The 72,089-nt window shown below is 36.2% G+C and overlaps 1 protein-coding gene and 2 pseudogenes across 1 annotated transcript; all 3 read left to right on the plus strand.

The window, feature by feature from the left end:
- Positions 1-5,038: 5,038 nt before the first annotated feature.
- On the plus strand, positions 5,039-6,202 carry LOC149219106 (ribose-phosphate pyrophosphokinase 1 pseudogene; annotated as a pseudogene).
- A 4,233-nt stretch (positions 6,203-10,435) lies between these two features.
- On the plus strand, positions 10,436-11,599 carry LOC149219107 (ribose-phosphate pyrophosphokinase 1 pseudogene; annotated as a pseudogene).
- Positions 11,600-32,696: 21,097 nt separating this feature from the next.
- LOC149219108 (uncharacterized) lies at positions 32,697-35,591 on the plus strand. The gene is made up of 6 exons (XM_089386705.1): positions 32,697-33,440; positions 34,408-34,491; positions 34,643-34,753; positions 34,998-35,094; positions 35,181-35,332; positions 35,451-35,591. The coding sequence occupies exons 1-6, from the start codon at positions 32,697-32,699 to the stop codon at positions 35,589-35,591; spliced, it is 1,329 nt and encodes a 442-aa protein (XP_089242831.1).
- Positions 35,592-72,089: the final 36,498 nt, after the last annotated feature.

Below are 72,089 nucleotides of genomic sequence, written 5' to 3' on the forward strand. Positions count from 1 at the left end.
ACAAAAATGGTTATCAGGAGTCATTAAGGATGAGTCATTTCGAGGCATTGTATGGATGAAGTTGTAATACTCCCATCAACTAGAGTGATCTAGTGAGTAGGTACTTATTGGACCAGATATGTTGTAGGCATGGAACAAGAAATGCAGGTTATAAATAAGAATCTAAAGGAAGCACAAGATATACAAAAGAGTTATGCAGACCAGCACAGGGTATTCAAGAAGTTTTAGGTTGGGGAGCATGTGTATTTGGGCATCAAGCCTAAGAAGGGATCTTTGATGATTAGGTCATGTGCCAAGTTGGCACCATGGTATTGCGGGCCTTTTGAGATCCTTGAGAGGATTGGACCATTTGCCTATGGACTTGCACTGCCTCCAATAGTGAAATGCCATGATGTTTTCCATATTTCATTGCTTAAGAGGTATATAAAGGATGTTGATCATGTTATTGATTGGTCTGTATTGCAGGTGGAGCAAGAACGAGAGTTCCAACCAGAGTCTCAGTGTATGTTGCAGTAGAAGCAACTCATGCTCAGGAACAGAGCCATAGAGAATTTTAAAGTCCAGTGGAAGCACTTTGGGCCCGAAGAAGCTACATGGGAGATGGCAGATTAGATGTGGACCATGTATCCTTCATTTTTTGTCGGTTGAGGCAAATCAGTTTTGGTTTGATGTTTGGTATATGTTTGGAATATGATTTGTTGATGTTTTGGTATATGTATACATATGGATATAAATACCGTTATGAGCTAAGTTATGAGGCTCCAATAAGCGATATGGTTGTTATCTTGTCATGTTGTCATGATGTTTTTCTTTTGAGCAGCCTCTTCATTGTAAATACTGCAACAAGATAAGTTATAAATCTCCATGGGAAGTATGTTTTCTTTTTAGCAGTTTTGTAAGGTCTTGGTGTGGTTTAACACCGAGGATGGTGTTCCCCAAGGGGGAGGGTTCTGTAACAGCCCTAGTAAGAAGTTCATGTAATAAAAGTTAAAAAAAAAAAAGGAAAAAATAAGACCACGGGTAAGCGACATGTATTCCAAGTTGAATGTTGAGAAAATACATCCTAGTGGGAATCACTGGATGTGCTTATGGCTAAAGGAAATTGGCAAAGGCATAAAAATGCAAAAAAGGCATTTTTGGCACATTTATTTATGAAAATAAAGGAAATTAGGAGAAAAATAAGGTGAAAGATCACAGGTTGCATGTGTTAGCACTCCCTAGTTTTCTCCAGGCTAAAAGGAGAAAGCTTAGAGTTAACCACAAACCTCTTTGGGTTGAGAGACTGGCCTTCTCCAACTGGAGGGGGCTCCCTCAACTTATGAAAACTGAAGATTTTGACTATATGGTATATAGAGACCAGATCTAAAAAGGGAATTTGAAATGTTTGGTTGAAGTATGAATGGCCGAAGAGGATGGAAATATGTGATCAATTCGACTTACTACCCACTTTACTTATGCAAGTAAAACCAATATCACCCACAAAGGCTTGTCAAGCATAAACTTTGGAGAGAAATAAGTTGTAGTATAGAGGAGAGAACAAAAACACAAATCCTTTCTTTGCACATAAATATACTACTTATACATCATAAAGAAATTGAACAGAAGTAACAACATGCACATGTATGTAATATTTCATTTGCAACTGAAATATGGACACAATTGTTTTAGAGAAGTTTAAACTGAATTCCAACACAATTGAAATCACTATACCCATACACAAGAAACTGTAGAGAAGAATTGATTGAATAACTGATAAATATATAAAAATAAATCCAAAGTGTCATACCATAAGTATCCTTGCAGACAATAATTGATAAACCCTCAATTCATAAGCATTCCATACATGAAAATTGATCGCGATCACATAATCTCTAATACCAATCCACAATAATGTTAAACGAACAACAACCACTTCCATATGTATTAACTGGTTTAAATAGACTAAAACATAATATGCTAAATGTCTAGATTCGCTGCATGACTGATCCAACAGTGGATCGAAACAAAACTTAAAAAGAGGAAAGCTTTTTGATGTTCGAAATCCTTTTTCTCTTTTGATAAAAAAATAAAAAACATAAAGCATGATGACTTCAACTAAATGTTTCAATAAAACAAGCTTATCTTTGAAGATTATATCTTCATGAACCAAATGAAAATAGCAAAAGCTAAATTATTGAATGTTGATTATGCCAAGGCTGCATAGCAGTTGTGCAATGATCGATGCTTTTTGCTTTCAAAACTAGTACGTGGTTGATCGCTAAAGGCTTGAGCTGACTACCACATCTACTCCATGTCAACCCCTTTAAACCCTGACAAGTGGCTTCCTTCCAATACACTTGCAAGAATGTGGGCATGGTTTGCGCAACAGTTGCGCAGAGACTACATAGCAAATTTTCAAAACTTCTTGTTGAATGCCCTCCAGCCTTAAAAAAAATGCCACTTTACTACTAAATGTCGCTCCAAAATACCAAATTTATACTATTGTTTTGAATATAAACGGCATCAGCAAATTTTGAAATTAAAACAAAACTTTAAAAATAAAGTGAGGCTTGATTACCTCCTATTCCTTTTGCTTGAAGTCTTGCTACTGGAGGCTTGTGTCTATGGGGCTTTAGGAGTAGGGTCATTATGTTCAATAGGTGATGGAAGAGTAGGTTTAGCTTCATTCATAAGCTTAGACCTTAGTTTAGAACCCTTTAAGGAGAAGATGCTTTAGCTACTTATTTATACTTATTTACTAATCCCCATGCCTTATCTAAATTCTGCTTCATGCTCCTTAGCTTTTCATCCAACACCAAATTCTAGACATACAGATTTTTACATTGTCTCCTCACTGGAATGGACCATTTTGCAAAGTTCTTACCTCTGTCAATGGCTTTGGATGCCTTACAAACTTCTTTTTCAAAATTCTCAAGAATATGTTGCACAGATCTCTTGTAACTTTGATTTTCTTGTCTGAACCTCTTGACTTGTTCTTGACTCTCCTCCAAATCTTCTAGGCATCTCTAATATTCTTTCCATTGATCAAAATGTGGCTTGACAGGTGCTTGAGCCACCTTTTTCAACTATTGTACATAGCTGAGTTTTGATTTGGATGCTCTTGTTGAGGGTCCACTGGATTCCATTGCAATATCCTTGGCCTGTTCAGAAAATGAGACATGTTTCCCTTTGTCTTTGGCAAGAGATTTAGGAGGTGTTTCAATCTTTCCAACTGCTAGTTGACCTATTTGCTTCAAATCTCTATTTTTCTTTTCAAGAAAAGATATCTTCAGTTGGTATTTTGAAAGGGCTTCTTTCATCCTGACCATCTTGGGGTCCTCTTCTTCATATTGTATAGCACCTTTTTCAGATTATGTTATATCTTCCTTCTGCTCTGGCTAAATTATTTCAACTCCTTTCACTTCTTCCTCTTTTCTATCTTCTTACCTGTCTCCCTATCTATCTTCAGAAATTTCTACCACTATGTGAGGGGCTGCCTCTTCTTCATTCTTTTTACCCTTGACCTTGTCCTAGGTCTCATTACAAATTACTCTTGGATTGTATCTTCAACCTTTACCTTAATCTTGGTAGACAATGTTGATGCCAGGGGTGTCCAGGGGAGGGGGTCGTTCATTAGGCAGAAATATGACAGTCGTAGTTATGTTTAATTTAGGGTTTTTTGCCCTAGAAGGCAACCCCTCGCTATATATGAGGGAATTGTATTGCGTCTATGCAAATGTTTATTCTAAGCGAGAACAAGAGAGGAGATTGTGTGAGAGTGAAGAGGGAATTACAGCGGATATGTTGTAGGTTGTATCTCTTTAGTTTGCTGGATAATATAAAAGGAAGGACTCGTTGTTTCTCTGTGGGCGTAGCCCAAGTTGGGTGAACCACGTATTTTTGTGTCTCTCTTATTTTATGCATTTTTGTGTTTATATTTATGCAATATATTTTATGTGTTCCATTGCTCTGTAATATATAATTTTATAACACTCTTACTGTTGTCTTCTGATTTGCTGCAACATGGATCAGATCTGGAACTTGTGGATCAGCTTCCTTCTCCCTTCCTCCTTTCTTCAAACTTCACTTGCCCAAAGTAATACACTAGCTCAATTGTTTGTTATCAATGCTAGAATTGAAGCAAAGTGATCTACTTCATAGACATGTACTGATCAATAACCCATACAACATATCTGAAGATGTCTTTATCTTTCCACATGGGAGTTGTTATCACTGAAAATTCTGTTGCCAAATTTTTTTAGCCTAGCTTAAGGACAGGGTGTTTTTGCAGCGCATGAATCCTCTTTTAACAGTTTCGCAGCGCAACATGCTTCAAGTGATTTCGTAGCGCGCTACGAAATTGGGGATTTGCTCGAGTTTTCAGTAGAAGGTTCATATACTAAATTTCGATGATGAGCAGAGTGATGCAAAGGCCCAAAAAGGGAATGCAGTGGCAATGTATAAAGTTGGTGTTTTCTACTACTTTGGTTTGAAGGGGGTTCCCCGTGACCATGCGAAAGCATTATCATGGTTTCTTAAAGCAGTTGAGAAAGGAGAATATATTGCTAATGTACATGTGCTGAGTGTTAATCAACTATTAGAATCGGCTCTGGACACAGCACGGCATGTGGCAAGTAGTATATTCACCTCGACTACTCCTGTACCTTACACCCAAATGACAAGCCAGCGTGAAGCTTTTGTAATTGGCAAACAAAGGAAAATGTCGGTCGTCATGAGCTTCAAGAGAAATCCAGATCCTTTGCTCCTCCCTGCACCGAATAAATGATTTGAGTGGATTGATTGTGTATAAAGCTGATAGTTAAATTGAAGTATACTTGTATTGGTTTAATGTTCTCATTAGCAGTTGCAAAACAGTGTCTGATGGTTTAGTGGCCAATCTTCTGGGTGAATCAAATGTATTGGCACTTGCTCGAATATAGCATATGCTATCTCTGAACAGCATTTTGCCCCCAACTTATTCAATATTTTTGAATATTGGGATGTTTGCTTGCGAGATACTCATGCTTTGTACCATCACTAAGGCGTATGGCTTCTTTCAATGGCGGCATCCTCTTCTCTGGTAAACATACGTGGATGGTCATATGGATCATCACCATCCACATTCTTGACCGGCGAGTCGAGGGTGTGCGCTAAGTCTGTTTCAGGCCTTCAGCCTCTGCCATGTCGCCTTCATAGCACGACGTGCACGTTGGCCAATCCTGTTGATTCTCCTAATGGCAGAGCATTCACCCATGTATTTCAGAGTCGGGGTTTGACTGGGTTGCTTGGTTCTAGTTATCCACAAGAAAAGGTTCAAAGAGACTTGGGGCATGATACAAGACTACGAATTTTCTCAGGCTCAGCAAATCCTTCTCTTGCACAGGAAATTGCATGTTACTTGGGCCGGGATCTTGGTAAAATTAGAATTAAAAGGTTTGCTGATGGTGAGATATATGTTCAACTCCAAGAAAGTGTGAGAGGTTGTGACGTGTTCTTGGTGCAACCAACATGCCCACCTGCAAATGAGAATTTGATGGAGCTTCTTATAATGATTGACGCTTGTCGTAGAGCATCTGCCAAAAAGATTACAGCTGTTATTCCATACTTTGGATATGCTAGAGCAGACAGAAAGACAAATGGACGTGAATCTATTGCAGCAAAACTTGTTGCAAACTTAATAACAGAAGCAGGTGCAAATCGAGTTCTTGCATGCGATCTTCACTCTGGACAGTCCATGGGGTATTTTGATATTCCTGTGGATCATGTCTATGGTCAGCCTGTAATTCTAGATTACCTGGCCAGCAAGGTGATTGCATCGAACGATTTGGTGGTTGTATCACCCGATGTTGGTGGTGTTGCTCGTGCTCGTGCTTTTGCTAAAAAACTATCTGATGCCCCTCTGGCTATGGTAGATAAAAGGCGTCAAGACCACAATGTTTCTGAGGTTATGAATTTGATTGGTGATGTGAAAGGGAAAGTTTCTGTCATGGTTGATGACATGATTGATACTGTTGGGACAATTACAAATGGGAAGTCTAAGCAGGCCACCTGGGGTAGTTCCTTGCGACCTGTTTACACCTTCAATACAGTCAAGGACTTCTGGTGTGTTTTTAACAATATAATTCAGCCGAGTAAGTTGATAGCTGGTTCAGATTTTCATTGCTTCAAAGCTGGAATTGAGCCAAAGTGGGAAAACCCTAAATGTGCAATTGGAGGAAAGTGAACTGTTACCGCCTTGAAAGGAAAGCCTGTTGTCGATACTTTCTGGCTGCACACTTGGTCAATGTGCGTGCTCGATAAGATAAGATTTGCCATATGGACCAAGAATGTTGCAAATGAAGTTGCATAGATGAACATTGGAAATGCAGGGGTTTTCTCTGTAATACTCTGTTTACTGAAATGCAGGGGTGGTTGCACAGGAAAGAGACATGAATGTTTTCGGTCCATTAATATCTTCAGTTTCCTGGTGTTGAAGGTTTTGCTTTCTATGTTTGTTGCAAGACTTTAAATTATACAGCGGGTAGCCTTGTAAAGGTTTTGTAAGGTGTTCTAACCTAATTGATCTGGAATGTATTCCATATCAATAGTGTTTGTTAAAGACTATGAGCACATCTTGCAGAGGCACATTTATGCCTTGTTTAGTGATCTTTGGAAAATGGGTTCTGTAAGAATAAGGATTCCCACTTAAAGCTGATGTGCTCGATTCAGATTATAGAATGTGCCATTGTTTTGTGCACTTAAGGAATCAGAAATGGAAACAGTTTCAGATGGCAGAGCCAAACATGAGTTTGATTCAGACTTCAATTCAACACATAAGGAAGCAGGTATTGAAACAACAGGACAGTTACATGAGAAGGATGGTCAGTGTTCGGACCTTGCTGATGCTGAAGCTACACACTGGCAATCATTTAGCTATGAGAGGAAGACTGTGTTTTTTAAATCACACAGCAGTTTCGTAGCGCGCTACGAAACTGCTGTAGGTGATGTTTTCAATGCAGAATAAACAGTTTGATCGGGAATGTTAGAAGAGAGACACCTGTACAACAATACAGCCTACAGCTCATCTGGAGACATGGTGTTTGGTAGCAGCGTTCCATACTTTGAGTTATTAAAGAGTTGGGAACATGCTGCTACATTTTCGGAGGATGGTAGGAGACAGGGACCTTAAAAATAGGTGTTTTGATCCTGATGATAAATGATTCATCAGCGCTAACAGGTATCCAAAGTCAGCGTTCCTTGCATCTGTAGCTCAATCATCTTGAGCCTAACCAACAAAAGACAGCTGTCAAAGATCAAGAAAGGAATCAGGCATACGAGGAGATGAAGTTAGAGTTTCAGTGTGATTAGAACTCTATGTAATTACAGTTCAATACCTTATGCATTTAATGAGTTTGTTTTAAAATAGATAAGGTTAGTTAATGATAGGCCATCGAGCTCCCCTCATGCTGGAGGAGGAGACTCAAGGTAGTTTTAGTTTGTTTTCCTATATATAGTGAAAACTCTGATGTAATAGGGGTTGGAGATTTATAAAAGAAACAGAGTTTTTATATTGGCTAATGAAAAAGACTTTTGACAGTAATAGAAAGATTACTTTTTCTTCCCAAGATTCATCTTGTGTTCAAAGGCTCAGAATATATGTGGTTTGTCTTTATCCTTTCTGTTTTACAGCTCAATAGACATGCAATCACTCTGAATTCACCTAGTGCTCAGACTTCCTGTGTATGTTTATGAGTTGAGGTTCTTTTTGAGAAATATTCTGAGTGTTTAAACATTATATGCCTTGGCTTCCATGATTGAGTAGTTAATAGTTTACTGCAGAGGTGTTTGACTCCATGAGCACAATGGAAGAAGTGTTATTTTGTTGTTCCAACCAGCTTATTTTCATGTACTGTTTGAAGAGTTAGCCATCTTTTCTTGTTATTAATCCATATCAAAAATCTGTGAGAGAGCCCTCTCTGACTAAGGAGGCTAAGCCTTAGTCTAAAGCCTGGTTTGAAATAGTTGCATGAGATCTTGCTAAGTAGCAGCCCTTAGTACACGATTTTGTGATAACATTTTGGTGCATCTGCCGGGAGCCTGAAGTCTATTCATTCCCGAAATTTAGAGGCTGAACTTCTGAAGGTAGCAGGAGCTCAGACATCTTTTTGAGGCTGCAAAACTACCTTGGCGACTCCACACATCAAATAACAAATTGTAAGGTGACTCCACTGCTAGAAGATCAGTAGCTTGATGAAGTTTCAAGATGGATTCTACTGCAAGAATGAATGCCAGGTATGCTCCTATGAATCGGTCTCATATCCCTGGTTTTCCAAATCCTATGCCAAAGGTTGATTGGTTAGATGATCTTCCAATATTCAAAGATGAAAAGAAGGATGATGCTGCTCTCCATTTGGTTAGGTTTCATATGCATGTACGCAGTCTTAAGGTTCATTTCCCTGAGGATTGTCTCATGAGGATGTTTATGGCCACTTTAGAAGGAAAAGCATGGTCTTGGTATAAAAGTTTGGAGAATGGTTCATTATCTTCTCTTGCTGATTTCCATGATGAATTCTGTGAAATGTATAAAGAAGGTTATCCTTCCTTATTGATGCTTAAAGATTGCTGTAGACATTCTTTAAGTCTTATTAAGTATTTAGAGGATGGTTATGATGATGATGAATTCACGGATGAAGAAATTTTAGAGGCTCTCCATAACAATGCATTTCAGCACCAAGGAGAAAGTATATCATCCCATGAAACGCAGCATGAGGAGCAGCAGGGGTTCACTTGTAAAAACCATGTTTCATCCCTTGATATGAATGAAGAGATGCAGCAGTATTCTGAAGATGAAATTGATTGCACACAGCAAGAAGAAGTGCTGGAAGATAGCTTTTATGACCCTCAGGCAGAGGAAAAGCTTGTTCAATTTTGTAATTCCTTGCAGCAGCTTTCTTCAAATAATAATCATAATAGTGAGGAAAATTCCATTGTTTGTTGGAATGATTCAGAAAAGCAGTTGGATAGCTTGTCAAATAGAAAAGTGGATAGCACATCAAAGGGGTCTTGTGTGGTTGAGAATCAGTGGCCTGAAAATGAAGAGTGTTATCATGATCATTATTTTCAGCAGCTTTCTATGGCAGAACATAAGGAGACAATGCTGGTTCCTTTCTCTTTTACGCTTGAAGAAATGCACACTGCTGTTGAAGATCAGTTTGCACAGCCGGAAAGTTGCAAGAAAAATCTAGCTGATCATGTATTCTGGGATCCTGTAGCTGACTACATGGAAGAATTTCACTCTCAAGTTTTTCAGTTTTCCTATAAAGATCAGAGACAATTTCAGTGGCAGCGGTCATCACACTATCAGGTTGCCTCTGAACTCCAATGCAGTCAAAGAAATCAAATATCAGATAAAACAGAGGATTGGCTACATTGGAAATTTCATATTGATTGAGCAGAAAGAAGTTGAAATTGTTAGGGTAGGTAGGTAGAGGTAAATGCAAATAAGCTCAAGGTCAACTGAGCATTTTTCAGTAGAAGTAGTTTTCTTTCTCCTACAGTCATGCTTGTCAAGCAAATTTCTGTTTCTCATAAATGGATAAGGCACTGGACCTGCGAGTTCTTAGTGTACCACAAGGGCACATTATCCCAAGTGGAGCCACTGTTATCACTGAAAATTCTGTTGCCAAATTTTTTTAGCCTAGCTTAAGGACAGGGTGTTTTTGCAGCGCATGAATCCTCTTTTAACAGTTTCGCAGCGCAACATGCTTCAAGTGATTTCGTAGCGCGCTACGAAATTGGGGATTTGCTCGAGTTTTCAGTAGAAGGTTCATATACTAAATTTCGATGATGAGCAGAGTGATGCAAAGGCCCAAAAAGGGAATGCAGTGGCAATGTATAAAGTTGGTGTTTTCTACTACTTTGGTTTGAAGGGGGTTCCCCGTGACCATGGTTTCTTAAAGCGGTTGAGAAAGGAGAATATATTGCTAATGTACATGTGCTGAGTGTTAATCAACTATTAGAATCGGCTCTGGACACAGCACGGCATGTGGCAAGTAGTATATTCACCTCGACTACTCCTGTACCTTACACCCAAATGACAAGCCAGCGTGAAGCTTTTGTAATTGGCAAACAAAGGAAAATGTCGGTCGTCATGAGCTTCAAGAGAAATCTAGATCCTTTGCTCCTCCCTGCACCGAATAAATGATTTGAGTGGATTGATTGTGTATAAAGCTGATAGTTAAATTGAAGTATACTTGTATTGGTTTAATGTTCTCATTAGCAGTTGCAAAACAGTGTCTGATGGTTTAGTGGCCAATCTTCTGGGTGAATCAAATGTATTGGCACTTGCTCGAATATAGCATATGCTATCTCTGAACATCATTTTTCCCCCAACTTATTCAATATTTTTGAATATTGGGATGTTTGCTTGCGAGATACTCATGCTTTGTACCATCACTAAGGCGTATGGCTTCTTTCAATGGCGGCGTCCTCTTCTCTGGTAAACATACGTGGATGGTCATATGGATCATCACCATCCACATTCTTGACCGGCGAGTCGAGGGTGTGCGCTAAGTCTGTTTCAGGCCTTCAGCCTCTGCCATGTCGCCTTCATAGCACGACGTGCACGTTGGCCAATCCTGTTGATTCTCCTAATGGCAGAGCATTCACCCATGTATTTCAGAGTCGGGGTTTGACTGGGTTGCTTGGTTCTAGTTATCCACAAGAAATGGTTCAAAGAGACTTGGGGCATGATACAAGACTACGAATTTTCTCAGGCTCAGCAAATCCTTCTCTTGCACAGGAAATTGCATGTTACTTGGGTCGGGATCTTGGTAAAATTAGAATTAAAAGGTTTGCTGATGGTGAGATATATGTTCAACTCCAAGAAAGTGTGAGAGGTTGTGACGTGTTCTTGGTGCAACCAACATGCCCACCTGCAAATGAGAATTTGATGGAACTTCTTATAATGATTGACGCTTGCCGTAGAGCATCTGCCAAAAATATTACAGTTGTTATTCCATACTTTGGATATGCTAGAGCAAACAGAAAGACACATGGACGTGAATCTATTGCAGCAAAACTTGTTGCAAACTTAATAACAGAAGCAGGTGCAAATCAAGTTCTTGCATGCGATCTTCACTCTGGACAGTCCATGGGGTATTTTGATATTCCTGTGGATCATGTCTATGGTCAGCCTGTAATTCTAGATTACCTGGCCAGCAAGGTGATTGCATCGAACGATTTGGTGGTTGTATCACCCGATGTTGGTGGTGTTGCTCGTGCTCGTGCTTTTGCTAAAAAACTATCTGATGCCCCTCTGGCTATGGTAGATAAAAGGCGTCAAGACCACAATGTTTCTGAGGTTATGAATTTGATTGGTGATGTGAAAGGGAAAGTTGCTGTCATGGTTGATGACATGATTGATACTGTTGGGACAATTACAAATGGGAAGTCTAAGCAGGCCACCTGGGGTAGTTCCTTGCGACCTGTTTACACCTTCAATACAGTCAAGGACTTCTGGTGTGCTTTTAACAATATAATTCAGCCGAGTAAGTTGATAGTTGGTTCAGATTTTCATTGCTTCAAAGCTGGAATTGAGCCAAAGTGGGAAAACCCTAAATGTGCAATTGGAGGAAAGTGAACTGTTACCGCCTTGAAAGGAAAGCCTGTTGTCGATACTTTCTGGCTGCACACTTGGTCAATGTGCGTGCTCGATAAGATAAGATTTGCCATATGGACCAAGAATGCTGCAAATGAAGCTGCATAGATGAACATTGGAAATGCAGGGGTTTTCTCTGTAATACTCTGTTTACTGAAATGCAGGGGTGGTTGCACAGGAAAGGGACATGAATGTTTTCGGTCCATTAATATCTTCAGTTTCCTGGTGTTGAAGGTTTTGCTTTCTATGTTTGTTGCAAGACTTTAAATTATACAGCGGGTAGCCTTGTAAAGGTTTTGTAAGGTGTTCTAACCTAATTGATCTGGAATGTATTCCATATCAATAGTGTTTGTTAAAGACTATGAGCACATCTTGCAGAGGCACATTTATGCCTTGTTTAGTGATCTTTGGAAAATGGGTTCTGTAAGAATAAGGATTCCCACTTAAAGCTGATGTGCTCGATTCAGATTATAGAATGTGCCATTGTTTTGTGCACTTAAGGAATCAGAAATGGAAACAGTTTCAGATGGCAGAGCCAAACATGAGTTTGATTCAGACTTCAATTCAACACATAAGGAAGCAGGTATTGAAACAACAGGACAGTTACATGAGAAGGATGGTCAGTGTTCGGACCTTGCTGATGCTGAAGCTACACACTGGCAATCATTTAGCTATGAGAGGAAGACTGTGTTTTTTAAATCACACAGCAGTTTCGTAGCGCGCTACGAAACTGCTGTAGGTGATGTTTTCAATGCAGAATAAACAGTTTGACCGGGAATGTTAGAAGAGAGACACATGTACAACAATACAGCCTACAGCTCATCTGGAGACATGGTGTTTGGTAGCAGCGTTCCATACTTTGAGTTATTAAAGAGTTGGGAACATGCTGCTACATTTTCGGAGGATGGTAGGAGACAGGGACCTTAAAAATAGGTGTTTTGATCCTGATGATAAATGATTCATCAGCGCTAACAGGTATCCAAAGTCAGCGTTCCTTGCATCTGTAGCTCAATCATCTTGAGCCTAACCAACAAAAGACAGTTGTCAAAGATCAAGAAATGAATCAGGCATACGAGGAGATGAAGTTAGAGTTTCAGTGTGATTAGAACTCTATGTAATTACAGTTCAATACCTTATGCATTTAATGAGTTTGTTTTAAAATAGATAAGGTTAGTTAATGATAGGCCATCGAGCTCCCCTCATGCTGGAGGAGGAGACTCAAGGTAGTTTTAGTTTGTTTTCCTATATATAGTGAAAACTCTGATGTAATAGGGGTTGGAGATTTATAAAAGAAACAGAGTTTTTATATTGGCTAATGAAAAAGACTTTTGACAGTAATAGAAAGATTACTTTTTCTTCCCAAGATTCATCTTGTGTTCAAAGGCTCAGAATATATGTGGTTTGTCTTTATCCTTTCTGTTTTACAGCTCAATAGACATGCAATCACTCTGAATTCACCTAGTGCTCAGACTTCCTGTGTATGTTTATGAGTTGAGGTTCTTTTTGAGAAATGTTCTGAGTGTTTAAACATTATATGCCTTGGCTTCCATGATTGAGTAGTTAATAGTTTACTGCAGAGGTGTTTGACTCCATGAGCCCAATGGAAGAAGTGTTATTTTGTTGTTCCAACCAGCTTATTTTCATGTACTGTTTGAAGAGTTAGCCATCTTTTCTTGTTATTAATCCATATCAAAAATCTGTGAGAGAGCCCTCTTTGACTAAGGAGGCTAAGCCTTAGTCTAAAGCCTGGTTTGAAATAGTTTCATGAGATCTTGCTAAGTAGCAGCCCTTAGTACACGATTTTGTGATAACAGGAGTGATCTTCTTGGTCTAGTAATCTCCTCCTTGCTTCGCTATGCTAGAAGCTTCCTTCTAGGCCCACAACCGAATCCTTTTGGCCTCAAATCAACTTCAAGCAAGAAGATGACATAGGAATGTAACACATCCCTAATAGTGACCTGTACCTTGGCACGTGTGGGAGATTTAGGGCTCTTCTATTCCTCCTAAACCTTTGCTCCACTAGTCAATCTTCTTCGCACATATATGCTTTTAGAATAGACCCAAGACTGAATGTTTTCCTTGACAATGAGGGAAGATAGAATGATGCCCTAGCCTCGCACATGTGGAAGAGTTTCCTGCAGTTATGGGTGACATAACAGACTTCTCTGTGGCTCCTTGATCTTCTCCTTTACCTTGCACCCTTAGACAGACTTCTTCGCATGGATTGAGACCGAATTTATCTTGTGATTATGTCCTAATGAGAGATGAGAGACCCATATTTATAGTATCCTTAACGTTGCTCATTAGGTCGACATAACTTGAGGTTAGGTTGACTTACATAATGATATCTAGCCAATGTGAATGGATATATATAAATATATTTAGGCCGAAAATATATTGCTACTTTTATCTTCGCTTGGAGGAGTCTTTCCCTAGCCATTTGATCTTGAACTTGGAGGGTTTTTCCATGTGATTCTGCCCTTGACCTTGGAGTCATACATGTAGGAATTTACAGGGTAAGTTCCTCAGAAAGAATACCAAAAGGACACCGCTCACAACCAGATCTCAAATCAATACACCAGTATTTTTGACGTGGTTAAAACCCTCAAAGTGCAAGGAGGGAAACAGTCCACGGCCTGTCCCAACGTGGGTACTACAGGCAATTTATTAATCAAAGAATGAAAATTTACATAAGCTTCTATCATGCACGGATTACCCGAACAATGACCCTCCATGCGCTTTAAATAGAACTCATGGACCAATCGGGTGTCAAGCCACGGATCAAGTGTCGGTAATACCGAGGTGAGAGTGAACCGTCGGATCACTACATATCGTGACCGTCGGATTGTAAGTTACAAAATGTACAACGGTAAAGAAACACACTTTACCTAACCCTAACCTAACTCTATACTAGACCAAGTTGAACTTAACTATATCCTATGTGTCGGAATATCCTAACATCCCCCTTAAGAACAACTTGGGATAGGATTGAAGGATTTACAAATATGACACAATAGGAGAAGGAAGGAGGCACTAGAGCCTATCCCCCCTTAGTGACAACTTCCTGAACTCCAAGCATATATCGAAGTTTAGTGAACTTCGCCTCTGTGAGAGCCTTTGTGAAGATGTCTGCAACCTAATCATCTGTTGGACAATATTGCACTTCAAGAACATGGTCATGAATGAGCTTTCTGATGAAGTGCATGTGTAGTTCAATGTGTTTGCTACGCTGATGCTGGACTGGATCTTTGCATAACTGAATGGCACTTTGATTATCACACCAAAGTGTGGTTGGATGCTGCTGCTCAAAGCCAAACTCTGATAGGATCTGACGAAGCCACAAGGCTTCCTTACTAGCTTCCACGGCACCACGATACTCTGCTTCTGCTGACGAAAGAGAAATGGTAGCCTGTTTCTTACAAGCCCATGTAATAGGTCCTGAACCAAGAGTGAAGACATAACCGGCAGTAGACTTCCGATCATCATGGTCACTAGCCCAATCAGAATCAGTGAAACCAACTAACAAAGGAGCTGCTTTGGCACTGTAATGAATCCCAAACTGTACTGTACCTCGAACATAACGAAGTATTCTTTTAGCTGCTTTCCAATGACTTTCACGGGGGTTTTGCATAAAACAAGCAACAAGGCCAACAGCAAAGGAAAGATCAGGACGAGTATGGGTTAAATACAAGAGTTTTCCGACAAGTTGACGGTATAAGGTAGCATCAACTTCAGGAGAAGTACAAGAGACTGAAAGTTTGACTCCAGACTGAAAGGGAGAAGGGGTTGGCTTACAGTCTTCCATGTGAAAATGACGAAGAATATCACAAGCATACTTGGACTGGGAAAGGAAAATACCCTCCTGGGATTGCAAGACTTGAAGACCGAGAAAATAGTGTAAGTGTCCTAAGTCTGTCATTTCAAATTTCTTTTTAAGGTTGGACTTCACATGGTTTATAAGGTTGGGATCACTACCAGTAAGAATAAGATCATCAACATAAAGAACAAGGATGATAAGAGAGTTGCCCACTTTCTTGGTGTAGACAGTATTGTCAGAATGACACCTAGAAAAGCCAAATTCTAAAAGAAAGCTATCCATTTTGGCATACCAAGCCCGAGGAGCTTGCTTGAGGCCATAAAGGGATTTCTTAAGTCGACAAACAAGGCTGGAGTCTGTTTGTATGAAGCCAATGGGTTGTTCCATATAGATTTCTTCCTGCAAGTCCCCATGCAAGAAGGCAGATTTAACATCCATCTGATGGAGTTCCCATTTTAAAGAGGCAGCAAGGGAAAGAACAAGGCGGATAGAGTTCATTTTGGCAACAGGGGAGAAGGTTTCAGTGTATTCAATGCCTTCAACCTGTGAAAACCCTTAGCAACGAGACGAGCTTTATGTTTATCAACTTTCCCATCTGGTCCATACTTGGTTCTGTAAACCCATTTACATCTAACAAGTTTGCGTCCCTTTGGTAGAGGAACAAGATCCCATGTATCATTTGTCATCAATGAATGATATTCTTCATTCATAGCTGCTTCCCAATGTGGATGGCCTGAAGCTTCTGCAAAAGTGTCAGGATCATGATTTACTGGAGCTTGAGCCAGTAAAGAAGAGGCTCTTTCAAACTGAGAACGTGTACGTCGCTGATCTGTAGGATCACCGGCAAGATCACCTGCTGCATCCCGAGTAGCATGGACCCATCTTGGAAGTTGAGGATCCTGAGAAGGTGGGGGAGGATTATCATCCTCGCTTTCATCATCTGAAGAAGAAATGTTTTCAAAGGTAGAAGAGATAGGAAGAGGTGGCACATCCGTCGGACTAGGCTCGCAGGCCGATTTATTTTCATCAAATTTTACATCTCTTCTAATGATAACATTTTTGGACTTAAATGGAATAAGTCGATAACCTTTTACATCTTCAAAATATCCAACAAAAGTACATTTCTCACTCTTAGGTTCTAAAGCTTTATGCTTTTCATTTGGAATATGGGCCCATGCTTCACTTCCAAACACACGAAAGTGACTTACATCTGGTTTAATGGAACTCCAAGCTTCTTCTGGAGTGATATTCTCTAGAACCTTAGTAGGAGTGTGATTGATTATATAATTTGCACAATTAATTGCTTCGGCCCAAAAACTAAGACTGAGTCCTTTAGATTGCAGCATACAATTAGCCATTTCCTTTAAGGTGCGATTTTTCCTTTCAGCGACACCATTTTGTTGTGGAGTGTATGGAACAGTATGTTGCATTTGAATTCCATTTTCGGTGCAAAAGTTGATGAATGTGTTTTTAACATATTCTCCACCATTATCAGTTCTTAGCTTAAGAATTTGATGTCCAGATTGTTTTTCAACAAAGGCTTTGAAGGCCAAAAAAGTGTTAAATACTTCGCTCTTGAGTTTTAAGAAGTATACCCAAGTGCGTCTGGAGAAATCATCAATCAAAGTTAAGAAGTACTTGCAGCCAGAGAATGAAGCAACAGGAAGAGGACCACATAAATCACTGTGCACAAGCTGTAAAGGGGCTGAGGCGTGCCAAGAGGCACGTTTGTCAAAACTGTCCCGATGATGTTTTCCGAGTACACATCCGAAACAAACACCATCTCTGCAAGATACCATAGGAAGACCTGTCACCATATTTTCTTTACATAGATGCTGAAGGGAGCGATAGTTTAAGTGGCCAAATTGCTCATGCCAAAGTTTGCTCACTTCATCATTATGAGCAACAAATACTGAGGGAAGATTTGATGACCCAAAGTTGTGAAACTTATACAACCTTTTGGAATCATCAGCAAGACCAGTAGCTAGAATCTGTTTAGGATCTTTTAGATCCTTGATTACAACATCATGAGGTGAAAATTCAACAATTTTACCTTCACCTGAATGAGTTATCTGATAGACAGATAGAAGGTTGCAGGATAAGGTTGGAACACATAATACATCATTAAACTGACCATTGTCTAGATGAACAGTTCCAGTCCCTACAACATTAAGAGATCTATCATCACCAATATATATATTTTTGGTGTTACAATCATTTAAAGAAGAAAACATGGCTTGGTTTTTGGCCATGTGACAAGAGGCTCCAGAATCAATGAGCCACTCATGAGAATGAGAAGAAGAAGAAGATACATTTAATGCATAACCAGACTGAGATGATTGATAATGACATGCAGAAAGTGCCATTCCGGAAGTTGAAGTTGAAGTAGGCTCCACATGGATGTTATGTTTCTTCATTGCGGCTTCCAAGGCTTCCATCTTCTTAAAGCATTTAGATTCTAAGTGGCCATCTCGATTACAAAAGTTATAATGTCTATCAGTCTTCTTCCATTTGTTTTTATTGGTCTTATCATTTTGCTGAAATGATCTTTCATTTTGAGGCTGAGATGGTTTAGGACCATTCTTTTGAGGATATGACTTCTTAGGATTCTTTGAATTTGGTTGCTGCTGGGCGGCTAACGCTTTCGTGGAAGAGTTTCCAAGATTAAGAAGACCAAGGTGTAAGAGTTTTTCTTGTTCTCTTATCAAGGAATCACAAAAGGAGTCAAAGGAAGGGGCCTTGTATTCTTGTCCTTGACAAATGAAAGCTTCCCTTGTAGAATGGAAAGTGGAAACAAATACAGAGTAGGCTGGTCCCAACTTAGTAAGGATGGAATAAATAAGGTTACCATCTTCTTTCTTAACTTTAACACCTTCCAAGAGATATCTAAGGGTCTTGAATTTGGACAAGAAATCTTCAATGCAAGAAAAATTATTTGGATCCAAAGTAAGCAGCCCATTTTCAAGTTGATGGGCTCTAATTTCATTTTTAATCCCAAAAACTTTAGCAAGTTTTTCTAATGCTTCATGAGGAGTCTCAAGTTCTGCAATGTGGAATCTAAGATCAGGAGAAATAGACATCCCTATCAAACCACGTGCTTGATCTTGTCTATTTTCCCATTTTGCCGCCTTGTCTTCATCTTTTGGTTTCTTCTCTTGGTCTGTGGCTATTCTGTAGAGACCTTTACTTCTAAGTAAATCTTCCATGTAGGCTACCCATTGGAAGTAGTTAGTGCTGTCAAGAATGACTTGGCATGGACTTTCCATTTTTAAAAAAAAACTGAAGCTGAAGATGCTGAAAGTAAGTGTTCCATTGGATAGATCTCGAAAAAATAGGCAGTTTTAAAAAAAACGGCTCTGAAAAAGGCTTCTGGATGAAGAAGTTATGGCTTTTTGAAAAAAAATTGTTGACGTTGCCGGCAAAGTGCGCGAATGTGCGGGAATGAAAAAATCTGCCCCCACAAAATGGAGACTTGAACCCAAGACCTCTACTCTCTTAAAATAGCTTTGAACCAATTGATCTATACAAAAAATTTGAGAGAGAGAGAGAGAGAGCGGGGGGGGGCCTTGGTTTGCGTGCTTGCCTTGAGAAAGCTCTTTTTCCCTACAAAACACAAAACACAAAACCCAACACGAATATGCAAAGAAAAACGAACCTTGCGGCTCGAAGTTAGCTTTAGCCAAAAAAAACTAGAAATTTTTAAAAAAAATCTCAAGGTTAGCTTTAGCCGAAAAACTAAATATTTTTCTCAATGTTTCTGATTTTTCGAGATCACACTAAGGTGCAGGGAAAAGAGCATACGCATGAGAAAAATCCTTCCTTTCTATTTCTGATTTGCCCAGATCGCACAGAGTCGCAGGGCAAAGAGCATACGCAGAAATGAAAGGTATAGATCCGGTTAAAAAAAAGGCTAAATAAACTGAGACCGAAATAAGCAGAGAGAAAATAACAGTAAACTGCAAAAAAAAACTGTATACCTCCCGATCTGAAAAATGACGCAGCTAGGGCTACCGGAAACCTTTTCGCGTGAAACGAAAGGGGTTCCTCACTGGAACAGATGCTCCGAACGCAACAGAGCAGTCCTCTCAGCCCGAAAGCAGTCAGAAACAGCAGATCTAGGAAACGACAGCCGCATGCAGTTCTACCGGCTTCAGATTTGGATCACCAACGGACGCGGCCCTCAAATAGCTCTGATACCATGTAGGAATTTACAGGGTAAGTTCCTCAGAAAGAATACCAAAAGGACACCGCTCACAACCAGATCTCAAATCAATACACCAGTATTTTTGACGTGGTTAAAACCCTCAAAGTGCAAGGAGGGAAACAGTCCACGGCCTGTCCCAACGTGGGTACTACAGGCAATTTATTAATCAAAGAATGAAAATTTACATAAGCTTCTCTCATGCACGGATTACCCGAAACAATGACCCTCCATGCGCTTTAAATAGAACTCATGGACCAATCGGGTGTTAAGCCACGGATCAAGTGTCGGTAATACCGAGGTGAGAGTGAACCGTCGGATCACTACATATCGTGACCGTCGGATTGTAAGTTACAAAATGTACAACGGTAAAGAAACACACTTTACCTAACTCTAACCTAACTCTATACTAGACCAAGTTGAACTTAACTATATCCTATGTGTCGGAATATCCTAACATTATACATTTTCAAGTGTAAACATTTACATCAATGACACAAACCTATCATCTAGCCTAGAGCTCATGATGGGAGCTACTAAAACAAATTGCATCATTTCCATTGGCATGTTTCATTATGAAGACTAAACCTAGTTACACTTTCTTCAACACTCTCTCTTAACTAGGGAGGTATTCATACATACATGATCATTGGACAATTTTTCAAGTTCACTGAAGAATTATCATAAGAAGATTGGATTTTCAATCCATCTGTTATAGCATCATTTCAACCAACATTGTTTTCACATAGAAAGGCCTTGACTAATAACTCTATCTCTCACTTAGATCAGAGCACAATGTTGGTGAGACCAATGACTGATAGACACACATCATCATTGTCTTTATTAGGGTCATACCTACCTGGGTGTTCTCCTAGTATGTCCAACTAGGACAATTCTCATCTTGGGTTCCCATCCCTCAAGAATATTGGTCCTCTTGCCCACCCTTATCTTGGATTCCCTACCACATCCTCAAAGGGTGTCAGATGCCAGATGATTCCACAATCCTCCATTCTTTCTTCCAAATTGAAGACAAGAATGTCATGTCTAACTCTCCCTCTTAAATAGGGATGATTTCCAAGTTTCTCGTTACTCAGAAACTTACTCATGTTCCTTTACTCATAGGAATCTTCCAGATCTCCCTCTTAAACAGGGACTCTATCATCAGTACTTTATAGGGTCTTCTAGTTTACTGATGATCCAACACCTTGATGTCATCAATTTCTTCATATGTATGGTTCATTCATCCATCACTTTCCTTCATCATGTCATTCCTTCTTTCCTGGAAAGTATCCTCCTTGGATCTGTATCTGGGGCTTCCTTCATAGGGCCATCTAGCTCCACCTTTCTTTAAGCGATGATTGCTATATATCACAAGGTACATAGTTGTGACATCCTTCACAACTCTTCTTAACAAGGCCCTGCACACATACCCAAACTTATCCAAAAAGTCAGAAACCAAAAACAAATCACATATTACCTTTTTGGTGATGGCCTTTTTCCAGTGACATCTCCTTGTAGGTATCAACACCCTGCATACATGTTGACATATCTCCCAAAGATATTTGTTGTCGAGAGTCTTCATCCTTTCAGACTTCTATCAGAGTCTCCATATCTTTCTAGGAGATTTCCTTGTCAAATCTTCTTGGTTCTCTGGATGTTGATTGCCTTTATCATGGTTGCTTATTTCATGATCTCTACCATCCTCACACCCTTCATTCCTAGGGGCTTCCAATCAGAGTTCCTTAATTGTAGTCAACTACCTCATACTTCATATGAGGACATATTATGTTGATTTCATCTTTAAACCTTTCAAAGGATGAGATCCTATTTCTCTAGATCATGCTTGATCCAAGCTACCTGCAACCATGTGACATGATATTATAATATTAAACAAAAGTATACATACCTCATTTGTCTTGAATCATACTATGATTCTTGCAGCAGACTTCTTGGGAGATCTTTGACCTGCAATGGAGTTGATTGGATCCTTACAGGTTCTCTTGGTACCATCATTCTGACCTGGATTCTTTACAGAGGATATTTGCCTGTAGAAATTCTTCAAAGATTCGGAGAACCAAGATGTTCTCATCTTAGAATTTCCTACACATAACAATTTCATTTCTACCTAGAATCCTTACATAAATAAATACAATATACATTAATCATAACCATTAACAATATTTCCAGAGGATTCAACATATCCTCATTCATCAAATGTTCATCAATTGTTCATCAATTTTTCATCCATGGATGTTACTGAATCCATAGTCAGTTCATTCTTTAAAAGAGTTACTTAAATAACACATAAGAATGTTCATGAATCACAACATGCTATGCTAACTAAGACCTATGAAAGAAAACAGGAGGTGATCTTTTAATCATAGTAAAGATCCTGAGGCTCCTCCTTCTTTGGCTTCTTTTCATTGTCTTGAATTTCCTAAGCGACATGAGCTGCTTCATGTTTCCTCTTTCCATTCTTCTTTCGCTTGGGACAATCTCTTCGGTATTGTCCATATTCGTGACATTCAAAGCATTGAATCTTTGACATGTCTTTCTTGGGATGATGTTGGTGACTAGATCTCTCAAGCTTTCTGAACTTCCCTTTTCTCTTAAACCTAGCAACAAATGATTGCTCTTTGGATCCAACTGCAATATTTTCCTTGGCCTTTAATCATGCTTCTTCCACTTTTCATATTGCCCATAGATCATTGAGTGACGATGCCTCCTTCTTAACCCATATGTTGGTTGTAAAGTTTTCCCATTCCTCAGGTAGTGCATTCAGCACTATCGTATTCATCTTTTTATCAAACATGATTTCTCCTCATTCCTACAATTGATCTCTTATTTCAGAGACCCTCATGAAATATGAAGCTATACCCTCTTCTTTGTTGATCTTCATCTTGTATAACTCATTCCTTAAAGAGATTCCTTCTCCAGCAGTGTTGGCAGAGAATAAATCTATCAATTTTTCATAGATTTCCTTGGTTGTTTAAAGCTTGGCTACATAAGGAATCAGAGAGTCCTTGATAGATTCTATGAGAATCTTTTGAGTTCTCACTTCATTCTTGTTATGCTTAGCCAATTCTTGACTATTAAAAGGAGCAGCAATTTTCTTTTTTACATAATCAATAACTTCTTGTTCTTTCAAATTGAGGTCAGTTCTCTTCTTCCAAGCAAGGAAGTTGGAAACTCCAACTAACTTATTGCTTTCCTTGCAAGAAGACATCCTTTTCAAAAATTAGTCTTGCTCATATGAATAAGATACTTAACTGATGTGATGATTCTTGATTATTGATTTTAGATGGATCCTTTGAATGAGCTTGAGGAAGCTTGATTATCCTTGAATGTAACTAAACCTAATATCTGCTAAACTTATCGTTGAGGATCTTCTCTTCAACTGAAGTGAGATGTAGATCTTCCCGAATGATAGATCTTTGAAAGATCTTGGAGTTTAATAATTTGGATCTAAATCTAGCTTTCCCTTCAACTTCAACTGTGTTGCCTCTTCTTTAATGTTCTTTATCAGCCTTTCCTTGATGTGCTACCAATGCTCTGATACCATGTTCAGATATCTAAAGGCTTGATATATTAATGATTTCTCTTTCTTAGATAATTGCTTGTGAATTATTTTATCCTTTCATTCATTCAAACAAGAATTATCACATATGTATGTGTGTTAACTTCATCAACCAGTTATCATGCATAATAAACAAAAGAACAATAACACAAGATATAGGCAGCAGCTAGGGATAAAACCTCTCAAAACCTGAGAGGAAAACCCACGGTAATTCTTCTTATAGAATCTTCTCTTCACAAAATTTCCAAGATCAATACAAAGACACTTTGACTAAGTTGACTCCAAGATCAAGGCTAGAATCTTCTCTTATTGTTGTCTTCTAATTTGCTTCAACATGGATCAAATATGGACTTGTGGATCAGCTTCCTTCTCCCTTCCTCCTTTCTTCAAAATTCACTTTCCCAAAGTAATACACTAGCCCAGTTGTTTGTTATCAATGCTAGACTTGAAACAAAGTGATATGCTTCATAGACATGGACTAATCAATAACCCTTACAATAGATCTGAAGATGTCTCTATCTTTCCACGTGGGAGTGATCTTGTTGGTCTAGTAATCTCCTCCTTGCTTCGTTATGCTAGAAGCTTCCTTCTAGGCCCACAGCCGAATCCTTTTGGCCCTCAAATCAACTTCAAGCAAGAAGATGACATAGAATTGTAACACAGCCCTAATGGTGACCAGCAAATCACATGTGTGGGAGGTTTAGGGTTCTTCTATCCTTCCTAAGCCTTTTCTCCACTATTCAATCTTCTTCGCACATATATGCCTTTAGAATAGACCCAAGATCGAATGTTTTCCTTGACAATGAGGGCAAATAGAATGATGCCCTAGCCTCGCATGTGTGGAAGAGTTCCCTGCAGTTATGGGTGACAGAACAGACTTATGTGTGGCTCATTTACCTTATCCTTTACCTCGCACCCTTAGACAGACTTATTCACATGGATTTAGACCGAATTGATCTTATGATTGTGTCCTAATGAGATATGAGAGACCCATATTTATAGTCTCCTTAACGCTGCTCATTAGTCCGACATAACTTGAGTTTAGGTCGACTTACATAATGATATCTAGCAGACGTGAATGGATATATATAAATATATTTAGGGCGAAAATATATTGCTAATTTTATCTTCGCTTGGAGGAGTCTTTCACTAGTAATTTGATCTTGAACTTGGAGGAGTTTTTCCACGTGATTCTACCCTTGACCTTGGAGTCATACATTATACATTTTCAAGTGTAAACATTTACATCAATGACACAAACCTATCACTTAGGCTAGAGCTCATGATGAGAGCCACTAAAAAAAATTACATCATTTTCATTGGCATGTGTCATTATGAAGACTGAACCTAGTTCCACTTTCTTCAACAATAACTCTGAAAATCAAACTTCCTGGGAAAAATATACTTTTCGATCCCTGAAAATGATGCCAACATGTTAGCACTCTGTAGTTTTCTCCAGGCTGAAAGGAGAAATGTCATAGGTAACCACAAACCTCTTTGGGTTGAGATATTGGGCTTCTCCAACCAGAGGGGGCTCCCTCAACTTATGAAACTGAAGATTTCGACTATATGGTATACAGAGACCAGATCTAAAAAGGGAATTTGAAATGTTTGGTTGAAGTATGAATGGCTGAAGAGGATGGAAATATGTGATCAATTCGACTTGCTACCCACTTTACTTATGCAAGTAAAACCAATATCACCCATAAAGGCTTGTCAATCATAAATTTTGGAGAGAAATAAGTTGTAGTATAGAGGGGAGAACAAAAACACAAATCCTTTCTTTGCACATAAAATTATTGCTTATACATCATAAATAAATTGAACAGAAGTAACAACATGCACAAGTATGTAATATTTCATTTGCAACTAAAATATGGACACAATTGTTTTAGAGTAGTTTAAACTGAATTCCAACACAATTGAGATCACTATACCCATACACAGGAAATTGTAGAGAAGTATTAATTGAATAACTGATAAATATATAAAAATAAATCCAAAGTGTCATACCATAAGTATCCTTGCAGACAGTAATTGATAAACCCTCAAGTCATAAGCATTCCATACATGAAAATTGATCACAATCACATAATCTCTAATACCAATCCACAATAATGTTGAACCAACAACAACCAATTCCATATGTCTTAACTGGTTTAAATAGACTAAAACATAATATGATAAATGTCTAGATTCGCCGCATGATTGATCCAAGAGTGGATCGAAACAAAATCTAAAAAGAGGAAAGCTTTTTGATGTTCCAAATCCTTTTCCTCTTTTAATGAAAAACAAAAAACATAAAGCACGATGACTTCAACTAAATATAAAAAAACTAAATGTTTAAATAAAACATGTTTATCTTCGAAGATTATATCTTCATGAACCAAATGAAAATAGCAAAAGCTCAAAAGTTGAATGCTAATTGTGCAAAGGTTGCATAGCGACCAGTGATTTTTGCGTTCAAAACTAGTATGTGGCAGATAGTTGAAGGCTTGAGCTGGTTGCCACATCTACTCCATGTCGGCCCCGTTAAACCCTGACAAGTGGCTTCCTTCCAAAACGCGTGCAAGAGTGTGGGCATGGTCTACACAACGACTACATAGCACCTGCGTAAAAAAATTTCAAAACTGCTTGTTAAATGCCCTCCAACCTTAACAAAATGCCATTGTGTTACTAAATGTCACTCCAAAGCACCAAATTCATACTATTGTTCTAAATATAAATAGCATCAACAACTTTTGAAACTAAAACAAAATTTTAAACTTACAGTGAGGCCTAATTACCTCCTCTTCCTTTTTCTTGAAGCTTTGTTGCTGGAGGCTTGTGTCTATGAGGCTTTATCAGTATGGTCATTATGTTCAATGGGTGATGACAGAGTATATTTAGCTTCATTCATAATCTTAGACCTCAGTTTAGGCACCCTTTAAGGAGAATATGCTTTAGTGGCTTCTTTATAATTATTTACTAATCCCCATGCCTTATCTAAATTTTGCTTCATGCTCCTTAACTTTTCATCCAACACCAAATTCCTTACACACAGATTTTTAGATTGTCTCCTCACTGGAATGGACCATTTTACAAAGTGCTTACCTCTGTCAATGGCCTTGGATGCCTCACGAACTTCTTTGTCAAAATTCTCAATAATATGTTGCACAGATCTCTTGTAACTCTGATTTTCTTGTATGAACCTCTTGATTTGTTCTTGACTCTCCTCCAACTCTTCTAGGCATCTCTCATATTCTTTCCACTGATCAAAATGTGGCTTTCTAGGTGCTTGAGCCACCTTTTTCAACTGTTGTACATAGTTGAGTTTTGATTTGGGTTCTCTTATTGAGGATCCACTGGATTCCATTGCAATATCCTTGGCCTATTCAGAAAATGAGACATGTTTGCCTTTGACTTTGGCAAGATATTTAGGAGGTGTTTCAATCTTTCCAACTACTAGGTGACTTGTTTGCTTCAAATCTCTATTTTTATTTTCAAGAAACATTATCTTCATTTGGTATTTTGAAAGGGATTCTTTCATCCTGACCATCTTGGGGTCCTCTTCTTCATATTGTATAGCACTTTTTTCAAATTATGCTATATTTTCCTTCTGCTATGGTTGCATTATTTCAACTCCTTTCACTTCTTCCTCTTTGTTATCTTCTTACCTGTCTCCCTGTCTATCTTCATAAATTTCTACCACTACTTGAGGGGTTGCCTCTTCCTCATTCTTCTTTACCCTTGACCTTGTCCTAGGTCTCATTACAAACTCCTCTTGGATTATATCTTCAAGCTTTACCTTAACCTTGGTAGAATGTCTTGATGCCACCTTCAATTTTGCTTCTTCGGTTGTCTTTTTACCATTTATGCCTTGTTTCTTAGCCTTCTTACCAAGCTTGATTATGAGTTCTTTGCTTGGATTTGCATCCTCCTTTTTCACTAATTTTGTCTCCTTGACTGGGTGGATGACTTCCTTCTTAAATGTTTCTTGCACTTTATGTTCTTCCTCATCCATTTTCACTCATGAGGACCCAACTTGAGGCAAGAAATCAACACTGGAAAGGAAATCTTACCAATAAATTTTCTTCTTTTCAACTACAAACTTGATTAAAATTTTGATAAGAGAGAAATGAAATAAACTGGAAACATGATTGTCCTTCTGAATCTGAACTTTGGATGCCATTATCTCTAAGCTTTTTAGTAAGAAATAGGGTAAATTCATGGGTTGTTTCTCTGTAAAATGCCACAACAACTTAAATGATACTAATATACCCTACTAAATTTTCCTTCATAAGTGAAGTACCTTTGGATGACTTTCAAAAGTTAAATATACTTCTCCTGAAGGTATATAGTGGGAAAAGTTGTAGAAAACTTATCCATGAATTATGGCTTAACAAACTGTTTGAAAGCTAGGATGTCCAGTTCATCTCCTTTAAACCATTTTTCCCATGTTGTAGGGAGATTAGTGGCATCAATAATGAACTTTTCAGTCACAAAAATCTCCAAGTTTCCTAGCTTAACTTTGCCATCATGAAAATTTAGGGCAAACATATTGGTAATCCTCGTATTGTGACCTACCTTTTGGACCTTCTGGCAAAAAGGGACATAGCCTATGTTTTCAAAAGCTACCTACTAGCAAGTGAGTAATTTATTAGCTTTAGGGTGTTAGGCTCACTGCACACTAGATCCCCCACTTTTCTTGCTAACAACAGGAGCCATTTAATTCTAATACCTGGCAGGTCAAACTCAATTTTGAAAGAGGCTACGTGTACAAGTCAGAGGGTCCAAGACTGGGAAATGGTGACAACGCAATTTCACTTAAACAGTTGTATCAGGAAATGGTGATAGGGCAGGTTTCTAATGTTGAAGGTGAGCAGGTAAAAATAAAATCCACTTTACAGTTTACTTTGACCTTTCAGTATCATAAAATGACTACATTTCCCATTTATGAAACATGACTAAAAACTTGAAAATGTGACTATAGGCTTGATGGACAAACAAAGTGTGCGTAGCGATTTTTCATTTAATAGAGAATGTGACAAAGCTTGGCAGAATTCGATCAGAATATAAAATAGTGAATACACAGGCAAGGCCACTAACTCCTAACTCTCACAACTCTAAGAATGAATTGTGCGCTGCTGAAAACCATGCGCAGCACTGCACGACCTTAGTAGCCTTTGCGCAACATTGCACAACCTTAGTAGCCTTTGCGCAACACAATGTCTAAATTTCTCTGCAACCCGCCTTCAATACATGACCAATTCTCAAATTCCCTGCATGAAGAACTAATTCATTCACCTATGATCAGAGATAATGAAAATGGCGGCCTTCTCTAATGATTTTGAAAATGATTCCAAATTTTGATGACACAATTGAACTTGATGTTTAATCATCTCTCCACATGAAAAACACATGAAAATCAATCATTTTGGAGTTTTGGGGCATAACAAAATCTAGGGAAATGATGTGGGTATGATGAATGACTTGTATATAATGGATATGGACAGGGATTAATCATCATACAAAATGATGTTTAGGCAAGGGAATTTTAGGCCTAGAAACTTATACTTGGGATAAAACGGGGGTCTAGGCCTAAAATAGAAAATAGGGATAATATGAATGTTTAGGAATAGAGGAATTTTAAGATAACAAGGGAATAAGGGGATAGGAAGGAGGGGAAAATATGATGTTTAAAGAGGGAAAATATTAGGATATTAATGACTATACTACTTTGACATCGTACCTTTAACTGTAGACACGTGATCAAGTAGACATCCTAACAAACTCTCAAAACCTTGACTCAACAGTCGTCATAACATCTCTCAATGCTTAGACACCCCTTCCCGTGATTGAACTTTAATGATCAAGGTGATGACGAGGCTCATAATGAAATTGCAGGCAGTAAAAGGTCAAACTTATGACAGTGAAAATGTTTATGAGTTTGACCCTTTGTATGACAGCAAAACTCATGAATTTTCGAAGACCTTTGACTAATAAGCTAACCTACTCTAACAGCATGTGAGGAGGAAAATCAAGGAAAATCATGGAAAATGAAGAAAATAGAGGTTTCATTAATAAAAAGGCTTTTAAGGATGAGTTGGTAACCTTTTGTTAGTTTAGGTTTGGAGCTCTCTCATTATTCTCTCTCTCTCTCTCTCTCACTCTTGGACTCTTAGAGTTTTCTTGGAGCACTCTAGCTTTGGAGCAAGGAAGGAAAAGCAAGCAAAGGGGAAGGAAGGAAAGCAAGGATCAAGGAAGGAAGAGCAGGATCAATCAGTTTCAGCAAGAATACTTGCAGGTAACATATTGCATGTGTGACTTCCTAGTTGGTTTTGACATGCATGGATTTGCATGTCGGTATATGGTTCTCTTGTTGTCGATGGCATGGTTTTGTCGGGTTATGATAATGGTTTTCGGCCTAGCCTTGCCTTTTTTGTATGCCATGGTGTGTTGGGATGTTTATCTCGGTTTTTAGCTTTAGAATTGTCAGATGGATTTCGAAATTTGAGGTGGAGGTGGTCTCAAGGTTCATTCCCAAAGGCCTAGGAATCCCATGACCGGTTTTGTCGGGATACATGGTAAAGGCTGAGGGAGGAGTCTTGGTTTAGGGCCTAGTTATCCGGTGTGGATTGCGATAAAGCCTGAGAGGTTGGTGTCTCGGTTTAGGGCCTAGATATCCGAGATTGGATTGCGGTAAAGCCTGAGAGACAAGGAGACGGAATATTCCTTAAGGATAGTGATGGATTCTGGATGGCATTCCAAGTTTGGTTTGATTTTGTGATCGGAGCACCGGTTTTGATGTGATCACGATTTGGTGAGGGTGGAGATGGAGCACGGGGGTGACTGGCCGAAAGAAAGATTTGGTTCAACCATGTCTATGGTCGGGTGGTACGTGGAAGTCCTGAACTTGGTCGGATTTGCCTATGGTTAATAGAAGCTAAGTTCTCTTTCTTTTTACTTGTTTATAATTGGATTTAATGATTTTTATCTCATTATTATTTCCATGGTTTTATGTTGGTTATAAGCATGATTATTTGACTAGTTCATGTCATGGTTACTTCATGTATTTACTTGTAATGGTTAAAATGATGGATGCAAGACCTAATTGATGTCATAACAGTTCAAGGGAGAAGGTGGTGATCCTTCTTGTCATGTTCCATAAGAGTTTTCATTCGTTCATGTTTTGTATTGTATCCCGGACCTGTAGATTACATTGATGCCAAGTGTTTGACAGAATGTCAGTCTCGATTGGGGATGGTCAAGCCTAGTCCTGTAGTTGATTTTTGGTTTATTAGTTTTGTCATCATGTGTTTAATGGATTCTAGAAGTTACAGCAAGTTATGGGCAGTGGCTAGAATTCTGGGTTAGAAAAGTGCCTTAAATTCCACGAATGTTGGCACAGGTTTGCTGGGAAAAGTCCCTAGACGCGGGTATGCAGCTTTGTGGGAGCATCCAAAGGTCAAGATATATAAAAAGTCAATGGGACCCAGGGGCAGGACGCCTGAGTGGCTGGGTTGCCTCCTGGGAGTGTTTTTGTTGATGTGGAAGGTATGGTTGATGTGTTTTCGTCAATTTTATTTCCTTAAGGTCACCAAGGAGGTTGAATCCTATCATAGTAGCCTTTTGTCACATGTTTACCCCGGTTGGTTAGTTACTTGGGTAGTTGCGGGAGGAGGGTGGTTACAGATAGTATTTCCTATAGGTATTAGAGATTTCTTTTTATATTATCAATATTCTTATTGCGGAAAACATTTTCACACAACTTTAAAGTTAATTCTCATTACAAATATCTATATTAAGAGTTCTTCTTCCACTTTACCATAATGCATGGGTGTGAGATAAAAGACACTTAAGCTATTTATTTAAAATGAATTAAAAAAATATATCAAACATAAATAACATTATAAATCTTATAAAATATAAATATAAAAGTGTTTCTCTTGCATACATATAAGTTTTTCTTTTAAATATATTTTAAAAGACATCATTTTTATTATAAACTATCTTACCATTCTTATATATGTGTGTGTCCATAGGGTAAACATAAACATTATTATTATTTTCAACATTTTTAATCCCACACATATAACACTAAATCAAAATATGTTACAAAATGAAATGTTTTCCTAAAATAAAATTACTATTATTATAAACTATTTTACCTCACATACACATATAACTACTATTATTATAAACTATTTTACCTCACATACACATATAACACCAAATTAAAACATACCATAAAATGAAATGTTGTCATAAAATAAACATTACTATTATTATAAACCCTTTTATCCAAAACCACACATAACATCAAATTAAAACATTCCACAAAATAAAATATTATTATCACACCAAATTAATACATGCCAAAAAAAAAAAATTATTTAAAACAAACATTATTATTATAAACTATTTTATTCTTCACACATATAACATCAAATTAAGACATGCTACAAAATGAAATGTTATCCTAAACATTACTATTATCATAAACTATTTTACTCTCACACATAACATCAAATTAAGGACATACAACAAAATAAAACATTAGGTTAAAATAAACATTACTATTATTATAAAACTAATTTACCCCCACATATACATATAACTCTAAATTAAGACATGCAATCAAATGTTATCCTAAAACAAACTTTATGTTATTATAAACTATTTTGTCCACCCCACACACATAATAACACCCCATTAAAACATGTCACAAAATGAAATGTTTTACTTTAACTGTAGTCTAAAGGTTATGTTTTTTTGCTCTGAAAGTTATGGAAATTCCGGTTATATTTTTAAAAAATCTGGCAGGGATTTTTGTAAATTCAATTAAAAATTGTCAAACTTCATAATTTTAGGTGCCATAGAATTCCCGTTATATTTTTAAAAAATCTGGCAGGGATTTTTGTAAATTCAATTAAAAATTGTCAAACTTCATAATTTTAGGTGCCATAGAAGATTTTGATGGTGCTGAATCTATTTCCACCTTCAAAAACATGATTCAAACACTGCCTTTACAAAAAATTTTGAATTTTTTCGCCCAAATTTCAACCACTTTTAATCGTCCAAACCATTCCTCCACATCTATAAACTATTTGTCCACCCTAAACATATAACACCCCATTAAAACATACCCCAAAATGAAATGTTTTACTTTATCTACAACATTTAGCCAATTAAAACACGCCAAAACTAAACGTTCCGAGTGCCTAAGGCCCCGTGCATTTTGGCCACTTAACAGTCGGCCCGGCGGTTCCTAAAATTAACCTATATAACCACCACCACCTCGGTTCTAAAATTTGTGAAGCGAAGCCATTGATGTTCAACTCCAAAGAAACCAACGAACTGAAGATTACGAAAAAGCAAGTTTGCATGCATACGTGCTATAGAATATCTGCCGCACTTCTCAGTCCATAGTTCAACCAAATCGCCTGTTAACACAGACGAACTGTAATCCATTCGAGCAAAACCTGTAGCAGGGAATACAGCCATGCCCGCAGAAAGAGAAGAGTCGCCTAATATATTGCAGGAAAGAAGAAATAAGATGAAGGGCAGTAGATTCGCACGACGTCGTGGCCGAGGGATCGAATCCCATAATATACCTATCCCTGCAGGCGATTCGTATACTTCGTATAACAATCAGTTTTCCGGTCAATGGCAATCCGAGGCACCCGCGGGGGCACCGGGAGTTCCAGTTCGTCCAGAATATAACGCTTTTGGACCCTATCCGGGGAACGGACCGCCAATGAATTCGAACGGACCATTAGGGATTCCCTGGCATCCCACCAATGTGGTGCCCTTTCCGGCTCCAGACCATCGGAATATGGTGAAACCAGGTGCAGATATAACCCTCCCACAGAGTGGAGCGCATTCTCGATATGGGAGCGGTCCCACGAGGGCCGAGCAGAACGATTACTCGCAGCACTTTGTTGACACGGGAGCCCGTCCGCAGAACTTTATTAGAAACCCAGATATGTCGGTGGTGGCAGATGAGTACCCTTATCTGAAGGAGCTCATGAAGATTAAGGACGAGCTCAATGCGCAGCGATCGTTCAATCCTGTGTACTTGAAATGTGATTTGCGTGAGACGGTGCTTTCTCCAGAGCTGTTCGGCACTAAATTCGATGCGATTCTCATAGATCCGCCCATGGAGGAGTATGTTCGCAGAGCTCCAGGCGTTCTTAATCCCGAGGATTACTGGACTTGGGAAGAAATCCAGAGCCTTCGAATCCAGGTAAGGAAAATTTTATTTAGATCGTAGGTTTTGGAATTTTTTATAATATTTTGGAAAGATAGGATTGATAAATTGATAGGTTGTCTTTTCAATTTTTAAAATATAAATGAAATTTCTATTCTAACCATTATGGTACGAGCTTTTGTACATTGTGTGAAAATTTATCAAAATTTAGTTGTCAAACTAACAGTGAAGGCAATTATCTCTGGTTACTAACTCTGGCTGCTAACGGCTAATGTAAGTCGACTCAACACTTCTATTCAAGGAAAACTAGGCCACCTAGAATAATCGGCTCACCTATTTCCTTATGTCCCTATGCAGGTTGACTCATCACTATTATTCAAGGAAAACGAGGCTACCTAGAATAACCTGCCAGTAGTGAGAGCCACCATCTCTAGCTACTAACTGCTAACGCAGGTTGATTCATCACCCTTATTCAAGGAAAATCAGGCCACCTAGAATAACCCCAGTGTGCCTTTCACTCCTACCATATGCCTCTGACTCACCATTTTTCAAAGAAAACCAAGCCACCTAGAATAACCAGCTTGTGGTTTTCAAACCTGCCAAATGCCTCTAGGTTTTGGGTGGATAACCTGTTTCCTTATCTCCAAGAAAGACGAAGCCAGTGCCATGTTGTGAGTTTTTTAATTTTTGAATTAAATTAATGTAATATTAACTGATAAAATAGAAACCATAAAAAGATTGTGATAGTCTGACCCATATTTAAGTTTATTCTCATTTCCAAAAACATTTGCTCCACCTCCAACTTCTTTGACTTGTCCAGTAAGCAAAACTATAATAAAAATCAGATAAACCATATTTGTAGACGTTGATCATCATTTTGTTAAAAAATAAAATAACCAAAAAAAGATAAGATGAAAAAAACAATAATTTTTTTTATTTAAATATGATTTTTTTGGAGGGACAATTGGTAGCTGTTCTTACATCGTATAATTTTGGCTTTCAGGATATTGCAGATAATCATTCCTTTGTTTTTCTATGGGTTGGCTCTGCCGAAGGTCTAGAAGAGGGACGTCTTTGTTTCAAGAAGGTAATAACTGGATAGCTAATAATTATTCATTGTCTCAAATTATTATTTTTTTAACTTCAGTTTATAGTTAGATAGTTCATAAAAGTATGCAGTCAGATATTTTGTTATGGAATTTCACAGATTAGATTTTTTTGTTCTTGACTTGATACAGTGGGGTTTTAGAAGAGTTGAAGATATTTGTTGGATTAAAACAAACCATGAAAACAGTGTTGCTTCAGAGGCTGTTATAAATGACCGAGAAGCTTTATTCAAGCGCACTAAAGTAAGATTTTTATTTTTATTTTGAGTATATTTATTTCATCCGTAAATCTTTGTTGGGATTTGAAACATCGACAAAATTTATTGTTTTCTAAAAATCTAAAATGTTTCTACTCATTCGTTATCCTCAAAATAAATCCGGGTTGAAATTTGAAAAATCTATAAAAACTTCTTTTCTAACAATGTTTGACAACCCATAGCCAAAAAAATTCTTGTGAATAATATTACTCCATAAAATGTGAATGCAGGAGCACTGTTTGATGGGTATCAAGAACAATACCCCACCACATCTTATGCATCCCAACATTGATGTAGACATAATTATAACTGAAGAACCTCCCTTTGGTATGTATTTTTATCATCAAATCTCTTAGTTGGTTTCTCTTTGCTTTAATGAATGAAACCAATCAAATTGTCTGTAATTTTACCAGGATCAACCCAGAAGCCTGAGTATCTTTATCGTATAATTGAACATCTGGTTCAAGGTCGAAGAAGAATTGAAATTTTCGGTGAAGATCATAATATTCAACCTGGCTGGCTTACCATAGGGAATGGGCTTACTTCTTCCAATTTCAATAAGGAGGTATATATAGGCTAAGTTTACATTTTCTTTTGCATGTTACAAATTTTTCTGAAATATCATGTATATGAATGAAATGCTTACTAACTTTAACTGCTTCTGTTCTGTGATTTATATGCAGTCTTATGTAAAGAATTTTGTAGATGCAGAAGGAAAAGTTTGGGATGGACGTTATGGTCCTCCACCTCTTAATTCCCCTCAACTTCTTGGCACCACAGAAAGGATTGAAGAACTTCGTCCTAAAAGTCCTTCAGCCACATAACCAGGGAGATGTATCCAGAACAATTAACCAATGAAGTTTCTTTTAATTTTGTACGTAATTTTATAAACCAATGAAGTTTGAGATGGAGGACTTAACCTGATTTAATTTGATTTAATTTGTTTATGGTAGAGATATGGTAAAGTTTAACATTTATAAGATTAATAATTACAATTATAATTAGTTACTAATTAAAAATGTTTAGATTTATTTTAATTTTAGTTTTATTAAGTTATGAGAGGTATCAAAGATGCAAATCTTTATTAATTTAAAAAGAGATTTGATCCTTTTGATGTGGAATTAAGAGGGGTACAGGTTGGCTATATTCAATTTAATAAAATTAACAAATTTGATTTAGTCTAAATTCATCTTAATTCTGGATTCCACCTAGATATAAATATATTTCATTTTATTTATTTTTATTTGACCAAGTCAAAATGTTTACATGATATTATAACATCTCTTTAGCAGTGGTTGGTTTATATTTTTTATTTTTTATTTGACAAAGTCAAAATGTTTTTATCATAACAGGGTATTACAACATTTCTTCTAGAAAGCACAATTATATTTTATTCATAATAACATTTGAAAATATTAATAAAATATATTAAATATCATGATAATACATTTTGTATTTTAATATATTAAAAATCTATATATATATATATATATATATATATATATATATAGATAGATATATATATAAGTTATTTCTTAATTGTTTTAATATCAAATAATAATAGTAGTTTATTTCAATTTTGCTTGTAAACAATTTTTTGGTATTCATTATTAATGAATTGAAGTTCAGTTTTCATTGTAGCTTTGTGTTTCTTTTTAAATCTATATTTCATTTGGTTCCTGCATAAATCTGGATCAATAGTATTAGAGTGGTCTTCTCTTTCTTTGTTTTTCTGTGCATGTCCAAGGTGGATGCCGATGAAGATGCTTCGCTTGTTGATACTTGCTGAAGCATTTGGGAAAAATTATCCATCTTCTCGTTCCTTTATTGCTTGAGGGCTTCTTTGAACAATTTTTTTGAAAGGATTTCCTCTTCCCTCGTCTTTCTTTTCTTTTACCATGGGAGTCCGTCCATGGTTAGTGAGGTTGGTCCTTCAAAGGTTAAACAATTAAGTCTCAACCTCATTGGGGAAGTGGTGTGAGTTCCACAAGAGCCCCTCTCACAACACAAGTGAGTGTCACACTGGCCAAGCTAAAGGCTTCAGAGTCAGATGCATGTTCCAAGTCTAAGTCAGAACCTAACTAGGGGAATGACAAAGGGAATAATATTATTGATGTGGAGCCCAGTGCCATCGTTGTTACCACCAAGTTTTATAAGATTGAGCTTGAAGATCCATAGGAAGGGGATTGTCCCTTCCACTCACAGATGTGGGTGAAGGGGTCTCCATTGCAATTCATTATCAACTGTGTGAGCCAAAAGAACATCATCTCAACAAAGGTTGTTGAGAGGTTGGGCCTACTGAGCACACCACACCAACCCCTCCATATGACGGCCCATGTTAATCTGGTGAAATCTATATAAAGTGATGGGGTGTACCTCGATTGTCATACAGAGGGGTGGTCCACTATACTAGGTATATTATATATTATAGATATTTATATTAGGTATATTTATAAAATGTTTTATTTGAAAAATAAAAAATATATAAATAGTATTAAATATAACAAACAATAAAATAAAATAAAATAAATAAATAATTGTATTTTTCTGAAGAAAAAAAAAAAAAAATATATATATATATATATATATATAAAATAATTCACTCAAATCATTAAATTATTTAGTTATTATTACAATATCATCGCTTATCAATGGCACATGCTCAAAGAACTATAACTCATTTAATTAATCAATTTAATTACAAGGGAAAAAGGACATAACAACTTTCGAGAAAAATCACAAGCTTTGACTTGTGCATACTATTAAGAATATTCCATGGAGGTTAAATCCATACCATCAACCTAATCATTATTGATAATAAAATTTCCCCGAGGAAAGTGTCTAGGAGTAGGCATTCCCCCCTCACCTTAATATGTTGTCATCTCACACAAAAGGGGATTGTGGCTCTCACTATACTTGGTCCATTGCATGTTCTCCTACCACTTCGGCAAAAATTTAGCACAAGGTTAATTGTTATTTGAATATTGCAAGCCACATAGGGAGGTATATGAGGACTCAGTGGGAGAATTTTACCATATTAGAAAAGTTGGAGGAAATATTAACAATATAGACTATAAGTTGACCATTCTAGCCAGGAGATTAGCCAACATCTCCTTATCCTCGGTTGAGGGTAGTGACCAACCAACGTGGATCTCGGGAGATTCTTCCCAATAGTTTTTATGACTCACTAGTTTTTGCTAGTAGTACTAGTAGTCTTTTTTGTCTTCTCACTTCGATATATGACAAGGTCTAGCAGAGCCAATTTGTTTTTATATGTTTTTATCTACAAGAGCCCCTTTGGGTAGACCAATAGCAAAAAATATTGTTTATATAATCCTCATTTGACCTAATGTAAAGTGCCTAACTTCAAAAAAAATAGTATTGATAATTAAATTAAAATTTTGGAAACCCTATTCCAAAATAGACACCCCTATCAAAAAATAATAAAAACATCTAATTATTATAAATAAATTCAAATAGCGAATTGGGAATAGGTATGAAACCCCTTTCCAATAATTATTTGTTTTGAAGCGTCATGTCAAGATTGGATATCAAATTATGATCAAGTCTATATTTTAGAAAAACTTATCTATGTGAGTGTTCAATTCTAATAGTTATGTTGTTGTTTTGAATCTTAAATGGAGCATAGTGTGGGATTTTTGTCAATTAGAATAGTGTGGGATTCTTTATGAGGGTAAACAATGATGTGAAGTACTGTCCTAGTTTTAACAATTTTGCAAGGGATGTTACGATCCCCTCCCCCTTAAACAAGCATCATCCTTGGTTAAAAAAATTCTGCAAAATTTCGTTGCTAATTTTCTGAATTAAAATTACTAGAGTATTTATGTTTTGTAGTTTTCAAATGTGATTTTACAACAGAAAAAGTTATTTGTAGAGTTAAAGAAATTGACAGGTATTAAATAGTTATAGAAAACTTAAAATTGAACCTAGTATTTAGAAACTAATATGGTATCAGAGCACTAGGAGCTCTAAAGAAAAGGAGATATGTAGCACAAATGTTATAACAACAAAGTTTATTCAACATATTTGTATTTTCAGCAAGGGTTTTGTGGTTAAAGTTTGATGTGAAAAAAATGAGCTCAAGTGCATTGATATTTGAAGAACGACTTGAAGGAGCATCTAATTTCAGCCCATGGAAGGATATGATAACGTTAATTCTCATGGAGAACAGCTTGTGGGAGTTTGTTGAGACCGATATCCACCCTCCTTTAGAAGCTACAACACATGCCACTCATAACTTGAAAGATATGAAGGAAATATACGTCATTTTGGATGTTGTGAAGCATTATGTGATCCCTCACATATCAAGGAAGAAGCTTGTTAGGTCCTTATAATAATGGTGTATCCCCCTTGTTTTTATTGTTAGTGTAGCCCCCTATTATTATTAATGTGCCCATGTAGCCCCCATATTGTAATTGTTGTGCCCCATAGAATCCCACTATTGTTATTGTTGTGCCCTTATATTATTATTGTTGTGTAGGCTCTGATTATATTGTGACCCCTTAAACTCATATATATACCAAGGAGGCCTTGTCATTTGTATCATCCAAGAATTGTTCATTTATGTGATGTACAGGAGGTTTCCCCCTCGAAGAGGCTAATTTTCCATTTGTTGATCTATCTCTACTATTTTCTGATTTGGTTGCATAACATTTGGTATTATAGCTTTGGATTCTAGGTTTCCACTGCTTCAAACAGGCCATCTTGGCATTTTTTCTATAACTTGTTTTCTATGAGGCTTTAGATGTTGAAATTTCTACCATGTAGAGCCAAAATCTTGGTGAGCGTGTAGAAATTTCAGATCTTGGTTTGCTAAGTTTTTGAGATATGGTCTGAAGAAGTTAGGGTTTCTACATGCTCCATAATTCAGTCTCAAATAGGGCCGAAGGCTAAAACAATGACAAATGGCATCCCGTACAAGTTCGCTCTACTGAACCAGCCCATAATCAGGTCTTTGTGGGAAATTTAGCATAACTTTATATTGAAGAATCCAATATTGGTATGACTTGTGGCATTGGAAAAAAGACTCAAAGGGATACCATGGGATAGAATTTTAGACCTTGGGAGTCCAAAAATACAAAGATACAAAAGTTTCAAGATCGAGCTCCTAAAAGCAAGAAAAATATGTGTATTTTCATTTTTATTTTTTATGCATAGCCTTTGTTTGAAAAATCATTTTGAAGTGATTCAAAGGGCATAGTGAAGCATAGATATTGTTGTTTGATTCCAAAATGCCTTGAAACAAAAAAAATTGGATACACCTAGTAAGTAACCAGAAAACTTTACTATGACGCATGAAGAAGAGGAAGAAATGCAACATGATATTTGAAAATTACAAGACCAACTGCAACAAATATCGCTCTTGCAAAGAAAAACCAAAAAAAATGGAAACAATGATGAATGTTAAGATGGATGGTTTAGAAGTAAAAATAAAAAGGGACATGGAAGGTTTGAAGGATGGTTTAAAATCATATGTGAAAGCAATGATGAATGTCAAGGTGGAAGGGTTGAAGGAAGGTTTGAAAAATTTCCTGCAAGAAAGGCTTCCTAGTGGTGACAAGGTAATCCATGAAAATTGTAATGAGGAAAAAAGGAATATGAATTATGATTTTAGAGACTCCAATGTTGGGTTTAAGACCCATCACATTCCAGAGATAGGTATGAGGAAGTTTGATGGCAAGAATTCGGTAACATGGATACTATAGATGGAGCAATTCTTTTATCTGCACAACGTGTCGCACACATAAAAGGTATGCATTGCATATTTATATTTAGAAAAAATCGTTTTGTGTGGAATCTATGCTTTGTTCTTGTAAATCAATTGTCATTTGGACAATATTTACGAAAGAATTGGTAGCACATTATGAGGATACAAAGAGAAATACCTTCTTTAGCCAATTGATAAATCTCAAACAAAAGGATTCAATGGCTGAGCATGTCATGTCAAAGTAAATTATTAGATCCATGGCTCCATCAATCAATGTAGAACAATCCTTTGTGCATCTTAAACCAAGCTTCAAGAGTCTGAGATTATTTTTCCAATTTTCAAGTGCAATTAATTTATCTCTTTCAAATAATCTGGACAACTATTTTGAAGCCATTCGTTGTCTTGATTTCCACGTTATAGTTGTGCAAATTAAATTTATTTTTCACTGATTGTTTGAAAGTGATTATTCAACATGGTTTGTTGAATCTGAAGAAAAAAACTTAGGTTCTTGTAAAATTCTTCTTGATTTAACTTTAATTTCTCATTCTTTTCAATGGAATCTTCTTTGAATTTTAGAATTTAATTAATTCTTTAAATCTCAAAGTTTTTTTGATAGTTGTTGAAGTAAGAGCGTTGTTTTTGGTTTAAATTCTCTTTCCAATAGAGATTTTTGTTGCTAAAACTTGGATTTCAATTCAATAATCTTATCCTTTTGTTGCCTTATTATTTGTCTCAAGTTTTTAACGCACCATTTATCAATTGTGACAAATGCCCCCATTGAATCTGCAATTTCCTCAAAAGAATCCTCTTCTTTATATTTGGAAGCATCTGATACTATTGCCTATTGACCACAGGATTCATATTTTTGTTTTGTTTTTCTTCTTTTAGATCTTTCTTTTATACTAGCCTTCCCTTTACTGCTGAAAAAAATAGTTATTAGGAGGCATATATTTTTTTTCAATGGGCTCTAATGAGTCAACATAGATAATATTAGAGGAAGTGATCCTGAGAAAAGAAGAGATAGGTGTTTTTTTATGTAATCCCTATACTTACAATATTGGTTTTCTCCTTAGCTTTATTTGTTTATGTTTCGTTTGGAGGAGTATTAATATATTGGCTAAGATTCTGTTGAAGTAAAAGACTTGTATGTTGACAGATATCTCTTTGAGGTTGATCTATTGTAGTTTCTTCCCTTTGTTGTTCTTGAATAGGAATAGTAGAAGTTTGTACCATGTCTTATCCTTGTATATTTTGGGCCTGTTCTCTCTGAGCTTTTTCAAATAAATCTCATTCAGCATATAGTTTGTCTTCAATAATTTTTTCATCTTGTAAATAAAATAAGTTTCTTAGCTAGTAGTTCCTCCATTAAAATTTGATCAACTAGATGTTCATTTACTTGAGTATGTCTTTTTTGAATACTTGCAAATTGTGAATGAGTTGTTGATGGTGAAATTGAAACTGTACTACTTACTTGTCTTTGACTTTGTAACTGGACATATGTCATGAAGTGTGCACCCAAGGATATTCTCCTTGTTCTTTGAAAGTCATAAAATAATTATTTTCTTCCTCACATATTGGTGGGTCCGACACATGTCAACAAAATGATATCAAATATTTATTTCCTATGAGAAGGATTACAACCATTGAAAGCATCAGATGTCTTAGCATCTTTTTCCCTCACAAAGCATAAACTTCTTGTTGGATTTGATGAGTCTCTTCATTTATCTTGCAATAACAAGAGTTAAATTGACTTTCATGCAGTGAGCTCTGACAATATATTCCATCCCATCTTTGGTAATATGTTACTTGTTCTCATGCTTGAAAAAGATTACCTACTTGTCATATAAATATGGGCTTTCCAAGGCTATGCCACAAAATTCAAGTGGGACAATATCTAAATCAGCCTCATCTTTCAACTTTGAAGCAATGACAAATTTGACCCTACATTTCTTGGTGACATTGAGTTTTGCATTGTCACACACACAACCAAGAGGATAGGGTTTCAGATGAGGTCTCATTTCCAAACCCAACTTCTTCACAATTGATTCTAAGATCAAATTAAATTAAGAATCCAGATCAAATTAAATTGAGAACCCAAATCAAACAATGTATATATTTTTGTGTGCTTAGATACAACTCTTATATGAAACAATTCACTTATGTTTCTTTCATCGTCGTGAGCTTTACTTTAAGAATGTGAACTAGCATGAAAGGGACCTTTACCTTGTACCCCAACCTTGTGATTTGCATCTCATCACCGGAATCGGAACCAAGGTCTTGTTGCGCTATAGAAACCATATTTTGCTTCCCTTTTCCACCAGACTTCTTAGGATTTAACTCTGGATGTACATTCCAGCATTTCTCATCATCATGCTTGTATTTCTTGCAATGAGTGCAAGAGGGGTTTCCTTCATCTTTCTTTTTTGTTGTTGTCTTATTGCCCTTTCCTTTTCCTTTGAACTTGTTTTGGGACTTGGATGGAAGCTTCTTTCGATGGCCTTCTTGTCCATGTTTTCCCATGTTTTCAAAATGAATTGCTTTCACACTAACTTCATCTAGATTAGTGGGATCAAATAACAACAATGAATGAAAAATATAATTGTGTAAAGTGCCAATGTATTTCATCAAAGTTTATGGTGAGTCTAAAGGAATATTCAATGCTAATTTTTTCTTCCTAAACTCTTATGTAGAACTTTGAACATTCTGACCTTTTCCCTGTCTCAACTTTATCCATTCCATCATTGATTATTACTTGCAACCCAATGGGTATAATTTCCCTCTTAATGTAGAAATAAACTCATACCATGATGAAAGGAGTTTACCACTATGCTTACTACCTTTCTGAAGTTTTCTCTCCCACCATACAAGAGTTGTGCCTTCTAGCTGAAGCGAAAGCCAACCGAATATTGCGTCATCCTATTCAATCTATTGTATATATTGGTAGACTTAGATCTATCTAATCCAATTCTTTAACTTCTCTACATTAGCTTCACCATTAAACATGGGAAAATCAAATTTCACATCTAACTTTAAAAATGGATTTTTAGAAGCATTTTTCTAATGAATATTTGAATGATGAGAACGAGGGGGAGAGGAAGAGCTTAGACTTGAAGATAGAGATTCAAGAGATTCTCCTCCACCTCCTTGGTGTACTGACACGTTATCATTTGTTGAGCTCCCTCTTTCTTGGCCTCTTTTTCCATTCTCCTTTTGTAATCTGCAAACAACTTTTCCACCTGATCTTCCATCTGGTAGAAGGCCTTCTGAAAAGCCTGCTCATTCTATTTTTTCATGTCATTATCCTCCATTTTCTTTATTCACGTTGTACATCCAATCTCGGGGTTAAAATACTTGAGTTTTCCTTCACCCTTTTTGAGTTGAGCCCTAGTAAGTATCCACACTCACAAGTCACATCAAAGAAGACCTATCTAATACCAACATGGTCAGAGATCCTTTATTTATTTATGTTAAACAAAATTGCTTAAAGAGCATGAAAATTCCATAAATGCAACATCCATGAAGAAGCAAAACAAAATGAAGACATTATAGACAATGCACTAATATTTGTTAACAAAGTTCATTCACAATGTGAGCTACGTCTTCGAACACAACTTCAAAGTGGAGAAGCCTATTTATTATCTTAGTAAAATAATAGCAAATACATGGAAATACCTTACTTCTGGAGATGACCCAAAAGTCCACTGCTCAAATCCCAATTCTGACTGCACCAATGGATTCCTTGTGAAAAATTGAGAAAAAATAGTATTGCTTCCTCTTTTAGGTATTTCACACTCCTTCTCTTCTCCTAAAATTGCAGATCGAACTTGATTATGTATATCCTCCAAACGAGTCAAGTAATTTCTTATTAATAGTGGTTTCTAGCTCCCTTTTGAGGTTGACTTGTCTTCTTTGAGGTCAACTTGGTGGAGAAGGCACGAATGACACTTTTGACACGAAAATGAATTTATTTCTTGTTTTACAAAGCCCAAGAAGGGTCTACTAAATAATGACAAGGACTGGGACTCATGACATAAACCATAGAAACCTACAACGGATGCTTAGACCTAAAAATAAAATAGTAAAGCATGAAACTCATGCCAATAAAAAAATCTTTTATAATAAAATTTATTTCTTTCTTTTGATAAATACATTACATAATGTCTCAAATACAATTATGAAGATCGACAATAGTTACATTCTTAAACACTCTAACTAAAGAGGTATTCATAATTACATAAGTACATGGATGAACTCAAAATGATATGTTTCTATGAAGAGCCACAACACACACAGTGCTACAAATTAGATACTTGACCAAGGTATCTAATCGGTTGGGACTAAGGTGTGTTTAAAACTTTAGCCACTATAGGTACCATCGGGATTCAACTCTAACACCAACCTAGGGATCTAGGTATTGTATCCAAGGTCAGAGCTCCATAAGACCAATGATACCCTCCCTACTTCGAGATCTAGACCTCATCACAGGCTGGCTAGAAGTCCTCCCGAGCATCTTGTCACTCTGATATGCTTCATCTCTCCCTATAAACTAAATCATATATATCCATCTTGTCAAAGCATGCTTCCAAGATGTTCAACCTACTTATGGAGAGATATACCTATATCATCACAACCCCAATTAGTTACAAACTTTTTTAAATATATACAAGTTAGCACAAATCTCTAGGGCCTTCAAATATTATGATGTTTCTTAGGTCATCATTATTAAACACATCTCATCTGAAGTTTCCTTCTTCGATTTCATTCTTTCTTCAATCTCTTTTCTTATAGTTGCCACAATATGTCCTCCCTCTTAATTGGGAGAAATATCATTTCTTTAACCAAGTTTCTTCTTTATAACAAGAACCTCTTTCTTCCATCCATGCAAGCTCTTTTATTTGTATCATCATATCATCATAGAAACTTCAATCTTTCAAATCTTTATTCCTTCATGAACATCATTCTTTCAATTCCCTCTTTCAATCATGCTCATCGTTATTATCAAGTTATCTTGAATTATGAGATAGGTAAATATTTTCAACAACAAGTACAACCAAGTACAAAAATACAGGAGCACGAAGTTAACTTTATTAAAATAGGGTATCATGTCATTATAATGTAAGCATCAAAACAATCAAGCTTTAAGATGTCCAAAACCTAAACATAGTTAAGTTCACAAACAAGAGTTACATCTTTTATATCCTAGACTTCCACAACTTTGCTACAGTTTTGTCACAAACCCTAGATTCCATCATCGAGACTTAAAGCCTTAGATATTAGCAACTAAATCAAGTTAGCAATCCGATCATAGAATTTTCAATATTATGCCCTAGAATTAAATGTTAAACTTTACTAGGGTTTTGTCACATACCCTAGATTTCATCAATAAAACTAAATCGTGTGTATCAACAATCAAGTTATCATTCTACCATTTCATATATAGGGTTTCATTATTATTTTCTTATATCAATCTCTTACTAAGGACATTATCATAAACCCTAGATACATACATCAAACTTCAAAATTAGATATACAACAATTTTGACCAGGCTAAGGTTTCAATTATGTGGAATCTCATACACCTAGGCTTTCCTCTTTCATTAACTATTACAAGAGTTTTACTCATAGACCCTAAAAATCTATGGTTTTATCTTATAACCTAGTCATTAGCAACAAACCCTAAAAGGTTAGGGTTCTATAACATCAACAAACCCTAATCGTCAATGGAGAATGATTCAATCATATGTTCCTAGACTTTTATTAACAAACCCTAAGTAGACTAGGGTTTTATTACTATAGACAACATGCCCTAAGCATCAAAAGGCTATGGTTTTGAAATGAACCCTAAAGGATATGGTTTCACAAAATGAACAAATGGAAAGAGATAGTATGAGAAGGGTAGATTCAATCTAGTGATTAATCACCCTAACAAGAATCTTTATGATTCAAAACCCTAGACACAAGAGAGTTAGTAATACAAAGCAAATTCCAAATGAAGAATAATCATACCTTCTTGTAAGAAGAAGATCTACAACAAATCAAACATACATTGAGTTGTTCTTTAACAAACCTTGTAGAGTTTTCCTTGGTTGTAAGCTTGTTTAATAATTTTCTTTTGATGTCTCCCTCTAAGTCTAGCCATAATCCTTATGTATGTCTACAACCTTTCCTACCAAGGAAAATATAAAGAATGAATTATAAGTATGCAATAAAAAGGGACCATAGTAGTACCGATGGACGCATCGTTGTATCTACCGTACTCCCTACTCTAGGATGACCTCCATTGATCTGGGATCAATGATACTGGTCTGGGACCAGTGGTAGGAGTTGTACCATACTATGATGCTGACTTAGGGTCGGTTGAGACTGGTCTGGGACCAGTGGTACATACTCCGAGACTGACTTCGTGTCAGTGCAGTACTGGTCTAGGACCAGTGAGAGTGGTACATACTATGACGCTGACTTCGGGTCAGTTGAGACTAGTCTGGGACCAGTGGTAGGAGTTGTACCATACTATGACACTGACATCGGGTCGGTTGAGACTGGTCTGGGACCAGTGGTACATACTCCAAGACTGACTTCGTGTCAGTGCAGTACTGGTCTGGGACCAATGAGAGTGGTACATACTATGATGTTGGCTTCGGGTCGGTCGATACTGGTCTAGGACCAGTGGTAGGAGTGGTACTTACTATGAAGTTGACTTCGGGTCGGCTGAGACTGGTCTAGGACCAGTGGTACGCACTCAGAGACTGACTTTGAGTCAATGGAGGATGATACTGGTCTAAGACCATTGGAGTTGTACTCACTATGACGCTGACTTCGGGTTGGTTGAGACTGGTCTGGGACCAGTGGTACATACTCTGAGACTGACTTTGAGTCAGTATGATACATCCTCGATCATTTCTTCTTCTTCATAATTCGGACAAAAGCGTAGCAGAACAAAACAATGCAAGAGCAAAGCAGAACAAAGCAAAACAGTACAGATCAGTGCAGGGCAGAGCAAGACAAAGCAGAACAGGCATAATAGAGCAGAGCAGGGCAAGGGTCAGGCTGTACAGGGCAGTGCATTTGATGGATGAATAGTAACGACCGATAGACAGATTGCAGATGAAGTTCTCCATGGTTGAGAGGGAGTGTTAAAATTGGAAACCAGGGCAAAACTTCATGTGGGTCATCTTATTCATGGCTAATAATATTTTTATTAGATTCCTCTCGTTGAGAGGTGTAGGATTGATATAAAGATCATCCGATTCCAATAAGTATTCATGGAGATATGAATTTATTTTGATTATGGAATTATTATCAAGCCGACCTACAACTCATGTAGGCTCAGAAGCCCAACAGTCGCATCTATTCACCCACCAATGTTTTGTATAAATATAAGAGGACTTTTCCTCATTTGGACTCACTCATCTCATCACATCTCTCTCTCTCTCTACTACGCATAAATGAGTCTCTTCTCTACTGCACTGAAATGGGTCTCTCTCTCACACATGTGAAGCCGGAAGCTGTTGAATTTGAAGTTGCAACTGCAGAAGTAAAGATTGTCTTGCGTGGCCTAGAATATCTCCTCTTTGGAACTGCGCTGTAGGTTCAACTGAACCTCCTCTGAAAGCCGCAACTTTTGGTGGTGGAATGAAGTCAATCTGATGAACGGTTTGCAAGATATCGATTGCCCTAGTTTGAAGCCAGAAACTGTTGAAACTGAAACTGCAACTGCAACTGCAGAAGTAAATATTGACCTGCGTGGCCTAGAAGATCTCCTCTTTGGAACTGCGTTGTAGGTTCATCTGAACCTCCTCTGAAAGCCACAATTTTTGGTGGTGGAATGAAGTCAATCCGACGAACGGTTTGCAAGATATCGTCTGCCCTAGTTTGATAATGAAGCCGCTAATGCTGATGTTGTTGATATAGGGTTTGCTACTGCTGATATGAATCAGATTTATTGTACTATTTCTCTCTGCCGAATTATTGAAGATAAAAGAAGATTTGATCAAAGGGTTTCCCCAGACATTGTGGGGTTTGTCCCTGGCTAGCCGCCACATCTTGTGTCTCTTGTCTTGGCTTGTTTTATGTCGATCTTTTAATGTTCTATCTGCACTTTACTTTATGTACGTGTGATTGCTAATATTTGGAATATAATAAGGAAAAGAAGTAAATTTTTATAAGCATAGAACATACCATAACTTAAAATCTACAATTAGATTCATGGCTAAGATATATATTTCCTTGTATTTTTCCTTTCCTGCATCATCTATAAGTTCCTTAACCTTTCCAACTACAAAATCCAATACTTTGTGCTAGGCGAGGATGAGATATATCCTCTTCTTCCATGCTCTATAGTTGGAGGCTCCTTCTAGTTTATTTCCTGACCTCATTAAGGTTGCCATAAAGTTTCTAGATGTAGATTCTTCCCTTTGATAAGCCTTCTTCTTATGATCTTGTCTTGAAACCTTTCCTTGATCCTTCCTTCTTTCAATAGATTTTCAAGCTGTATTTTTTCCTTCTTATCCTTCACCTTAGCTTTGATACCATGTTAAAAAAATCAAAAAGGCAGAAAGGCTCTCTTATGTTGACAATTACTTGTGATATTCTTGTATTCTTATTAAATTTATTTATCTTCTTCTTTTATCTTCTTCTCATCAAGCAATCATCAAATCAAAAGCATGAAGATCAATGACACCATATATAGGCACTTAGTCAGCGCTAAAACGACTATATAGGGGAAAACCTAGTCAAACTCTTCACTAGTAGATTCAAATTAAATTAAGACAATCCAAGACCTTAGACCGGACCAAAAAACCTTCCTCTCTCCACCAAGTCAGCCTTCCAAATTGATTAACCAAACTTCAATAGTCACTTCTAGTCAAACAAGTTCAACCCAAATAAAACTCAAAATTCAGCCCTCCAGCTTCTAGAATTTTGGCCCTACTCCAGACCTACAACTTTGGCCCTCCTATTTGCACGTGTGAGTCAAAAGAGAGAGAAAATGGTCTTCAAACTTCTTCGCTAGGGTTCTTTCTTCTTCACTAGGGTAATTGCTTCCTCTTTTAGGTATTTCACACTCCTCTTCTCCTGCAACTACATATCAAACTTGATTGTATGTAGCCTCCAAATGAGTTGAGTAGTTGCTTATTAATAGTGGTTTTTAGCTCCCTTTTGAGGCTGACTTGTCTTCTTTGAAGCCGACTTGGTGGAGGACGCACAAATGACACTTTTGATACAAAAATAAATTTCTTTCTTATTTTACAAAGCCCAAGAAGGGTCTATTAAATAATGACAAGGACTATGACTCATGGCATAAACCCTAGAAGCCTACAATGGAGGCTTAAACCTAAAAATAAAATAATAAAGCATGAAACCCATGCTAATAAATATTTTTTCTTTCATAATAAAATTTCTTTGTTTTCTTTCTTTTGAAAAATACATTACATCGTGAAACAATTATCAAGACCGACATTAGTTACATTCTTCAACAAATAAGGATCAAGAAGGAATGGATGGCTTCAACCATGGGGTGTCTCTTCATGTCTGGGCATGATCAAAGAAAGAAATCTCGGTTCCAAGCCTTTACAAGCAATTCAATATATCCCTCAATGATGGTTGTGACTGGATGGAGAGATCACAAGGGGTTTTCTTATAATTTTTCTCTGGCAGCGGTGTGTTTCGTCCATTTGGATGCACCAATTGTGTGCTACAGGGATGGCTTTTGAAAGTTCTTTGTTCTGTGTATAGGGACCTCTGGCCTATGCATATTCACGGGATTTGAATCAGCTAAAGAAGCAATCCACTATGGGTGATTTGGGTTTGGTGGATCTGCAAAGTCTCGTGTATATGAGTGATTTAACCTGGAATATCCATCGGTTTCCTCCCTCTAATCCGACCAATAGGAAGATGAAGGTGGTAGAGGAATCATTTTAGGTTTTTCTAAACAATATTAAGGGGAAAACCATCATTTTATGGATTAGGGGTTTGGATATGGTAGGAAACTTAAAACAATGCATCTAGAAAAGCTTTGGTATAGCTGCACATTATCAATGTTTGTTATCCCAAGGGAAATTACTACAAGATTCTATTAAGATGAAGGAATATGGCATTGCGCAGGACTCTACCATTATTTTAAATTTGAGGCTACGTGGTGGAGCTCAACGTTCCAAAAACCCAAGTGGATCAATGTCTTTTAAGGATGCAGTGCAAGGGAAGGCCCATAGATCTGATCATGTCCAAAACAACCCAGGACCATACATCATATATCAAATGGAAGAAGCATGAGACACGGAAGTTAACCTACAAAAGGTGAATTCTTTTTTTTATGTTCTTTAATCTAGGGTCGTTATATGCAAATTCAATGGTTTCTAATCAAAATAAAACACATTACACCAATGGGTTTTCTCCACTTTGACCCCTAATTATGATTTATATTTATGTCTGAAAGGATTTTTCATAGTTCAATTTGATACACGTAAATATCTAGATTTCATCCTAAATGAGGGACCATGGTTCTAGATAGAGCAAGGCTCTTCATTACCTCATGGTTCCCAGATTTTGATGCCATAAACATATTGGTCTCAACAATACCAGTATGGGTGAGACTACCCAATTTTCCTCTTCCTTTTTGGAAACACAAGGTCCTAGAGAATATTAGAAAATATCAAGGGGAAAATTCAAAAAGATGGACCTTGAAAGAATAGAAAAAAGGCATATTTACTTTCGCCAAAATTTGTGTAGAGATAGACCTAAGCAAAGGCTTACCTGATACTATCATACTAAAGCATAAAAACTTTCAGTGGACTCAAGTATTATATTATGAGAACACAGCATTCAGATGTTGAATTTGCTTTCAAACATGACACTTAAAAAACCCATGGCCGCAGGCAAAAAATAATCCAAAAAAAAAAAGAGGCCAACCCAAAAGTCAAGGTTGGTAGGTATCCAATCATCATCTTTCGGAAGAAAAAGAGGAAGAGACCATGGAGGATCATAGAAATGTGGATGCCCACGTCCAATAAGGAAATCATGTAGAAGGGGGTATTGTGACCCAGTCTGGAACCACAAGACACATTCAAAAGGGTACCGAATTAGCAATGACCCCAAGCATCAAAGCAGTAAGAAAAGGAATCACATAAAGAAAAGGGTATCATAGGTATCAAGAGAAACCACACATCTAAGGGATTTGATTATGAAAAATAATTCCATGTGCAGACAGTTGGAAATGAATTGACAGTGGTTCCAGTTGATCCCAACCCTGGGGGTTAGCGGAAAGTACAGAAAAAGAAAGGAAAAAAGAAGTTAGGGGATCTTTATGATACCTAGCTTCGGCATATTTTATGTAAATTTCATAGTTTTTATTTATTTTTGCACATAAGTCGTAAGGCTTATATGACCGAATGCTTTCAAGCATCTACATAATGTAATTATTCGTAGCTCTTAAGGGATAGCTCAATTGGTCGAGCCCTCGTTGCTTAGTACCTTGTGTATTGGGAGGTCACAAAGTCAAATCTTCTCGATGCCCTTGGGGTTAGGCTCAATATATTAGGCCACCTTTGATGGATATGTGTGGATTACTACTCTTGGACATATTAGCCACTCAGTGACCGCGAATATATATATATATATATATTTCGTATCCCAAAGGAATCCAACAACTCGCTTAACAAGTAGCTACTCGTAAACCTCTGGGGGTCTACGGTCTGTCTTCGTCTCCGTAAACCAGGTTACAACCAGGGGGATTTGAACCTTGGATCTCTTAATTTTCACGTATTTCACATTACTTCGATCACCAATTCAGCTGCCCCCGGGATTATATAAGTAAATATTTATTTATATACAAACAATGATAATATATTTATAATCATATAAAAATATATATTTTTTAAAGATTATATATATGTGGGAGAGAGATAGAGAAAAAATAAATGTATTTAAAAATAAATTCACATATAAAATATAAAAATAATAATTATTTTATTTTATTTTATTTTTTTCATTGGAAAAAGAAGCATAATTTTATTTATCAAAATAAAATTACATTTTGCATATCCTATAAAGCATTCCTGAGATAAATGTCTTTTGACATAAAGTTAGAGACAAAGGAAACATTTACAAAATTGATGAACATAAGTAGGAGAAACCATAGGACACAGACATTAGTTGGACTTTTTGCCCTTATTTTTTTGTACCTTGTGCCAAACATCTAGAGTTGGTTCTATATGAACCATTACCAAAGCATTTTCATCGATCACCTATGGAGATTCTTTATTAGAATCAGAGCTCACCGAAACATGGGCTCTTTTAGTGACCCATAACCATTTGAAGTTTGCATACTACCAAGGATAGGGTCTTGTTGTGTCTGTATAACTATTCATGTCAGTGACTAGGAGGCCTCTTTCGGCCGATATCTAGAATGGACCATATTATCTATATCTTGTGGGAGGATTCTCTTTGTTTTCTTCTTATTCCTCCTCAGAAAGGGATGGCCATGAAAATTTGCATCATTTTGGATGATTTGGCTACCTCATTTTCTTTTTCTTTTTCAAGTTGTTTTGCACAAGGTTAAATCTCACAGACCCAAACAAAATCTGGCATTTAACTTTTCAGCTAATATAAGGAATAAACAAGCAAGCTCACACACAAAAAATTTACACATGTACACAATTGTTTTTGTTTAATTGACCCTGGAAAAACCCACAAGGAGAAAACTAATCTTTAAGGAGGATTTTGTTTGCTTCTATAATAGCCCTGGTGAAAATTCCATGTAAAATATATAAATACCACGGATGATGGGACACGTATTCCAGTGAGAAAGACATCCTAGGGGGTGTTCATTTGGTTGTTTATGGCTAAGGAAATTGGCAAAGGCAATGGCTAAGGCATTAAAGAGGCAAAAAGGTATTTTGGCACATTTATTTATGAAAATAAGGGAAATTAGGAGAAAAATGAGGTGAAAGGTCACAGGTTGCATGCGAGGAGGAAAATGAAGGAAAATAATTGAAAATGAAGAAAATAGAGGCCTCATTCATAAAAAGGCTTCTAAGGATCAGTTGGCAAGCTTCTTCCTTTTAGTGTGAACCTTTTGTTAGTTCAGTTTTGGAGCTCTCTCATTATTCTCTCTCTCTCATACTCTTGGATACTTAGAGTTTTATTGGAGCACTCTTGGAGAGTGTGGAATACTTGGATTCTTGGAGCAAGAAGGAAAAAGGAAGAGAAGGAAAGTACAAGAGGGCATCGGCATCAACAGCTACATCAGGTTGCTTGTAGGTACCGAGTTGCATATATGATTTCTTCACTAGTTTTAGCATGCATGGCACATGCATGTGGTTTCTTGGTTATGATCTACCATTGGCATGGAGGGTGGTCGAGATTGACAATGGATTGCCTAGCCTTGCCATTTCCCGGATAGCCATGGTGATTGTGGATCTACTTTCATTGATTTGTTTTGGTTGGTTCTCATGTTCCTTAGCTTGGGTTGAGTTACTAGTCTTGGAAGCCTTGGTTGGACAAATGCTCTGGAAGCCCTGTAACAGCTTGGGTTGAGTTACTAGTCCTGGAAGCCCTGGTTGAACAAACGCTCTAAAAGCTCTGTAACAGCTTGGGTTGAGTTACTAGTCCTGGAAGCCCTGGTTGGACAAACACTCTGGAAGCCTTGGTTGGACAAATTCTCTGGAAGCCCTGTATAAGTTGTGGGTTGAGTTACTAGTTCTAAAAGCCTTAGTTGGATAAACGCTCTGGAAGCCTTGTATAAGTTGTGTGTTGAGTTACTAGTTCTGGAAGCCTTGGTTGGAAAAACACTCTGGAATCCCTGGAAGGCTTGGATGGAGACCAATCTGATGATGGTTTTTGGTGATGTCTCTGTGAGGTGGAATCATTGTTTGATGGGTTGAGTTCGGTGGGCTCTAGAAGCCCTAGATGAGTTTTGATTGATGTGTTCTATGAGATCCCACATTCATGCTTAGAATATGGCACGAGCGTGATTGGCTGAGGAGAGACTTGGCTCAACCAATCTATGGCTGGGTGGAACGTGGTAGTCCCATCACCGGTTGGTTCATTGCATTTATTAATGAAAAAATTCATTCCCTTAATAAATGTGCAAATGTATTGATGTATATATGGATTTTGATGGTTGATATGTTTATTGTATTTATGCTCCTATTATGTTGTTTATATGCACATTTACCCTGGAGAGTGTTATAGCTTCTTTAGAAAAAAATTGCGACAAAAATACAACAAGAATCCAACTTATCTCTTCCCTTGAAGAAGCATTTCAGAGGTTCACTTTACACTGAATTTTGTATAGATATTTTTCACCCATAGTCTACTCTCCTTCAGCTAGAATTTCGGCCTCTTTTTAGCTCCTTATCCTCAGGGAATATGACATTTGAACAATCAACATTTTTCTCCTAAAACGCAGACTCAAATAGTAGAAAATATGCACAAATGACATATGGTTCTCCTCTCCACACAACGAGCTGATAATACAGTCAAAAACTGACTTGAAAATCACATTGTTCAGGCCCGAAATACTTGTTATGCATGCTCAGGAAACTCAAATTTCATATGGGCTAACTGGAGGAGAAAATATGCTGGCCTAGGTTGAGTTTTAGCTTGATTTGGCTCATAAATGAACCTCGTCCTATGAGAAAACAATAGTTAGGGTTGCCTCCATAAATTTTGACCTCCTTTATTAGCTTAAACTCGACCTCCTTGAGGGATTTGATCTATTGTGGTGTGGTTGCCTTGTTCTCTGTTGTAGAATATTTCTCTCAAAGCTCCTTTCCTCCTTTTTGTGGCTAGCTCGAGCTCCTTCTTAGTTCTATCTACCTCCTATGCTCTCCTTGAGTTTCTCAATATGACCCATGAGAATAATAAAGAATAACCCTTTATTTTCCTTTTATCTCTTCATAAGGTGAGAAATCTAACCCTAGTGATCTAATGGTTGAGATTAAATCTCAGCTCATTAGATCAAAGGTGGAGATCAATCTCTCTCTTGACCCCCTCTCTCATAGTCCCCCTCACTTAAAGAACATCATAGTCACTTTAACATGTTATTGACCTTGTGCACTTTTTCTCTCATAAAGTGATTTTTAAAACATAAAAGTTACTTTAATATTATAAAGTGCACTTTGTACTTTTTCTTCCTAAAGTCACGATTAAAACATAAAGTGACTTAATTAAAAAGTACCACCTCATAAAGTGACTTTAGCCCATGACATTAATAATGCACATAATGTCCGAGGACAAAAAGGTTATTAATGTGTCTTCCTAGGCCAAAAGGATAAATGCCTAAGAAACACTTCCTTGGTACATTATTTTCAACATTAGTCACTCTCCTTCCTTGGTTCATTTGTAGCTCTTAGATGGTCTGTGCATCATGGCTTCTCCCTAGAACGTGATTCGTGCCTCTGTGTTAAACATTGATTGGCAGCTCCTTGCAGGTCTGAGGTCCGTGACTCCACTTGGGATGATCATTCATGGCTAGTCCCATGTCATTTTATGGTTTCCTATAATCACTGAGTTTAATCATGAATAATTTCTCTCGAAATGGATATGTTGATCAAAGCCAACATTTTTATAACCTTTTGTATAACAGTTTCGTCTATAATCACTCTTTTATTATGTCGGACATACTCATCTCAAAAAATATTTGTAATATGAAGAAGCTTGAGTTGTGTCACAAGGTCAATTTCCCAACAAGGCAACCAATAACACAACGATAATCTCAATCTCTTTGTAATCTTTTGCATCAATAATATAAAATCGAGCCTTAACAAAAAAAATAAAAACATCACTCATAAATAAAGAAATGCATACAAATAATGCAAACACTCTCAATAATACATTCATACACATCATATTAAAATAAATATTTTATTTGTTAATACATACCAATATAAAAAACTCAAACCATTAAATTATAACCATCAAAATACAAAAAAAACAAAACCATTAGTCTAGCTTTCAAAATAATACATTTATACATATGCAAAAAAAAAAAAAAAAAAAATACAACAATACAAAGACATATATAAATATAAATAATATATTTATTATATATAAATAATAAAATTATTACACGAACATTTAAATATAATAAATTTAGAATAAAAATAATTATTTATTTACACGTATTCTAAATAATATATTAATATTTAATAAACGGTTAAAATATTTAAGTTTATAGAAATATTATCGTAAACCTAAAAATTATATATGTGAAAAAATATAATATAAATAATTTAATAATATATTTATAATAAAATAAGAAATTTTGAAAAACAAATCATTAAAGAATGTTATATAATTTATGTGAGCAAAAGTAATTTTTAAAACATATTTATAAATTATTATAACAAAATGATTTTTTAATTACATTTGTTGAATGTGTTAATATATATATCTATATATATTTATTTTTGAGTGTGTATTAGAGTCGTAAACTTAAAAATATAAAAACCATGAGCATATCATAATTTAAAAGAACATTATAATTTTTGGTAGAGTTTTTTTTGGGAGGAGTTGAATTTCCTTTCACAAAAAATAAACTTTTTTTGTTAATGATAATTTATTTTCATGTATATTTGTTAATTTGGTAAATTTGTTAATTTGGTTCATCTAAACAAAAAATAATTAAAAATAAATAATGTTTGTTACTCACGGACAACAGTTGAATTTCTTTTCACAAAAAATAAACCTTTTTTTTAATTAATGATAGTTTATTTTCACGTATATTTGTTAATTTGGTAAATTTGTTAATTTGGTCCATTTAAACAAAAAATAAATAAATTTTCCTAATTAAAAATAAATAATGTCTGTTACTCACGGACAACTTTGTAGAACAGTTTCATCTTGATAAGGAATAATTTAATCCAACTTAAATTTGTGCAACCTACAACATTGAAATGATAATGTTAGTATAAAAGTCTTCATAATATCTTGTACCATAATAAAATGCATAATACATAACTAAAATCTTAAAAAAAAAAACAATAATATCATAAAAATAACTTAATCCAATTTAATTATGTACAACCTACAACATTTCAATGATAGTATTAGTATACAAGTCTTCATAATATCTTGTAACAAAAGAAAATGCATAATACATAACCAAAAAAATGACCAATAATATCATAAAAATACATAATGCATGACAAAAATCTAGGAAAAAACATTAATACAATAATGTAAAATAGTTCAAATATGATACAATTTGCAAGTTTAATATAATAATAATTAGGCATATTAAAAGTAACCAAAAAACAAACTTTATAACTTTCAATCTTAATATAATAAAAAAGTTTTAATATAAGCTTGGAGGGTTAGCGTAATTGTTCAAATTCTTCTTGCTAAAGCACTCTCCTAATAGGAGGTGCAATTGGTCAAATTCTTCTTGCTTTAGTTACAAGGTTTACTTGAAACCCTTGTGATCCTTTCTCGTGGATTTCTTTCTTTAAAAAGTTCAATGTCACATTTGAATAGAAAAATATTTAAAAATAATATTGATAATTTTTAATAATTATGAAATAAAATAAAGTAATAAATTGTTAAATTAGTAGATAATTTTTCTTTCTTTAAAAAAATAAAAATATTTTTATACAAAAGTTTAATATCACATTTGAATAGAAAAATATTCAAAAATAATATTGATAATTTTTAAATAATTATGAAATAAAATAAAATAATAAATTGCTAAACTAATAGATAATTTTTTGTTTAAATATATTAACCAAATTTTAAACAAATTGGAATAAAAAATATAATGGAAAACTTTCCAAACCATAAAATAGATATCACAATGTTTAAGTATAAAGATTAAGATACACAATGTTTAAGTATAAAGATTAAGATACATGTAATTGTAAATTGTTAATAAATAAATAATATAAATTTCAATATATGGATAACCTAACAGTTAGGTATTTGAAAATTTCATTTGGTATTTATATTTAATCTATTTCAACTGTTTTCACCCTCATCTTAAAACCTGCCTACTTTCATTTAATCAATAACCTCCTATCTTGGACATTTGTAAAATTCCTTAATATAAAGAGTTCACAGGTTATAATCAACATGACTGTGATATGTTGGGATGGTTTAGAACCATAAGTCTAGGGTTTTGCATTTTTTTAAGTAGTTGGTTATCTAAATAAGTTACTATTATAAATTTATTTTAAATATTAATTTAATATGAGTTTAGAGAGATCAATTTTTTCAGGTGTATAGGATATATCTATTTTAAATACGGATCTAACATAAGTTCAGAACGACAATTTTTTCAGGTGAAAATTTTGTTATGAGTCGACATTATTTAAATGTTTTGAATAGTTATTTAATTCTTTTAATTTTCAAATTTTCAAATTTTGACCTAAATAGCAAAATTTCAACTTTGATGACTAATAAACAGCTCTACACATCATACTGTGCTGTAGAATAAGCCTCTCCACTTAACAAGATGAGCAAAATTAATTTCAACTTTAATGATAAACAAACAGAGTTACACATCATACTGGGCTATAAAATGAGCCTTTCCACTCAACTAAAAAAATGAAAATTAAAATCCAAAACATTACACATCATACTAACCTATAAAATGAACTTTTCCACTCAACTAAAAAAATGAAAATTAAAATCCAAAAATCCAGTAAAAATTATCAAAACAGCGATAACTATTCCCGCCCATCCGAATGGACTATAAATACCAGAGGGAATAGAATAGGGTCTTCGGCATAAACGTAGTTTATTTTGATATGAATTGCGAGCACACATGTCAAGTATGGACCGCTATAAAAGCTCTGATTTTCGCCCAAAAAACTGAGAAAAGGGCCAACTATATGTCAGACACAGCACATTAGGGAAGTGGAACACCAGAAACAGGAACTTTAATCTACATTCCAAATGGGTTATCATATTCCAAATGGTAATTTCATAAAGAAATAAGAATCCTATATCCACCAATTTCAAAAGCCCAGTGTCAAAGGCCCCGTTGGTTGGAGGTGGAGATTGCCCATAGGTTAAACTACTCCAACAGTCCCAAAACAAATCCCGGCGTCTAAATTTAGCCTTCACATCCCAGATTCTATATATTTCAGAACTAGTTTTGTTCAGTGAGATTCCAGCCTTTATAGATATCGTTTTATAATTTCAATTAGTGGCAGATTTCAACAGTTACATACAGATTCTCAGCCCATATTTGAGAAGAATTCAAATTCCTGGTGCAGATTTCAACATTTACATTCAGATTCTCAAGCAGATTTCTATTGGAACATACATTCATTATTGCACCCTTTCTGACAGTACTCGTGCTTGTAACAAAAAAAAACTCTGTTCATTTTGCGGTCAGACAGTCTCATAACAGAGGTAAAATTGCCACCAACGGATTCCTATCTCAAATTGAAACATACACTAGGAGAACAAATAACTTGATTACTGCACTTTCAACTGAATCTCGAAGCACCGAATACCCAATTGGTTGATCCGGCTATCGAAAATGTTTGTTTTGCAAGAGTATCTGCAGGTGCTTCAGTTTACAATAATTTACCAATATTTATATTAAATCTCATGAATTCAGTTTGTTTTGCATCCATTTGTTGGGGGATATGTATTTTGATACAGATACTACAGTTTTTTAGAAAGTCCCAACAGGAGGTGAGAGGTCATTTTTACAATTTGCTCTTGAACCTTTGTAAAAGCTTTACAACTAAGCGATTTGCATAAACAGAGAGGGTGTGGAGAGTTAGGACTACCCTATCGGAGTTGGGATGATGCTGAGCAGTGCAGCACATAAATTTAGCGTGAGGTCATCACTAAGGTTAGCTTGCAGCACATAAATTTAGTGTGAGTTCATCACTAAGGTTAGCTTGCAGCTGTATCTTTGAGTCTGCATTTGGCTTCACAGACATGCTGGTGTAACATTCTTTCTGCCAAGGACGATACAGATAAATTTAGTGTGAGGTCATCACAAAGATTAGCTTGCAGCTGTATCTTTGAGTCTGCATTTGGCTTCACAGACAAGCTGGTGTAACATTCTTTCTGCAAAGGATGGATGTTACAGCTATGAGACAGAGCATATGTAATTAGGTTACTAAGACATTGCTTTTCCAAGCAATGAAAATAGTGTGCTCCTGAAGGTCCCGCTTATGCTAATAAATACTACTAAATTTATTTCAAATTTTGATTGCACTATTCTTTATTAAATTTGGTTTGTGATAGTGTATTCATTTGGGCATAATGCTCATAAGCCTAAGGTAAAGAAAATAAGGTAACAAGGATGCACATAATCATAATGCCAAAGCCTATCATGTGAATGCTTTAAAACTCTATAGGTTTGCCCAGTAACCCTACGACACCTACACTTCTATTTGGGTCTGAGCAAATGGACAGATATTTGCAAAGCAAATCCGAGCGCTAAGCATAGGCAATTTCTGAAATGTGAGGCTGATCTTGAGCAGTCGATGTAGCATCTAGCTTCCTCTTAGCGAACAGCGACCAGACGTTAACTATTTAGGCTAACCCCGAGATCAATGAAGTCAATGTCACATGGTTTGGGTTTGGCAATGATTAGGTGATTAGGTTTGGTTTGAGTTCGAATTTTTTGATGAGGTTTGCCATTAGGTTTGTATATATATATATATATAAAATGAATTAGAAGATAAAATAGTAAGAAATCAACATTAGTAAATACTAAAAATGCTATCATGGACATGGAAACTGCAAGGATAAATTACAAGTTTGAGTTGTGACATGAAGTTATGAGTTTTGATCTATGGACTTGGGCAATGACTAAGAGGTTCGATGATATTCGCAGAACCTCACATTTTTTTAAGGTTCACCAAAATTCGAACCTCAAAATTAAAATTCGACGAACCTTGTGACATAGAATGAAGTGATAAGGACATAAAGAATCTCTGGTCCTACCCAATGGTACCCACACCCCATAGCAACCTATCTTGCAGTAACCAAATGTGCTTCATGAAGTATCCTGTGGGTGGGCCTGAAACGATTGTTGTCCAAAGGTGAGATTAGAACGGCGATGGAGTGGGTATGAGCTATGAACAGTTCTTGTCCTATGGATGCAGAAAGGCAAAGGCATTGAATGCAAGCAAGGTAGAGAGTAGGTAGGGTAGCAAGTAGTAACCCCTTAACAATCGTGGGAAATGCACACGGTTAAGACATAATTGTAAACTTTATATGTAATTTATACATTGTTGTAGCTACCGGGTGCTGAAAGGCACCCGAAGGTGCTCAGAGGAGGAGGGTCTGCACACCAGCAAAGCTGGGAGATCCCCCTGATAGATATCTGCGTATACCATGGATGTTTGTATGCATTAAAATTTATTTATACATTGTTATATTAACTACATTGCTATAAATCAGTCTGTTTATATTGGCAAAAGAGAGAGGAGTTTGATTCAGTATTGGAAAAGAGAGTGGCGTAGGTCACCAATCTGACTCGAGTCAACCTCTGGTAAGCGTGAACCTCGCCTCCTCTCCAGGTTTCTTGTTTTATTAACTTATTTGACCCTTTCGACCCCACGTTCAAGCCGTTCACGAGGATCACCTTGTATATGATTATAAGGCTGATATCAAAATTAGTCCACAAAAATCCACTCCGCCTGGTCGTTCATGACTCCTCTGAGCTTCCTTTGGAACATTTTCAGTAAAAGAAATCGGGCATGTGGTCCTGGAATCATCTCACTTGGTCCATGATTATAATATTAGATACAAGGGTTTCTGTTATAAGCACTTATAAATTGCCGATTGCAATGAGACCCTTCTAAATTTTTACAAAGATATTGAAAGGCTGCAGGTGGACAGGGTGGAGATTTGGACAGACAAGCTAGTACTGTTTGCCGTGAGTTTCTGCTACTTTCTTCTTGAATGACTAAAAAATTGTGCAGCCATGAAATGAGAAAAGGAGGATCTCAATTGGTGGCTTTGGAATTTGGACAGAGACTAATGCTGTCTATAGACAAAAAAGATTGATGGGCAACAGTTCTTTTCTTACATGGAAAACCACTTAATACCTGTGATTCTACGTTATCAATGCTTATGTGAACACAGACAGATAGAGAGGACTAAAATTGATGGGGAAGTAGACTCAGTTGGCATTCCTATTCTGGGATATTGCTGCAATGGACATGTTCTGTTCCCATAGAATATTGGACAGGTATTCGTAAACTGCAACAAGAAACAGATGAGATCAGCGCACCTCTATCACCAATCTAGACTTCCATTCCCCTGTGAGAGGCAATAATGTGTTCGTCGCAGTAACCGTCTGGGAAATAACTTTGAAAATATCTTGATCTCCGTGTTCCGTTACTTCAATTGCATTGGTTGAATTTAGATTAAGTTCAATTAAGTAATCCATAGGGTTTGATCGGTTTAAACCCTAAAAGCTAGGCGAACTTTCATGTTATAAGATAATGGCTAAAGTTGTACATGGCTTTACACTTGCTTATTGGCATCTTATAAGCCTTGAGAGAGAAAGCTAACTTTGGCATTAACAGAGAATACTAACCTTGTAACAGAGAATAAACTGCCCACAAAACTTTGAAAATTGGTTGTGGCAAAAAAGCTGGAAACTCGGTTGCGGTGGCTTTAGCTCTTTATGTAAAAATTCAACCCATCAAAAAATACAGAAAATGGCGAGGAAGTAAAAAATAATTGAACGACGTGACTATCATGAATACCAAGTCAAATAGTGAGTAAGTAAAAATAATTGAAGACATGAATACCAACTCACTGTGAAGGCATTGTTTGTTGATAAGTTGGCCCATCAATTCTCCATATTCTCCTCTGCCAAAGCTCTCAGCTCTCTCTTTCAAACTCAGTTATCAATGACATGAATACCAAGTCACTGTGAAGGCACTGTTGGTTGATAAGTTGGCCCAACAAGTCTCCATATTCTCCTCTGCCCAAGCTCTCAGCTCTCTCTTTCAATCTCAGTTATCATAGATTCACAATCTCAGTTAGCACAGATTCACAGACACATAACACAAACATCCACACATATACATAACACACATTACAAAAATGTAAATATAACATTACATGAGTGGGACTATTGTAAATTGAATTGGTAATGAGACTGGCTTTAGTATTGTTGGTATCCTCTTACAAAACACATTAAAAAATATAACCCCACACAGCACATTGATGAAAATGCAACTTGGCACATTGATGGAGCTCTCCACCACCCAAACCCATCTTAGCATGAGACTGCCTGATACAGATTTACATTAGACTGCCTGAGAGAGAAAGAGAGCTAATAAGCTACCAGAGTCAAGATATCCCTGTTTAACCTGCTCTATAAACAGAAAAACCAATTTTTTTCAGATCGCCCCATATTTTTCAAGAATGAATTAAAAAAACAAACAAATTAAAGAAACAGAAAATTACCAAATAGATTGTTTATGAGCGATCAGCGTCCATAAGTGATTAAATTGTTGAATCAGAGTGTTCCAGAGTTTATGTGGGATCAGCCAGCCCATGACGACCATCGACTGGGCTGATCGAACGAACCGGGCGGCCTCCTGGGAATCTCCGTCCACATTCCCATATTTTTCAGTTCCCAACTTTCCCCGCCCTCTTTTAATCAAATTCAGAATAATTTGTATAACTACAAGGCGGCCTCTGAGTCGGCTCGAGCATTACAGAATAAAAGCAATTTTCCAGAGCATTTTCAGTGTTTAGTTAGTATCTGGCCATGGCTTCTTACAGCGATTTCACAGGGATGATGCAGTTGACCATTCGACGGCAGAAGATCCGTGGGTGCCATCCTAGTTCTCTATTTACGCGCGCTCGTTTTTCTCCCTCAAACACAAGATTATCAAAGACAAGATTATCACTGGATAGTTTTGTCCACTCGGTGGCCTAGTGCTTTTCTGGTTTTTTTTCAGTGTAAGAAATCCCATCCGGAGCATTTCTCAGGCGTACCTGCTGGGGATTAGATCCTTTTGTTTTTCCGTAAATATACATAATCCTGCTCGAAATTAGACTCAAACCTCCAAACTTATAAATCGCTAGACCAACAAACACTGAGCCGTAAAACCACAGCCTCGGGACTTGCTTTTTTTTCCTCTTGTTTACGGACTGCGAAAATCTCTCTGATGGCATACAGCCCTCTGAATTTCCTCCGTCGTTAAATAATCACTGAAGCTCGGGAGGTTTAGAGGAATCGCTTTTTCCTCTTGTTTACGGACTGCGAAAATCTCTCTGATGGCATACAGCCCTCTGAATTTCCTCCGTCGTTAAATAATCACTGAAGCTCGGGAGGTTTAGAGGAATCGCTTACAAGTTCCGATCCCGCGTTCGTTTTCTGACTGTTCGATTACGACCGTTCATATCGAAGCGTTTGAAATGGTTCCAAATCACCATTAAAGGTAAGATAGGTCGTGAGAATTTAAAATTAAAATTAATCCGGTGATTCTCTATAGTTGTGAATTCTGGGTAGCCGTACCTCCCACATGCACCATAGACAAATTGAGAAAATTCACAAGGGTTTGATTACAAACAAATTTAAGATTAAAAGTGCAGTTCCTTATGATATCTTGTTAAATGAAACAAAGACCGCTCCTATTGAAACAATTGCTATGGTGCGAGTCATAAGGTATTTAAAAAAAGTTGAGCAAATGGAAGAGAGTAGATGGCCTGAGGTTGTCTTTAATGATAGATTGTGCAAGAGCCAAAAAAAACTTGGATGTAGCAAAATAACAAATGGTTTAGTAAATGGGGTATTTGTTTGAATGTGTGTCCCATAAACAGCGAAGAGATAAAAGCTTTTGTTAAGCTTTTGTTATGGAAAAGTTTCACAAACGTACTTGGGATAATGCGCTAGGAAGAAAGAAAAATTACTATATTGAAGTGTTTAATCCCACTCACAATCATCAACCAAAAGCATACATAAAGGCCAATATTTCTTGGAGAGCCAAAATTCTTATTGCTTAGTTAAGGACTAATTCTCATCAACTCCGTTGTGAAAAAGGGCGCTAGAAAAGGCCAAAGGAAGTGTGGGAGGAAAGGGTATGCATTCAAAGAAAGTGTGGGAGGAAGGGTATGCATTTTTTGTTCTTCTGGAAAAGTGGAAACAGAAAAACATTTCATTTTAGAATGCGAGGCATTCAAAGACAACATTGAAAATTATGCAGATATGTTAGCAGCTAGCTCTTGGGATAATCTATTTAGTGAGGGATTTGTCCATAAACTGGGAACATTTATTGTAAAACTTCACAGAAAAATGGTCAAATACATCAAGCAGATAAAGAAGCAATCTGTCTCATAGGCTATCTTTAGCCTCGTGGACGTTAAAATAATTTCTTTCTTTCTTTCTTTATTTATTTTAAATTTATGACCTTTAAAACGCCATAATCTACTCAGTTTTCAAATTTGCTCATAAATTTATGGAAATTCATGTTAGATTTTGATAAAATTAAATAGAATTTTTTTGTAAATTTAGATTAGTGATTAAATTTCAAAAGTTTGGATGTTCCTAATTTTTGATAGTGTTAAATCTATTTTTATTATCAAAAACAAAATTCAAACACTCCTATAAAATATATGTATTTTTTTAATTTACCAAATTAAAAAATTTTAATCATCTTAATATACCATTTTTAAAACTACCATCTTCTAACTCATTATTATTTTAAATTTATTATTATTTTAAACTTATGATATTTAAAACTGCAACGTAAGATGGACTACTTTCATGTACTTTAAAATTTGTTTTTAATAAACGTGTGTTTCCAAATTTGTTAATAAGTATAATAAATACACCAAATATTTTTTATTTTATTTCTATTTATTATTATTTTAAACTTATGATATTTAAAACTGCAACGTAAGATGGACTACTTTCATGTACTTTAAAATTTGTTTTTAATAAACGTGTGTTTCCAAATTTGTTAATAAGTATAATAAATACACCAAATATTTTTTATTTTATTTCTTTGTGGTCCGAAAGAGTCATTACAAAATCTAAAACAGAATAAAAAATTAATAAAATTAAAATAAAAAGATTGGAAAATTTAACTTATTTAAAATTTGTGTTAACATATATATATAATGTTTGTTTGAAGTAGTTTAATTGACAGTGCACCTGGAAATAAAGTCTCACTTAATTGGAAGTTTTGGATTCAAATTTTGTGTTATTTCTTAATCGGAATAAGAAGTTAGACATGATAAAAATATAATTATACCAAATTTACAATATATATAACAAAATAAAAATGAAAAAATTATATTATTTAAATAATATTATATATATAAAAGAAACAGAGATTACACATATATATTTATATTTAGTAATAAAATTTAAATTATATATATATATAGTAATATTATGTATTTTGAAAGTGGTTAGTCTTTTCTATATATCAAATAATGAAAACTAAGTATTATTATTGATAATAAAAAATAATATAAATACTCAAAGACATCTAGTTTAATAGCATGATAAGACTTTTTCATGAGGTATGACGAGTGAATGAAAAGTGTTTTTCTTCCCTGTGTGTTTTCAAATGGGCAACAATTGTCTATACCTACCCTTGGTAGCTCATAAATTTCTTAAAGAAAAAAAGAAAATGCACAATGGTAGCAACAAAAAATATATATAGATCTATGAAACCGGATTCATTCAAAACAAGCCATGTGTCCAAATCCCACTAATCCGACACGATTCGATGGTAATTCGAATCCTAAAATGGGACACCATGTGTCCTAACAGAACACCAACGAATCCCGGTCGTGTCCCGATTTTGGGATTTGAATCCCAAAAAAGTGAGGGTTTATGAGGTTTATGAGGGAGGGATTATGAGGTTTATGAGGGAGGGATTATGAGGTTTATGAGGGTTTATGAGGTTTGGGAGGGTTTATGAGGTTTGTGAGGGTTTATGCAGATATTTGAATTTTGTATGTACTATGCATGTTATAATGTTACTAACTTACTTTGTAAACAGTAAAACTAACATCTAGATGAAGATCTATGTTTGAAATCAATGAATTTGTATCATTAATGAGAATTTGTGTAAGAAATATCTAATTTTTAATACATACATATATATATATATATATATATATATATATATATATATATAAGAACATATAATGAATCCTATGTGTCCTGTTCCGGGGGGTCAATGTGTCTGAATCCGACACTCAAATCCTCGTATCCTACGAATCACGAATCCCCGTGTTAGGTGACTTATATATAGATATTTTTCTCCTATAACCCAAAACCGGGAAAACTAGATTTTTTTTCATTATATTACTTTCAATGTTACAATACATAATATACATGTCAAAGCATTCATAAACCCCCAATCCATTAACCCTGGATTATAATATAACCTTAGTTCCTTTAATTAAATCTACAAAATCATGGGCAAAAGTTCCCAAAAGAAAATTGAGGCATTACCCCGAACCCCGTATAGAGGGGTTGCCACCCCATCTTTGACCCCCGCCCCCCATATTGAATTGTGCATGAAGTTAATCGTGCAAAGTATATAACACATACCCAACATATATGACATGATGGAAAGTACAGTTCAATCCTCCATCACTTAAAGAAAGTTGGATAGTCACTGGTGACAAAGGATGTTTCTTTATTTTTGTGCCACAATTACCGTATGGAATTTTCATGGCTCAAATGTAGTATATGCAACAAAGATATCCAAGGTAAAAAATTATCTTCGAACACAAACGATGACAATTTTGAATCTATTGAAAAATACAAATAAATACATAGTGGCAGTCAAGGTCAATCATTGTTTTACATTAAATACATTATGGGTGGTTTTCAAGAAAAGGGATTAGTTTAACGATATAAGATCCCAGGATCCAGAGGCATGTGAAAGGAATCTAGTAATGCAAGAAACAAATACATTATCACAAGTGAATCGCATGGTTGCATTAATTCATCAAACCATTTGAGGCCATCAAAGAGTCAAAGAGTTAACAAATTGAAACCTAATGTTATATAAAATTGAGTATGTATTGTGTAAACTAGCCAAAGAAAGGCAACTTTATGGTCAAAGTCAAATATCTTAAATTATCTTCAGTTGTTATTATATTTTACGCCATGGTAATTGAAAGTTGAGTAGCCTATTTGGAAGTTTGTGATGTGGGATTTAAAGCAGTGTGAATTACATCTATAGGTGGAAAGTGTTTTTTAATGTTTTTTTTCTATTTGTGTTATGTGTTGTCTTAAATTTGATTGTATCTTTGTTCTTTTATCTTTTAATTTGAGAAATTATATGGATGTTGACCGTATTTTCTGGTTGGTCTAATGAGATCCACATATATCATGGTTTCTAGTAACGTTGTTGTTGTGTGTGAATATGGAGATGCAAGAAAGAATAACATTGTAGCCCTAAAACTTGTTGTAACAACCCTAAGTTAAAATTTTGTGTAATAAAGTTAATAAAGGCAAAATAATACTAAGGTCATGGGACATGTATTCCAAGTTGAATGTTGGGAAAACATGCTAATGGGTGTTCATTTCAGTTTATTGTGGTTAAGGAAATTGGCAAATGATCCAGGTGGCTTTAGAAAGGCTCAAAAACAAAAAGTTTTCATATTTCATCAAAACAAAAATCAGTTCAAAGAGCTTGTCGTCTTGGTTCCAATGGCATAGGCGGCACTGAAATCCGAGTTTGTATGAGAAAGTTATTGCAATTTGAATTTTGTACCAAACAACAACAACAAAAAATCAAAGCCAAAAGTAAACCAAAGGGTACCACATAGCACTCCCACAGGTTGCCACATGGCAGCCCAAGCAACAAACCAAGTGGGCCACAGCAGGTGATATGGAAATATCACAAGTCAACACATGGCATGTAGGTGACAGAAGTGGCATATGATGTGGACCAATGAGAGCCTGCCACATGGCCCAATCACATGGTGTCACATGACACTTCAAATTAGGCCCAAGTGGCCTTTGCGTGGTACAACCTACATTTTTGTCTTATTAAAACCAAAAGTGGGAGTCTATGAGTTTTGAACCCAAAACCTCCCTAACAACAAGTAACTTAATATGACTATACCAATCATTTTGTCAACCACACACTTGGTCTTATTCACCCTCAAACTTTGTTATAAAATGCCATGCAAATGGTTCAAAGGGAACCATGGAGAACACATGGGAAATGAGGGTGCATGCACGCCAATGAAGACATGAATCTCAAGAAGATTCTAGGAATATTGTTAGAGCATATGATAGGGAATATTTCAAAGAATATTCTCTATAAAAAATCTTTGAGGAATCTTTAAGATTCCCTTGGAGCCAAAATTTGATGGTGTCAGAAGTATGTTGAGTTTATACTCAAATGAACCAGTTTTTTGCCAAGAGTCTAATGGCACATTCCATTTTTCATCTAAGCAGGAGAAATTTTCTCATTTCCAAAAGAGAATCTTTAAGATTCCCAGGGAGCACAAAATTGACCAAGTCAAAAAGGGGTCGAGTTTACAGTCATATTTCATGATATTTTGCCTGGAATTCAACCATGCATTCTCTTTCTTCAATAGAGGTGTGAATTTTTAGGCCATCCCCAGAAGTGGAGGTATAAGATGCATTGATGCCATGTCTTCTTTTGATTTTTGTTAAGATGATGATTTTACGTTGAGATCCTTGTTTGTCATTTTGTTGGAGGATCCTTGTATGCCACTTCATGTGAGAGTTTAATATTTTGTCATGCTAAAGGAGAGCTTTTATGAGTGAGAGTTCTTATAGGAGAGCGTCTCATGGAGAGACATGCCACTCTAGTTAAGGGAGTTCTCCCTTGTATTGACAAATAATACATCATGTACTCATCATCATCTTATATCACTTAAGGAAGCGACCTCCCCACTCTTGACACTGGGTCGGGAGACGTAACCCACACTGGGTGAACTTCGTTATCAACTTGTGTGTGTTCTTTTATTCGATGGTTTTCTTTATGTTTCCTCTTCTTTAAAGTATGCACATGTGGGTTTTCATACTCTTTCACATGCACTTTTGCTAACATCACAGAAGTAAAAGGTCATGGTTAATTCTGGTAGCTGAGAGAATCTAGATCAAGCTTGGTATCAGAGTGGTCTTCTTGCTTATGTGAATTTCAAGTGTGAATGATAACCATAGATTGAACTTGCAAAAAAAAGGAAAATGGAGGATCATAGAGATCTCTACAAGGCCTTCTACAAGATGGCAGGCATGGTAGATATAATGTATGCAAATTATGAGGAAAAAATGGCAAAAGAGGAACATGAGAAAGAGAGAGCAGAGGACGATGCTACATCTCCAACTTCGGGTGAATATTCTTCTTCTTCGTCTTCTTCTCATCATTCAAATGAAGAAATCACCAGTGCCTTCAAGCAGAGAATGTTGAATTGAAAAGACTTCTACAAGAAGTACAAGAGGAGAAGCATAGATTGCAACTTCAGTTACGAGCCACTGAAGAGGCCTTGGAAAGGTTGAAATGCAACGAGGGCTTAGCGAAGCCATTATCATCTGCTTCAGAGGTAAAAAAAATTATGGTTCTTCAATTTCATTTTCATGATGATTTGGGTGTTTTTGAAAAGCACACTATAAGCATTGTTTCAAGGTTAATGAAGAAGATGGGATATGAAGGCAAGGACGTAAGAGCTAATGGGCAAGGCATTTTGAATCCCAACCAAGTGGTGGAATTACCACGACATGCATAATTGGGCTATGCCAAAAAGGAAGAGACGGGATAATCTTCAAGCAATAAGTCTGAGACAATGAATGATGTTGAGAGTACATCACCATCCTCCATTGATCGTGATTGCACGTCATTTACAAATGGAAGTGAGAATTCCAAAGAGAGAGACAAAGAAAGGTATAGTGAACAAAACTTGTGGCATAGAAAACCATGTAGTTTTGTGGCTTGTATAACAATGTGGTTGCTAAGTGCTGGAAGAAAATGGCAGTACGAAAAAAGACAAGACATATAAACCCTTATCCACATCAAGGTAGGAAGAATGTGAATCAAGTCTCAAGGAATAAGAATATATGTAGCCATTATAACAAGCATGGGCATCAAATAGCTACATGTTGGGAGCTCCATCCAGAGCAATGACCGAAGGACAAAAGGAACCAACCAGTGAAGTTATCTGACAAAAGAATCAACTCTAGAATTATGACCTATTCACTGAGTTGAGTGAGAGATGGTTTTATTAGAGATAGTAGTTTGTCATGGCCGCATTTTCTAAATAATATGTGAAATGATTGTAAAGGTGATGATGTGTTTGCCATCACTTATGAATTCAACATGATGATGTTTTTGGCCTTTTTGTTGATAGCTGGGGTATTGGTTTCTATTATGATTCTGATGTAAACTTGACCAAAGAGTGTGTTATAAACTCTTGGCAAGTATGGGGTTTGCTTGGGTCATGTTTGGTATTTTAATTGAACATGTATTTTGCAAGATGTACTATAGGTTTACATAAGAGTACAAGTGTCGGTTCAGCACTTATGGCTCCGAAGAACAAAGGTGAAGGAGAAGGAAGTGTGGCATGTTAGGGCACTTGTTATGCAAATAATGGAGTACAACAAATTGCAGATAGTGTTCATGCTTTTGGAGGACCAAAATCTCCTCAGTGGGGAGGA

This window comes from Pinus tabuliformis, chromosome Q (genome assembly GCF_031772625.1).
Source record: "Pinus tabuliformis cultivar Carrire ecotype Pingquan chromosome Q, CPIR1, whole genome shotgun sequence".
NCBI lineage: Eukaryota > Viridiplantae > Streptophyta > Pinopsida > Pinales > Pinaceae > Pinus > Pinus tabuliformis.

Excerpts from the sequence above, each read along its gene's own strand:
- LOC149219108 (XM_089386705.1), top strand. The coding sequence starts at position 32,697 with ATGCCCGCAGAAAGAGAAGAGTCGCCTAATATATTGCAGGAAAGAAGA. Across the intron at positions 33,441-34,407 it reads TCCAGAGCCTTCGAATCCAG|GATATTGCAGATAATCATTC; the intron begins GTAAGGAAAATT and ends TTTGGCTTTCAG. Across the intron at positions 35,095-35,180 it reads AACTGAAGAACCTCCCTTTG|GATCAACCCAGAAGCCTGAG; the intron begins GTATGTATTTTT and ends TAATTTTACCAG.